A 71,499-nucleotide genomic window follows, 5' to 3' on the forward strand; every position below is an offset into this window, starting at 1 on the left:
CATTTCGTTCGGAATATCATCTCACAAAAGCAAGTTGAGGTGAAGAAAGTGGGTACGGCAGATAACCCAACAGATATGTTGACTAAATCGGTTTCGGTTGCCAAGTTCATGCATTGCTTAGGCTTGCTTGGTATTTGCAGTTGATCGCCCCTCGGGGGCATTTGGCGAGTGAGAGGTTAGAAGGGAAGAGCTATATTTAGTGATTTAGTTCAGTGGAATTCAAGTCAAGGTGGAGAATTGTTGGGAATGCCTTATATTCTTAGTCCCACATTGGTTAATTATATTGTTCCCGTTTTTGTAACCTATTATAAATAGGGCTTTTGGGGAACTTCTAAGTATCTTTTGGGCTCTCATATTGTGGCCTTTCTAGAGTTACGGATTATAGCCGGCTCTTTGTATCTCTTCTTCATGTTAGTTAGTGAATCCTCTCTCTCCTCGCCCGTGGACGTACCCATCTTGGGGAACCATGCACATATATCTTGTGTCTTTGTGATTTCTTGTTTAGTTTTCAATTTCTCGTTCTTAGCTTGCATTCATAGCGTTCGTTACAACATTACAGAATACTTGTACTGAAATTTGAGGCATTGTAAGCCAAAGTTCTCTGCCAAATTTGGACTTGAAACTTGAATTCTATTTTCAAATATTTAACTTCTCGTGGGCAAAAAGCATTATGTTTGCAGTTTTTTTGGGTTAGTCGAGTTTTTTCCTCGTATCATTGAGTAATTGAAATTTAACAAGAAGGTTCATCATTTTAGTGCTAACCTTTTTGTTACTCATAACTTCTTAACCTCTATCTAACGATTCTGGTCCTGGGAAATGTGAAGTGGGAGCTTGACAAGAGTAAACCACCATTTCTTGCGATCTACAGATGAAGACAACAAAATCAGCGGTTGTGGAAACAAATGGAGATGATAGTGAGAAATGAAGACACTACTTTTGCAGATTTTTTTCCTGTTTTTGGTTGGACCTTTGGGCTTTGTATCGTCTGATTTTGTGTAGATACATGTTGGGTGCCTCGCGTTCATGCCAGCTTTGGAATGTAAGCTCCACTTGCTTATCGTAGTTTGATACGAGAGCTGGAGGCTCCTGCAGTGTGGTCACGGCTCATGGCATTGATCTTAGACGTTTGTTTTTCTGTTTGCCAATTCAATTGTCCATGTCAAAAATTATCGGAGTATATTTTCTTACTTACGATTCTAAAGATGTGTTGTGAGATAAATGTGCTATGATACTATGGTCATATGGTATTCGATCGTAGATGCATGATTGGATTATATCAAAAGTGCAAGACTGATACGATTTGAAAGATGTGTTGTGAGAATAATATGGTTCTATGGTTGCGCTGTTTTAATCGACCTTTTTTTTCTGTGTGTGTGGACGAATAAATGGACGAGCCAAAATTTTGAGTTTGAGCTTGGGAAGGGTAAGAAAAATTCACCAACATGTTCACAAAATATCATTTATTTGTGCGTGAAGACTCAATGTCCCAAAGAATAAACTTAGAAAGAGCAACATAGGAGGTAAAGACAGTTAATGATTCTAGTGATTAGTGGCGGATGCAAAATTAGTACTTAGCGGGACTTGATTAATAACAAAAAGTAGATTTTATAAATATATGCTCTTATTTGCTAAGTTTGGAGGAGAGACGAGATTGTGCATATATACGTTGCAGCCATTTGATTTTATTTGCACAACTACAAAATTGTATACCATGGAATTTTTTAGTTTTTATCACACAAACAATTTTATAAAGTTTTTCATCCTGAACCAGGCTTGTCTGCAGTCCAAACTTAAAACAGCAAAGGTGTGGTCGAAATGATCACAACCGTCGGATGGTGTTTTTAACGGTCGAGATTTAAAAAAAAAAAATGGAAAAGTTCTGCAGAGTCCTTAACTTTTCCCTAGAAAAGTTTTTTAAAATTTGAACCATTGGATGCAAAGATGAACGATTGTGATTAAACTACAGGGACTCTCTGCAATTAGACTGAATTGCAGAGAATCCACCTCCTTCATCATAGGCACTTGCAGGGCTAATTTCTTATAAATTTTTCAAATTAACTTGGAAAATTAGCATAATTGGTGGAACTATTTGGAGTTATGCATGGGTTTGGGCTCTCCCTCAGCACCCTCGTTTCTTCCCCGCTCGTGGTATTAATACTTTGTTTGGAACATGGAGAAGGAATGGAAAAGATGGCAAAGTTTAAAAAAATTTCTATTGTCTTGTTTTCTTGTCATGTGAATTTACAATATTATCATTCCAAGTGTAAAAGAATACACAAAAAAAAAAAATTAATTTTGTAAATTCACATTATAAGAGAACAAAAAGAGAGTGTGAGTACAAAAAAAGAGGGTGTGAAAATCAATTACCATAAATTTTTTCTCTTTCTTTTCTTACATTTTCCTTCTTAATTATTTTCATTCACTTCCAACAAGTTCCACAAGTTCCAAACAGATGATTAGGGATCTTAAAAAATTGGGGCTGGCATTTGGGATGTACAACTATAGACAGCTTTTGAACTCCCTATAGACTAACTAACTAATTTCCCGTTAACACTTCACTAATATATACCGTACAATATTGGCAAAAGAAAAATTAAGACAAAAGTTCAAAAACTGTTTTTTTGAAAGTGTTTTTTGAAAACAGATCTATGGTCACTCGAACTTGACCAAGCCCAAATAAGGCTGGGCCCGCGAGGCCTTGCGGAGTGCGAGAAGGAAACCAAATGGAAGGAAATAGAACTACCGAAAGTAAACGAAAATGGAAGAAGTGGTTGGGGGCGGAGGAGGAGGAGGAGGAGGCGGTGGGTACTTGTGGTGGGCCGCCGCAAGCACCGCCCAGATAGCGCTGGGCATCAAATCCATCCGCAGAGGCCACGCCGGCGACTCCCATCTGATGCCTTTCAAAGCCTTCATCGTCGCCTCTCTCTTTGTTGGCGCCACTGCCTCTGCCGCCGTCGCCCTTCTCCGTTCCTCTGGCGTCTACTCGGTACCCTCTCTCTCCGTTGTGTGGGTTTGTGTGTTTTTTCAGTTCGTTTTTGCTGATTATTTCGGTGCTTATGGGTGCAATGGAATGAGGTGAATTTAGCTCTAATTTTATGTTACCTGGCACGGGAACGAAAACGTTGTGTCAAACCACATTGCCAAAATTGTGTTACGGTAAGAGTAGGCCTCTATAGATGGCAATACTATGGTGTACTTAATTTCAAAAGATCAACATCCTTGTATCTTGCGAAAGCTCCAATCTCTCTAGTTTTTGCAGGAAAACACTTTGGATCACTGAATTTACCGTTTTGGGACGTAGGTGTACCATATTTCAGAACGGGTGATTGAAAACGCAATTCACTTGGGTATTAGCGTTTTCTGGTGACACGGGTCTAATTCTTGGCTTTGATCAGAGATGATTTTACATAGGATTTAACTTCTCTTTATTGAATGTTCTTTTCGGAAAGGAAAGGAATCGTAGGATTTGAGTTTGTTGAAAGGTCAGGAGGTTGCGTAGGATTTGTTTTTGGAAAGTGATAGAGTTAAGCTTCATTTGGATAGAGTTGGATTTTGAATGAAGGGGTTTGACTTGAACTATTGAATGGGAATAGCTCTAATTGAAGTTTGGGCAAAGTCCATTTTCACCTCTTGTGATTTGGACCATGTGCAGCTACACCCCCTCAGGTTCAATTTGGTACGGATGCACCCACTATGCCTTGTGAAAGTGTGCGCACACACCCAATTCCGTTCACGTTAATGTTAACGGAGGTGCATCACTGCATCTCACATGCCTCTTGAATATAGCCAAAATTTAATCCAAGCCATTCATACTGTATTAATCACAAAGTATAAAAATAATGTCCATCAGACATCAATAAGTCAGTGATCTTATTCTTGTTGAAATGAAAGGTAAATTTAAATTAGGAAATTTACTTCATAATAAATTTTATTCGACCATGAGGTTTCCATTTTTCAATCGACTTGAATTTTAGCATGGATGTAATAAGCATCAAACTCTACAATATCAACGGTTCGGATCCAATTTCGGGCACATCGGTTGGATAGGTTAGATTTAAGGAATACGGAAATCAAGGAATGAGACGAGGGCATATTGGACTTTTCATCATTTAGTGAATTTTGCAATTTTTTTCGTCAATTGAGTGCACCTGCACATTTTCACAAAGCACATGGGGGTGCATCCACACCAAATTAAACTTGAGGGGGTGTAGTCGCACATGGCCCAAACCACAAGGGGTGAAAGTAGACATTTTTTTTTTGGGTAAAGAAAGATTTTATTACCAAAAGAGACGAATGCAAGTGAAACAAAGGGACATACCCCTGAAACCAAAAGGGACTATACAGAGATTCAACACAAAAGAACAAGACAAATAGCCCTATACATCATATCTACAAGATTTTCACCAAGATATTCCAAGCTTTACACAAAACCTTGTTGCCATGGCTAACCCCAGCTTTCTTCCAAGAATAGACCATGTCCTTCATATCGTTTATAATCCGATCATAGACTACCTCTGAGAATGGCTGCTTGTTACAAAAAATACACTCATTTCTAACCCTCCAAATGTGGTAGACTGACCCAGCCATAGCAAACTTAGAGAGAGAAGAAAGAAAACCTGACTTTTTGAGGTGATGAATAGCCCAATCAATCTCCTGAGACCAACAAGCAGGACACCTACAAAAACCAAACTTCTGCAAAATTTTGGCCCAAACCAAAGCTGAAAAAGGACACTCAAAAAATAGGTGACTATGAGATTCAATCCCGCCACGACACAATACGCATATGGGATCCACCACTAAATCCCAAGAAAGAATTCTGTCCTTGGTAGAGAGTCTACCCCAACAAACAAGCCACATTATAAAAGCCCATCTAGGAATCCTTTGTTTAAACCAAACGATATCAGCCCACAGTACCCTAAGGAGAGGGGTTCTAAAAGCCTGCAACACAGAGTTAACAAAGAACATACCATGACGGACAAGGATCCAGATGATAGAATCAGCAACCAAAGGGTTAGACTTCAGAGTTAGGGGAGTGCTCCCCATTATTTGCATGATGGCTCTGTTACGCTGCCTTGGCCATTGCCACTCACCTTCGTGAATTATTAAGAAACTTTTGCCAAAAGAGAGCTTCCGACATTCCTAACTATACTGTCACCAAACACCTTGTATAAGGGACCAATATTATGCCAATGATCTAGCCAGAGGAAAGTACTATCCCCATCTCCAATCACATGCTTTATCAGACGTTGCACCTTGTCTCTAAGCTTGAATAATTTTCTAATAGTCCACGAAGAATTCTGAGGCAATTGCATCATCCAAAGACATTTCCCTTTGATAATATAAGAGTGAATCCACCTGACCCATAAGAAATCTGTCTTCTTACTTAGAGCCCACAAGTGACGTGTCATAGTTGCTTTATTCCAGAGTCTTAAAGTTTTGAAGCCCAACCCCCCTTCCTCTTTCGGAGAACACACTGTAAAATGAGAGATAGAATTGAGAACCCAAAAAATTAGGGTTTATTTTTCATTATGTTATACTTATACACATGTAAACAATAATTATACACATGACCCTTATCTCTTAATCTACTTACATAAGAGATTAAACGTAAACTACAATTAATTACATATAAACCCATAGCTTAACACTCCCCCTCAAGTTGGTGCAAAGATATCAATCAAGCCCAACTTGAACACAATGGGGTGGAAACTCTTGCTACCAAGCCCTTTTGTGAATATGTCAGCCAGTTGATCTTCAGATCTCACAAAAGGCATACATATCAAACCTGCGCTCAGCTTCTCCTTGATGAAGTGCCTATCAATCTCTATATGTTTTGTTCTGTCATGTTGAACAGGATTATGAGCTATGTTGATGGCAGCTTTATTGTCACAGTAGAGTTTCATAGGACCATTATCAGTAATTCCTAAATCGCGTAACACGGTTTGGAGCCACAAGAGCTCACAAATGCCATGAGCCATAGCTCTGTACTCAGCTTCTGCACTAGACCTGGCGACCACTTATTGCTTCTTACTTCGCCAAGTAACCAAATTTCCCCCAATAAAAGTACAATAGCCAGAAGTAGAGCGTCTATCATCCACAGAACCAGCCCAGTCAGCATCAGTAAATGTCTCCAATCGCAGGTGACCATGATTAGAGAACAGAATTCCCTTTCCTGGAGCTGATTTGAGGTACCTCAAGATACGATAAACTGCATCCAGATGCGAAGCATGAGGATCATGCATAAACTGACTAACAATGCTCACTGCATAAGAAACATCTGGTTGAGTGTGAGCTAAGTATATCAATCGACCCACAAGTCGCTGATAACTCTCCTTGTCAGTGCACTCCCCCACATTGCCACTAAGATGATGATTCGCCTCAATAGGATAATTTGCAGGTCTACAACCCAACATACCTGTTTCTTCCAAAAGATCAAGTATATATTTCCGTTGGGAGATAAAAATACCTCTATCAGACCTTGCCACTTCCATGTCAAGAAAGTATCTTAGTGATCCTAAATCCTTAATCTCGAATTCATGAGCCAAACTAGATTTGAGATTAAGAATTTCATTCACATCATTGCCTGTCATTATTATATCATCAACATACACAATAAGGACAGCAATCTTACCAGCGCCTCCCTTGATGAACATAGTATGATCTGCATGGCTCTGTTTGTATCCAAACCCTAACATAGCCTTGGAAAATCTGCCAAACCACGCTCTAGGTGATTGCTTCAACCCATATAAGGCCTTCTTCAATCTACACACCTTCCCTTCAGCCTCAGGCCCTCAGAGGAAGAGAAACCTGGTGGTACGTCCATATATACCTCCTCTTCTAACTCACCATGGAGGAATGCATTTTTCACATCAAACTAGTGAAGGGGCCAATTCAAATTGGCAGCACAAGAAAGCAGAGCTCGCACAGTGTTCATCTTTGCTACTGGTGCAAACGTTTCCTCATAGTCAATACCATAGGTTTGAGTAAAGCCCTTGGTAACAAGTCTCGCCTTGTATCTATCAACTGTACCATCAGCATTCTGCTTAACAGTGAAAACCCACTTGCATCCTACTGATTTCTTTCCTCCTTGAAGTGATACTAGCTCCCAAGTGCCATTCTTTTTCAGAGCTGTCATCTCTTCTACCATAGCTCCTTTTCACTTAGGTATTCTGAATGCATCCTGCCAATTCTGTGGAATACATATAGAAGAAAGAGACGAAACAAAGGCATGGTACGGAGGAGATAAACGATCATAAGAGACAAATTGAGAGATGGGATGTTGAGTACATGACCTAACACCTTTCCGAAGAGCAATAGGAAGATTATCAGACTCGATAAAGGGAGGTTCAATAGGAGAAGATTCATTACCAGATAAGTCAGTTGAGGAATCCGGAACTGGAGCAGGGGATTGTAATTGACAAGGTGGCATTACACATGAGGACTTTCCTTTCTTCCGTCTAATGTAGGTCTTTAGGTTAGACCCTTTCAGTCGATGTGGTAGTTCCTCAATATTGTCACCAATGTCATGAGTTGCTCCTTCAGCAGATATTGGTTCCTCTCTAACCTCTTTCAACCTCTCCCCCTCACTATGATTATAAAAAGAGGTCAACATCTCTTCCTCCCTCATCTCTTCCTGCCGATGCTCCCCCTGAAGAGAGGGAGTGGAGGGAGAGTAAAAGGACACTGTTTTCCAAAAAGTAACATCCATAGAGACATAAACTTTCTAGAGTGAGGATCATAACATTTATAGCCCTTCTGTGTAGGAGAATACCCAATAAAGACACACTTATGGGCTTTAGGACTTAACTTGCCCCCAGAGGGATGAGGAGCATGAACAAAATACACACAACCAAACACCCGCGGTGGGAGAGTGGTGACACGAGAATTGTGAGGAAGACACTCAACAGGAGTTTTGAACTGGAGAACACTAGATGGCATACGGTTGATAAGATAGGTAGCAGTCAAAATCGCCTCTCCCCATAAAAATTTGGGAACATTCATGGTGAATAAAAGAGAGCGAGCTACCTCAGCAAGATGACGATTTTTGCGTTCAGCAACTCCATTTTGTTGTGGAGTGTCAACACAAGTCGTCTGATAAAGAATGCCATTTTCTTCTAGGAATGCCCTAAAGTTCCTATCTATATACTCAGTCCCATTGTCACTACGGAGAATTTTAATATTCGTATCAAATTGAGTGCGTACCATGACATAAAAAGATTTAAAACAAGAAAAAACGTCACTTTTGGACTTAAGTAAATATATCCAAGTAACACGAGAATAACAGTCAATAAAAGTGACAAACCACCGAAAACCTTTAAGAGAGGTAACAGGGGAAGGACCCCAAACATCAGAATGGATAACTGTAAAAGGAGACGCACTCCGTTTATTAATAGGTGCATAAGATGAATGTTTATGTTTTCCAAGCTCACAGGCTTCACAAAAAAACTGACTCCTAGGACAATGCTTTATTAAATGAGGAAAAAGTTTCTCTAAAATGCCAAAGGATGGATGACCCAATCTACGGTGCCATTGATGTAACATAGTAAGAGTTGGACTCGTATCTACTTGCAGAGCAAGACCACATGACATAGGCGGACGAGGTGCAGACTCCAAAAAATAGAGGCCACCATGTGATTTACCACTGCCAATCACCTTCCCCGTATCCAGTTCCTGAAAGACACAATGAGTAGGAAAAAAGGTCACGGAACAATTAGCAGAACGAGTAAGGCTACTAACAGATATAAGATTAGTGGCAAAGTTGAGAATATATAAAACTGAAGAGAGAGAAATGGAGGGAGAATAGCGAATGGAACCCTTCCCTGAGATAGCAGAGAATGACCCATCTGTTATTCGGACCTTATCCTTACCAGAACAAGTAGAGTAAGAATCAAATACAGAGGAACACCCAGTCATATGATCTGAGGCACCAGAATCGATAATCCAAGGTATAGCAGAAGAGGCAGTAAATGCATTAGCCGGGATACCTGTGTGAGCAAAATAGGATGAAGTAGGAGCTGCTGTGGAAGAGGAAACTATAGTAGATGGAGAATCAGCCTGAGCCATAAGGCGCCTGAGAGTTTGTATCTCCCCCTGAGAGAAACCGCCAACTTGATCAGATGACGCTTGAATCCCAGTATTGACCCCAGAATCAGGAAATGTGCCAATTGTAGACACCGAAACATGAGCCTGGGCCCGAGAACGCACAGGACCACGACCATGGCCACCGCGTCCACCCCCGCGCCCACGAGAGGGCTTACCATGTAGCTTCCAATAGAAATCCCTAGTATGACCAGTGTTGTGGCAATAATCACACTGGAGTGACCCACGATCAGGAGGCCTGCTGGTAGTACCAGACTGGGACTTACCACCCTAGAGAATAGGCCCACTATCAGAACCAACAAGACCCCGAGGAGTAGCAACCCGGGCTGAACGATCAGAAATAGGAGGGTGCAACATAACACCCCTTCTACTCTCCTCCTGTTGAACAATAGAATAGGCCTCGCCCAATGATGGAAACGGAATACGACCCAACACCTGTACTCTAATTTGATCAAGCTCCAGATCAAGACCAGCAAGAAAGTCATAAACACGCTCTTTCTCTATCCTTTTTAGCCAATTAGCAGCATCCACAACACAAACAGCCTGAAAGCCCTGAGAATAATCAAATTCCCCCCAAGCTCCACTCAAGTCACCAAAATACACAGCAACAGAACGATGATTTTGCTCCAACGCACGGAGCCTCTTTCTCAACTCAAAACACTGTGCATCATTACCTTGCTGAGAATAAGTCTGGGCTGCAGTAGTCCAAATTTGATGTGGGGTATCAAGCAGTAGGAAGGTATGACGAATATCAGCTCTCATAGAGTTAAACAACCAGGTCATTCATGACTAACGATTTCCGAGATTTAAACTTCTTGAGTTCGACCGCCTCAATAGGTGGAGTAACAGGGCCCTCAATGAACTCTGACATCCCTTTGGCCTCAATAGCTAAAGTAAAAGTGCGAGACCAAATTAAATAGTTGGTACCATCCAACTTAATATGGCAAATATCCAGAGAAAAATTATCTAGAGTCCCTGCACGACTCAACTCATCATTTGTACAAGCGGAAGCCTTTTGTTTATTCTCCGACATTTCAACAAACCCAAATTATAACGATAAGATAAATAGGGTTCCGAAAAAAACCACATTAGTCTGACCCAAACTCAGTCCAGTGTGAAAAAACTCTTACCAGTGTTAAAAAAAAACTCTTACCCAAGCCAAGTCAACTCCAAGAAACAAAAAAAAAAAAACTTGAACTGGAGGTAAACAAGTGTCCTCCAGCATCAGAATAGGCTGAATACGTTCAGATAGTGCAGATGAACAGCGTCGGAAGTGGGAAATATGGTGTCGAAATTGGCTGTACAGCGTCGGAATGGGCTGTACGGCGTCGGAACTACTTGGGAGCGACTGGGGTGAAGTCGGAACTGGTCAAGGACTCATTGGCAGGGCCAGAGGATGTCGGAAAAGAGCCGGCGAGTCTCCGGCGAGTATGGGTGTCATCAAAAAGTGATCGGAACTCAAGATCTGAGTTTGTCGGAGGTTGAAAGAGGTTCGTCGAGCAAGAACCTGGCTTGTCGACGTCGTACGGCAAAAAACGGAGCAGCATACAGTGTCAACAAGTCATGGCGACAAGTCGTGTGGTATTGGTAAGCCTTCGACAGTTGAGGAGGGTGCTCGACAGGTAAGAATAGATGAGGGTTTTACTCGTTTGAGACATCGATTAGGATCACTGCTCTCTGCTCTGATACCATGTAAAATGAGAGATAGAATTGAGAACCCAAAAAATTAGGGTTTATTTTTCATTACGTTATACTTATACACATGTAAACAGTAATTATACATATGACCCTTATCTCTTAATCTACTTACATAAGAGATTAAATGTAAACTACAATTAATTACATATAAACCCATAACTTAACACACACCCAATCTCACTTAATTTTAGCCCTAGTCTGCTTCATCTGAACCCCAGACCACAAAAAAGCCCTAAGCATATCTTCAACTTCCTTTAAAATCTTTTGGGGAAGAATGAAAATAGAACACCAATAGACTTGCATGCTCCACAACATTGACTCAATCAATTGGGATCTTCCCCCAAAAGACAAAAGTTTTGTAGACCAACTCCTAATTCTTTGCAAGATCTTCTCCTTAAGCTGCACACAATCACTATAGGATAGCCTAGATGTAATAAGAGGAACTCCTAAATAACGAACTGGAAGAGTACCCTGCGGAATAGGAAGAATAGACCCCAATTCCCTCGTAAGGTCACTGCCTACTCCAGAATAAAAGATTGCACTTTTCTGAAGATTCGGTTGGAGCCCAGAAAAATAATAGAAATCATCCAAAGCCGACTTGATAATAGAAAAAGAATGCTTATCAGCCCCACACAAAACAAACAAATCATTCGCAAAAGCAAGGTGGTGGATTTGCAAAGCTTGACATTTTGGGTGGAAAGTGAAGTCGCTCCCTATGATCTTGGCTTGCAAAATAGAATAGAAACCTTCCATGACTAACAAAAAAAGGTAGGGAGAAATCGGATCCTCTTGCTGTAGCCCCCTCTTCCCTTGGAAAAAACCTTCCAAATCCCCATGTAAAGCTACTGAAAACCAGGCACTAGACACACAATACATTACCCATTTAGTGAACTGACCTGGAAAATGAAGGGCATTCATCATTTCTCGCAAGAACTCCCATGAAACAGAATCGTAAGCCTTCATAAGATCAATCTTCATAGCACATTTTGGAGGGCCATCATCCCTATGATAGTTCCTGACTAGCTCTTGCATAAGAAGAATGTTGTCGGCTATGGATCTTCCTTTTACGAAAGCTAACTGACCACGGTTAATGATAAGGGGCAAAATGCTTTGCATTCTATTAGCCAGCACTTTTGTAATGCACTTATACAGAACATTACAACACGCGATAGGACGAAATTCCTTCATACTAGTGGGGGGTGAAACTTTAGGAACCAAGGTCAATACAGTTGCATTCCAACCTTTTGGCATAGAACCAGTGACAAAAAAAGCCTGAATAGCCAACACCACATCTGGACCTACCAAGTTCCAATTCCTCTGGAAAAAACCAGCATTGAATCCATCAGGCCCTGTAGCTTTATCCCCCCCAGTAGAAAACATATCAGACTTTATCTCATCAGCAGACGCTAGGCAAATAAGACCATCATGACATTCTACAGGAACTTTTGCAGACACTAAACTATTCATGACAGTAGCAGAATCAGCTCTATAAGGGAAACTAGTACCCAGAAGCTTCTCGTAGAAGGAAACTACTTCCTTCCTAACCTCTACAAGATCTTCAAGTCTCTTTCCATGCACATCATTAATGGACAGAATCTAGTTCCTCAACCTATTAGCAGCCACTTTCCTGTGAAAGAAACTAGTGTTATTGTCCCCTAAATTCAACCATTGTATCCTGGATTTTTGTCGTTTAAAAGCCTCTTCAGCTGCACTTAAACTTCTATACACAAGCATAGCCTCTCTTTCTTGAGCAATAACCTCCTCAGAAACATGACCCAGGGTAGCTTCCTCTTGGATTCGAACCAGCTTAGCCTTTGCATCTGTCACTCTACCACTAATATTACTGTAGTGGGTAGTGTTCAACTTCTTAAGCAACCCCTTCATAAACCCCAATTTATAAGAGTCTCTGCATTGGGTGAGAACTCCTATTCTGGGCCCAAGCCTCCATGATCAGCGTAGAAAACAGAGGATGATGCATCCAAAAATTAAAAAACTTAAAGGGTTTCCTCTTGGGTTTATAATGAAAAATGGAGACCAGGAGAGGGCAGTGATCAGATATCCCTGGAGCAAGAAACACTGCTTCAGATTCAGTAAAAGTATCCTGCCAAATATGATTTACCATAACTCGGTCAATTCTGCTCTTATTACAGCCCATTCCACCACTTCTATTAGACCATGAGAACCAAAACCCTTTTGCTGGAAGATCTTCAATCTCAATATCTTCTATATAGGAATTAAACGCAGTAGCAGCTGTATAGTCAAAACTATCGCTAGTACTCCTTTCATTAACACTTTACAGATGGATTTTGACATTGATTTTGGGAGGTATAATTGTTTAGTGGTTGGTGATTTGGAATCTATTTCGGGTAACCTATGACTAAACCTTTTTTTTTGATTGGTGAAATTGAACACTAAATTCCTTCGTTTGAAATCTATATCCATCCTCATGTAGCTTTGCCATGTTTGCATGGATGTAGATTTCAAATGTAAGGATTTCACATTAGTATTCAATGATAATAGGTCAAACTTAGATATGTTTGTTCATTTGAAATTAAGGATAGCAATCTCGACCGAACCGATGGATTCCTGAACCATAATCGGTGTTTTTTCCCAAACCATAACCTATTTTTCCCCGTGGGTATGGGTATGGGTATGGTGGCGGCTATGAGATAACCGATCGGGTTTGGTTCGATTATGGTTTTTCTGCTATCTGAACAGAACAGAAAATTCCCTCAATATCACATATACATATATATATTTCTATACTCTATACTATAAGAATGTAGTTACATAAAATAAAACAAAGCTGTCTCCTTATCTCCCTCTCCGAAATGGAATTTTCTCATTTTCTCATTCTTTTTCATCTTTTTATTCATTATTCTACACTTTTTACAAAATGTAAAAATTAAAATGTATACTTTATTTTGCTTGAAAAGAAAACTAAGTTCAATAAATAACATAACAACCCTATCTCTTTTCTTTATTTCTTTGTTTTTTTAATGGTATTTGGATTCATGTCATAGAGACCATTAAAAAAACAAAGAAATGAAGAATGTTGGCCTATTAAGAAAATTCTATGGAACTGCCATCAGACCAGCGATCCTTTACGGGCCAGAATGTTGACCTATTAAGAAACAACAGGTGAACAAGATGAGTGTAGCAGAAATGAGAATGTTGAGGTGGATGTGTGGTAAGAATAGAAGAGATAGGATTAGAAATGAAATGGTTCGTGAGATGGTAGGTGTAACACCCATAGAAGAGAAGTTGAGGGAAAATAGGCTAAGATGGTTTGGACATGTCTACCGTAGACCAGGAGATGCAGTAGTTAAGAGAGCAGATAGGATAGCTTTGGGTGGCAATGCTACGGGGAGGGGTAGACCTAAATTGACATTAGATGCTGTGGTGCGGAACGATATGGTATAGTAGGTTTGTGTGAACAAGTGGCCCTCAACAGAGCTCAATGGAGGAAAAGGATTCATGTAGCCGACCTCAAGTGATTGGGACTTAAGGCTCGGTTTGGTTTGGTTTGTTTTTTTAATGGTGTGGAATTTTCTTGATTATTTTGCGAGAAAATGAAGTAAATTTCAAGAGCCATAGGTGCCGATCCACTGTTCTACACCACAAGGAAAAAAGTTATCATTAGTGTTTTTTTTTCCAACCCCGTGCATCGAACGGGCAAGACGCTAGTATATGTATATATATGTATGTATGTTTGTATATGGGGCTGTGTTCATTCTCTCTTCCCCAAATTCCATTTATTTCCACACCTATTTTCTTTTGTTAATACTCCAGATGATTTCGTGAGGTGCTTAGGTGAGATTAGAACATTAACAGTGTAGTTTTATTGTGGTTCAGCGGCACCCTTGTTCTATTTCACCAAATTATTTGTTGGAAGTTTTCTGTTTTCCCCTATCCCCTTCCTGGTTTTTCCTCTGCCCGTGTCTTGGTTGTATGTTTTCCTATGTGAGTGGAGGTTCAACAGTCAAATGTGGAGAGAGAAACTGGGAAAATAGGCCGTCCACTTAGTTTCTTACCGTTCTGTCCATAAGTACAAGTCCCACATCAAGGAATAAAGAAAGAAGGAGCACTCCCTTGCTTTTTATATTGGCACAGATGTAAGGAATGAGTTCCAAAACATTCCCTTGGGTATCCATTCAGTTAGGGGACCTCTTATCCTATCCCCAACGGGTATTGGGGCAGATTCAGGTAGATATACATTTTCGGGTCTGGATATCTTGATATCTGCCCCATTGCCATTCCTATTTGAAATCTATATCCATCCTCATGAAGCTTCACCCTATTTGCTGATTTGCATAGATGTGGATTTCAAATGTAAGGATTTCACATTAATAGTCAATGAGAATAGCTCAAACTTAGATGGGATAGTTTGCCTAGGGATTTTGACATCAAGTTTGAGAGCTGTATCATGATCGATTTGGAATAGTACTTTAATATCTGGGAAGTCAAACCCTTCATGGTAAGAATTATAGCTATTCAAGGATATCCCGGTAAAACGAATCTCGTCCACTTCTAATACACCTTCGAGAATAGTTTCATAACCCTCTACTACTCAATCTTTTATATTGTTTTTTGAATTGGATATCAAATCCCTTCATTGGAAATCTGAAATCAACTTATGACTTTACCTCATTTATCTGTTGAAACTGAACACCAAATCCCTTGATTTGAAATCCACCTATATCCAACCAGAGTCTTGGTTAAGTTGCCAATTACTTGTGATTCTTGAAGAAGGTATTTGAGGAACTAAGGTTTCTTTTGTTGCGGTGTTCTTTGCCTCGAGTGGGATTGATTGGCAATTTTCTTTAGTGGGTGCTTCATATGTAAATGCGTCACCGTTTCAAAAGATAAAGTTGTGTAAAGGCGTGGCCTTTTCAAAAGAAGAAACAGTGTAAAGGCATTGAGGAGAGTGTTGATTGTCTCCGCCAATTACATTGACTGTTGATGCCTCTGTTCCATTTTGTTTTCTTCTTTTGGTGTTGTCTAATGCTGGCAAGGGGACAAGTATTGGTCAGAGGAGAGAGTGCAAAATGGTTGCTCGAAGGCTCATTTGGTGCATTTAGGATTGAAAGCAAGAGGTTAACTTGTGATTGACTGAGTCACTGAGTCATGATAAAGGAGATCCTTTTTTAGTTGGTGTGTAGGAACTAGGAAGAAAAATGCCTCCTCAGATTCATTCATTGATTTTGCTGGTGATTTGGAAGCTGTAGGTTTTTGGTTTTTACTTAGTAGGATAGCACGCCCCTTTTTGGTGCTTATTCAATTGAATACCTTCAAAAAATGAGAGAAAACTATCGCTAACTCAGAATATGAAATTTATATCCTGAATTCAAAGAGGGCAAGGGATATGAGCGCGATGGGTTATACTACTCTGGGGAGCCTCCGCCGTCACCACCGCGATTGCCTTCACGGATCCAAACCCGCTCACAAGGCGCACAATAAGAATAAAACCAAATCTGATGGCAGGATAGTTTGTCTAAAAACACGTTCTGCATCCACGTTTCAAAACTGCACTTTTATGCATTGCATTCTTCATATAAGACTGCAACCTCACCGTGAATCAAAATAAATAAAATTGACGATCATGGTGTTCTATTTGATTCTTTGAAAGGGAGACTCTGAATCTCCTTCATGCAGAATATCTTTTCTTGGGGTGCATCATTGTTGTTTCTGTTCTCCAGTATGCTACCATGTGCAGGTGCACTTGCCACAGGATAGCATATGCATCATATTGCCAACCAAAGAATACTGATTAGGCTGTTATGGGGTTGATGTATATGAAAGTGAATTATATGGTGTGGGTATTAGGCGCTTAAGCCATTACTGTTCTTTTACTCTCTTTTTCCCCTTGTTTTACCTATATCTGGCTTCTGTTTTTGTCCTGACCTGTTTTTGGCTTGAAATCACTGGCCAAGATTCTCTTAATACTGGAACTTGACCTTTCATCTAAAACCAACTAGATTGTCCAGTTGGGATGGCATTTACTGGAGTTGCCTCACTGGCAGTGGTTGCATGTTCTTTTTAGGTTGAAGACATGAAGGAAGTCGGTGCAAATATAAGGACTGGATTTGGGGTTCCTCCACGGGCACAAGATAAATAGATGTTTGAACTTTGGAATTTATGGTAGTTTCACTCCCCTTTCCACCCCCTCCCCCCCCTTTTCAAGTAACTTATTGTTTCCTTTTTTTTTTTTCCTCTTCTCGTCTTACCAGTTACTACAAATGTATAACTTTTTTTGGTGTGGCAGAGTGGCTAGTGTATTTTTCTGTGTTCACTCTTGCTAGTGATTTATATGCAAGATTTTCTCCAAAACATATCTCCCTGGATTTAACAATTGGCATTGCTTGTTGGTGTTGATTCTTAACTCTTCGTGTTAGTAGAAAAAGGAAGATGGCTGGAATTCAGGAAGCCAATTCTCTACAAGTCATAATAGATGTAACATAGTTTATATAGCTTGCTTCTTAAAGAGGAGGAGGTAGAGGTTACAGTGAAGTCTTTAGCATATCTTCATTCATATCTGGTATCTGTTGCTAGAAAATCCATTCCCCCACCCCGGCTGAGCTGCAAGTCACCTTTGGTTTCTTTGTAGAAGATTCACATTCTTCATTTTTGTTGCCTAAGCTTTGAAAGAATTTCCTCATGTATAACAGGTTATATCTTGTAGGTCAAGAAAGTTGTGCTTTTGTTAGAATTCCTATTTTAATACACTCTAGGGATCTGCGCAATATCTAGGGAGTACCTGAGATTTAGATTAAGATAAAGAATAGAATTCCTTGATTTGGCGGTAGCATACCGTTAGTATTGTTTCTAGTTATTTGCGACAACATTTTATTGCTGTTTTGGGTTGGTGTGTTGGGAAATTTAAGAATCGTCGGACTGTACCTGATTTCGTATAGATCTTAGTCCTAATTACTAGGGTCCGGCTATACATCCAAATTTATGCTGGGATTGTATTGAAAGTCATCCTGGTTCCATATACTCACAAAACGTAGGTTAACAAGAGAGCTAGAATGAACAACATTGGCTCTGATACCAAGTTTGCAGACACGAAGTGGATACAAACACAAAGTAGGTTAGGATCAAAGAGAGAACGCAAGACACAGGATATTATTATTGCAAATACTGGTTTTCATTCACTTGCCATTTACAATAAGCAGAACCCTCCTTTTATAAGCGTAAGGATGGGGATACAAACACGAGTGCTTACTTCACTGCTACGCACTACTACGCACAACACATAATTGAAGTTTACTGTGCACATGTCTACATCAGTACTTTACACTTAGACTTTACTACCTTATGCATTTATGATTCTCCTAATTCACCCCTTCCGGAAAGGAGTGATATGACTAGCATTATATTACATCACACACCAATTATCAGTACAAACAGTACACAGAAATTATTGGTGTGTACTGTTTAAAGATGTAAATTATTAGTGTGTACTGTTTGTACTGATAATTGGTGTGTGATGTAATATAATGCTAGTCATATCACTCCTTTCCGGAAGGGGTGAATTAGGAGAATCATAAATGCACAAGGTAGTAAAGTCTAAGTGTAAAGTACTGATGTAGACATGTGCACAGTAAACTTTAATTATGTGTTGTACGTAGTAGTGCATAAGTAATGAAATAAGCACTCGTGTTTGTATCTCCCTCCTTACGCCTATAAAAGGATGGTACTACTTATTGTAAATGGCAAGTGAATGAAAACCAGTATTTGCAGTAATAATATCATGTGTCTTGTGTTCTCTCTTTGATCCTAACCTACTTTGTGTTTGTACCCACTTTGTGTCTGCACAAAGTAGGTTAGGATAAAAAAAAGAATACAAGACACATGATATTATTATGAAACTGACTGACTTGAACTAACTTGCTTTCTTACAACGGGGAAGCCCTCCTTTTATAGATGTAAGGAGGAGAAGCTTACATCATTTACATAGGACCTCAATTATACAACTTTACTGTACATCCACATCTATTAAAGTCTGCTACGTACAACCATAATACTATTGCTAGACTTTATTTTTGACATAGGCTTGACATATTTACTATTCTACTTATTCATTATTGACCTTTACTGTTTTACACCAATAACTCACGGAGTCTAGACAGAGAGTCTGGGTGAGGGTTTACCTTTTAGCAGAAATAGGTAATTTCTGTCAAGGATTACCTTCTCTCTCTTCTTTTGGCTAAGGAGGAAAAGGGTGGACGAGGGAGCGACTAGGCATATCAACCCTCCCTTAGGTGTGACCATAGAGACTCCAGCCTAATGGCGAGCCCTGAAAGATACCAAAGAGCCATAGCAACTATCGCCTTTTAGCAGAAATAGGTAATTTCTGTCAAGGATTACCTTCTCTCTCTTCTTTTGGCCAAGGAGGAAAAGGGTGGACGAGGGGGCGACCAGGCATATCAACCCTCCCTTAGGCGTGACCATGGAGACTCCAGCCTTATGGCGAGCCCTGAAAGGAACCAAAGAGCCATAGCAACTATCGCTCCACCCAAGGCTAGTGGACCACAGTTGGACTTCGCAAAAGAATCAAGTTCGAAAGGGCATTGTTAGCATGACTCGAACCCGTGACCTCTTAGCCACCCAAACCTTGTGGAAGTGAGCCATGAGCCACTAGGCTACCACCCCCGATGGTTGTCAAGGATTACCTTGACGTTTTCAACAAAACTAGATAAATGCATCATTTCTTTGCGAGATCCATTGTGGATTTTTAAAAAACATATTAAATTAGAACACATACTACCATATACAATGAAAAAATTAGTTGAGGTGCATTCGATTATAATAAATAATGGAAAAATAAGTACCAAAAATTAGAACGGAAAAAAAAGTACCCAAAAATTAGAACGGAAAAGCCAATGCAAAAAAAAAAAAGAAAAAGGTACCAAATTAGAACACATGTAACCATAACCAATGGAATGCAGTTACGACGAACGTTAACCGTCAGATTCTTCATTTACTCCGACGATAGCTTTGTTCAATGAGTGAAACTTATACTTTTTGAGGGTAATGTGGAAAATATTTTTGTGACAACTTCAAAAAAAGGTCATACCAAAACCAAAAGTTGCTCCCTTTGTATCTTAGAATAGATTATAAACGGCAAAATAGTACGAACAACAAGGGAATCAAGGATGGTTTGATCTTCGAATTTCTATGAAAATGTTAAACTAATGTTTAGTTTAATCAAGTGCTTTGATTTGTTTAATCAACTGCATTAGAGAATGAAATGCATTGTTTACTCATCTCATCTCAGAGTAACAACCATGCGCTCATGCCACCTGTTTCTCTTTTCATTTCCGAGAGGTAGTGAAATAATTGGTGTGTACTGTTTATGGTGTAATGTTTATGATAATTGGTGTGTACTGTTTATAGTGTACTGTTTATGATAATTGGTGTGTATTGTTTGTACTGTTAAAGGATGTAAAATATTGGTGCGTTCTGTGATGTGTAAAGTTGTAGTAGGAAAGTCTACGTAATAATAGTTGTGGCAGGTGAGATGTATAATTGGTTTGTACTATTCAAGTGTCCTTTTATGGGTGAACCAATTATATGTGGTACTGTTGCATGTAATTAATGATGTAAACTCCATTGTCTGTACTCCCTCCTTACGCCTATAAAAGGAGGACTCCTCCGTTGTAAGAGACTAAGTCAGTGTTTTCCTAATATGTTTTCCTAATATATTCTGTGTCTTGTATTTACTCTCTTTGATCCTAACCTACTTTGTGTTTGTATCCACTTCGTATCTGTCCAATTTACCCACTGCCGTGTTTTTAATACCACTTTTCCATCTACCCCTTTTTGCACTTGGCTTTTTGTGTTTATCAGCCATTTTTAGTGACTTAAAGCTCTGTTTATTGCACTACTTATTTTTTGGATGGAAACAGCAGTACATATAATTTTTTTTGAATCGTCAGTGGGAGTATTTTTTTAATCCCGACAACAGATCGAAACATCTGGTGCAGTGGATTACACCCAATATTCCCGATGGAATACTAAAATCCCGTAAGAGAAACAGAGGACTCCCGTAAAAAAAGAGGCTTATTACGCACCCAATGAGAACACTAGTTTTAAGAATGAGTGATCCAACTCTTACTGTCCAACCTGAGAGCGGACATCTAGGGGAGACTTTTTATTGCATCCCCCACAAAAGAGGGGCACGAAAACAACGCACAAAAACATACAAAAGAATACATCCGTCGCAACCATCAAGCTATCTTCTGATGATGATGCCCAAATCTCCACCTATAGCAGATCTGACAGTTTTGGCTCAAAGGACGACAACCTAATTAAGGATACAAGTACAAACTAATAAAAAAATATGCTGCACAAAACAAGGCCCAACACTGGATGCAACATGGTACATGTTATACAAGGGCGAACACAATGATGACCTACAATGCCGACTGGAACGGTTTTCAAGGTGCAAGCAGGAGCCAATGATAAATTGGAAAACTAAATCACCCGTTTAAAATCGGTCGGAATAAAATCAAACTGTTTCCTATCAGGACAGTATGTCTTCACGCAGAAATCCTTTCTCAATACAAAAACAGGCAGAAACCACCTTCCAACAATCTATATGAATTCATCACATACTGTATTGAAGCAAAATCTATGGCTGGAGTTTTGAGTTCCAACCATTTGGCAAATCAAAACTTGAACTTGGCAAGTTATATCAGCCCCCAGACAGAAACAAAACTTCGGAGAACCATCAATGGCTGGAACATAGCTTCACAGAGAGATGCAACTGATGTAAGCAGAACCATTCTTGTATGTATAGACTTCAAGCTGGGACATAAGACTCGAGCATTAATTGAGCTGGGGAAGGTGATTTGATCTCAACAATCAAATATGTGAACTTCCACTGCTTGTCCACCTTGTCTTTGAACATCTCTGTATAAACTTTTCCAGCTCCTTGGGGCCCCCGAATATAAAAATTAACCTGCTTATTCAATTGATTAAACCAACAAAGAGTCGAACTGTCAAAGACCAAACAAAGTCCTTATACTAGATCTTGTTTAAAAGATCCATTAGTCTTTTCGTCATTTCCCATTGAATTTATTTAAGGAGGGACAAATCCCGTCCACCATAGTGAGAATTTAAGGGAAAGAAAGAAAATTGGTTTCTGAATTGGATTCAGGATTCAGAGACCAGGGGGCATTTTGTATGGCTTATTGGATTCGCTTACAGCTTTTTGGTATTCTTTTTGAGCTTGTGACACGTGTTTCGTGCAGCTTCTGCTTACAGGTTAAGAGGGAAAAAAACAACTTAAACAACCTGGACAAGAATATTATCCGAAAGATGTGGAACGGGTACTTTTAACTTTCGCTTAATTATTGTCATGACCAGGGAAGGGCCCTCCTCAATTATGATGAATTTTGTGATGAGCGTAAGGAGTTACTACCTCTACATGCTCAACACCATCTTCGTCGGTCCATGCCCTATTTGGAATTCGTTGACGAGCAGCGCGATTTCTACTTTCCTGGCCATAGCCCGTGACTGGGGATCCAATTCTCACCCTAACCTGATGCACAGAGAAAATTTAAACCATTTCAACAATGAACAGGTACCGGAAGTGTACAAATAAATATAAATCACTATAGTTAGTTCTTTTTGCTGAATGCCAATAACCTCATTAGGTCCTGTAAATGCCGTGAATTCCATAGCAGTACAAGGGAAGACTATAGTGATGGATACTGATTAATGATCACCAGGATTCCCATTAGATTTGAAATACACAAGCCACTTATAAATCGGTGAAAGCCCAAGGTGACTTCAAGGTCAAAATAGGGAAAATTGCTGGTTAGAGGTGAGTAGGAGGTTGGGTTGGGGGAAGACTTCTGGACAGTATTATGGGCTATGCCACCGGAGGTAAGAGAGAAAGAGAGCATGTGCACTCAACTATTTTGATAACTACAGAAGGCTAGCTCATCTTGGAGTAGAGAGCATGTGCTTGAGATGGTAATGGTGTAAAAGCCAACTGGCTGCCTCTGCCCAACTCCATTAATGGCACTGATATCCTGTATGCCACTCAGCATGGAGTAGCTCAGCTCCACATAATCTAGGTGAGCCTATGTGAGACAATGAGAGTGGAGCCTAAAAAGTTGTATGGGAGCGTTCCCCTCGTTGAGGGAGCATTTGGCCAGCCCAAAAAGGCAGAATGCACATGCTTTAGAGGAGAGGGAGGATTTCGGAAGAAATTAGCTCGAATGTGGGTGGGAGATTGTTTGGGCCTATGAGGCTATCCAAATGCTGCCTCAAGATGCCTCTGCTCAAATTAATCTAGGTTAAGGCATCAAATGTCTTATTGTAGGTTGAAATAGCTCCATTACGGATGCAGGATTGCCACATGACTTATATCATTGGCCAGAGCTTCATCACCTCACAATGTGACACATCGACCTGAGATCATGTGGAGGACAAGAGGAGATGTGGTGGTTTCCACCTGGACTCATTGGGCCATGTACAATTACTCTTTTTCTTATTCTTCACCGTAGCAAAACTTATGGCTTAAAAATAAACAGTATGTTAATCTTTACTGAGAAATTTAAGCAATACAAAAGAAAACCTAGAATGTAGTTTAACTCTACATAAGCAAATGAGTATCGCCTGCACCTGCCACACAGAGCATGCGAGTACCAACAAGCAACTATTCTATCACACAAAATGGGTGCAAGTACCTAGGGTATGGAATATCAGACAGAAGTTCACGCTAAATCCATAATGCAGTCCTAAAAATGTATACAAGAGCTCATAAGTCTGCTTGTCGATTAGAAGTCCTTAATGGAATGGTTCCTGGTTGCATAGTTTCGAATCGAGCTTAAGAAACTGTAGCTTGAGACAAAGGAAATAGAATTCAATCAAACCTGACTGTCATTTTGAATCCGATCTAGAGCCTTGCCAAAAATCTTGTACCTACAGAATATGACCATTAGCACTTGCAAATAAGAGTCCAGTTTCTACCCGAAAAATCAATTGTGGGATTTTAGTCACAAAAGTCAAAACTAGTGGCAGAACCATCAAGTTTTGATTGCTGACTGTGGATTCCACAAAAGGTTCTGACCAGAATACATGATGTTAACTTGAAATGCAAAATCTTACTCTTTTGGTTGGAAAATAAGTTCTTTGAAAACAGCATATCCTGCCGCTGCCGCAATACCAAGCCCTGCTAGAATGATAACACTGTAGGAAGCTCCCTCTGTGAATGTCACAGGCTTCTCTGGGATATTGTATGTGGGAGCATCAAATGGATCCTCAACTTTTGATATATCTTTCCTAGCCTGATAAAAGGAAAATGAGGTGACTTAATTGAGCCATAAAACTTGAAATTACGATGAAAATTTCAGTAACATAGAAAGCAGCCACTACATGCATTGGAACAATACGCAATACATAAACTCCAACAAAAGAAAATTGAACTGATAAAGCCACGTCATTCTCCAGTCAGTTGTATGATTTAGATTGGATTATAGTAGAATGAAGTCATTATCATAACTATCAAAGCAAACATTGTCATCTACAACATCAAAGCAAAGGTCTCCTCTAATCCCACTAATAATCAGTACTGAAGCGACCTAGGAACATGAAGGCCTGACAAGGTAGTGTTCTATGTTTTGTAGACCTTATCACCAGATAATTTAACCCACAGAATGTGTAGTATTACTCGACAAGTTTGTAAAATCTAATTCAAACTCAAACCTCCGATGACTTCCGTCGTTCTTGTTCTGAAGCTGTTGATGCAAAGGTTCTAGCAAAGCAAGGTTCTTTGATGTGGGCACCATGACTTCTGGTGAGTTGGAATGGTGACTGAAACCTCCTTATACTTTCTTTACTCTGCTGCCCCGCAGACAGAAAAGATGCTCCTGCCAGAAGAACAGATACCGTTGAACTTTAAAAAGAAGGGGGAAAAGTACCTGACAGAATGCAAAATTGTTTGTACTCCCTCAATGAAGGCTTACCACATGCAACAAGGGGTGCCACAATCAGTTTTAGAGCCCAACCCAAAAAGTTCCATTAGACCTAATTCATTTCCTCTCCCATTTTGATTAATGAGTTCGACAGATGCCATTTACATTTGAGGTAGCAAGGCTTTTGTAAAGTTGCAAGGATACAATTCCTTTAAATAGAGCATACACAACCATATAGCTTTCTTATATTCACAACCCATAGTTATGGATTAAAACATCATCCTCCAAACGCTCAAATTGATAACTGCTAAGGGGTCCTAACATTACCTCTCTCATATAGCCTTAAATTTGAAATATTCAGGTTTAATCATTTTAGTTTATATGAAAGTTCATATGAAAGGTTTCTTGAATTCTCACCACTAAACCTTGACCCTGGTCCTCTAAATCTAGTTCTCATCCTTGCACTGGATTCGAAGTCAAACAGGTCCTTAGACAGTTGGGCACTAATCGGCCTTTGGACACGATCCAACCATCTGAGAAAACCTATTGCTTTTTATTGCTTGTGATGCCATCCAAGCACCCCACTTAAGAATCACAGACACAACAATTCTAAATAAATGGGGATACGGACACGGCTGGGGATACAGCAACAAAATATGCGATATATTACAATAGATATTAAGAAGTTAATAATATGAACATTCCATACAGAGTCACAGACACAACCAAAATGGATAGTATCTTTACAACTCCTATTGGTCTCTTTTTAAATTTGACAAGTTAAACGAAGGTTTCATTTGGTCAAATTCTGTATAGTTGTACTTCATTCCTTGTATTCGGAATATCATACCCCGAATTAAGCTTTCAATATCATGAATTGTTCCCCGTCATGTTTGTATCTGTGTCCAAGTTTAGACACGGGTGTCTGTCTCGTCTCCCCGGTCAGTCCCCGACATAAGTATAATTAAATTTATTGCACACACCACATGGCGCATGTCCCATAGTTGTTCCCAGTGTGTCATGTGTCCCCTGAGCGTCCGCCATGGATATGGGCCATATAGCAAGCAATTAGGAGCCCCAGTGCTCCATAGTACCCCAGTATAGTCATGTGCATTCTTACGGAAAACACCTGCCCAGTACTACATAGTTACAGCGCTGGTTCCTTTGTTTCCATTTTTTCTAACTGGACAAGAATTTGTCACTGAACACTTCAGATCCATGTCAATGAACAAGGTCTTCTACTTCCACTAGTGAATTACAAAACTTCGAGATAAGTGGATCAGCCAATGCATTCCTCATTATCTAAGTCATGCACTTACTTTAGATAACAAAGGTTTTGTGATCTATGTACCGAGAATCTTTAGATTCCATAGCAACTCAGACTTCTAGATAGAAATTCAGTTTATGGCAAGGTGCTTAATTGTAGCTTATTCTCACCAAATAACTTACTATCTGGGAGTTCGATTTTGGTGGAATGGCCTTTCTGACATTCATGCATATGACAACTAAATCAGCAACCACGTGCATCCTTAAGCAGCTAACTAGCTAAGTATTTAATGGTTTCAGTTGAAGACCAAGAATAAGACTCCTTAGCACCTCGTCCCCGTTTTAGAGAGGAAAATTCCATCAATCTTCAAACGAGAATGGCAAAAACACGAGGATACAATACAGATCATTTGGTAGCATCTACAGCCTCAAATGTACAACCACAATCGCAATACATGTAATTGGTGGCGCCGAATGTTTTGGATGAACTACTTTTTTATTAGCAAGACTTGCAAATGTTTTGGAATTAAGAATTCTAAAACTCATATTCCACACATGATATCTCCTGAGGATTATTCAATGAGTAGCAAATTCTACTTTCAAAAAACTAATAAAGTGTAAGCGTATTATATTTTGTAATTTCTATAGAGCATTAGCCTGGCCAGGGTATTCTTGTAATTATGTGGCTGAATAATATAAAATCATGTACTGTGAATGTGCTCATGTTAATGCTCCTTAATCTTTCCATGAAATTTCTTCTCTCCTTTTTCCAGCTCTTCTTTCTTCTCCCCTCTTTCAAACCCCTAAATTCATGTTCTCAATTCTGACTAGGCACCTTTAGAGTTGATGACGGGTGTGAAAGACATTGAATTCGACATATTCAGATTAATGAGTCCCCTGTGATATGCAAGGATTTTTGGAGGTTACAACAGGCAGGACCACTTTGGACCCACCCTGGAAGACAAACCCCATATACCAACAGGTACCCACAAGCCACATGTATCAGATAACCCAAGGCGTTGCCTGAGGGAGTTGAGCACAGTACCTCTTGGGATTACAGCTTCTTCAAGGATATGATACCAAATATGAATGAATGCCATGGTCTGAGAAAGAAAGTGTTACCAACATAAACTCTAAAATCCTATTCGATACACACTAAATGGAGATGATATTTAAATACGAGGGAAAAATGCATCTGATGGAATAAATCTTCCTAGATTGGCTAAAGATGCCTACGTACTGGGACAAACAACCTACTCAAACACTATGATAATATTAGAACAGTGAATATCACAAACAAATTTCTTCTACACCTATTGCACAAACGTATGGCTACAAATCACAACTTAACACTTAATCCCAACTTATACCCAGAAATCGCTACCCAAGGAAAATACAAAGAACCCAAAAGGGTAGCCAGAAACCACTACCCCAATAGAAAACAAACCATATGATATGCATCATTACTCTCCTCATCATGACCGGATGCTTTCTTTATAGATGCATACATAAACCTATAACGTCATCGGTCCCCCAAACCAAAGCGAACCAATAATTCTAAGAACAGGGCCTTTTACATGTCAGAAATTATACTATTGTAGTCTTAACAATTGGTCAGACATAAATCTCATGGGAAAGATTATTCTATGTTACAAAAGAAGATAAGTATAGTCCATTCCGACTTAGATAAGAACTAGTTACAAAACTATAGACATCCATATGATATATTTACTAACCAGCAGCTTCAAGCACCTCCTGCAGAATAAAAAGGGAGCAAAGTGTAAGCGGCCAGTCATGTATGAGCATTATAATATGAAGTGAACAAGAATTTATATGTTAACCTTAGCTGAATAATTTGCATTGGACAATCTTGCACAACCTGACCTACGCACCACCTGCAACCAAATCATTACAAGAACAGTCTCATAAATAACAAAATTAAAAATCAGATGCAATTCAATCATGTAAAGTACCAACAAATTCAATGGACATTCTATGAAGGATATAAATTTATTGGAATAACAAAATCAATCATTCAAGGTGTCCTGATCATTGTTTCAGTAAATCCACGCCTAGGTTTGGTTGTTTATTAGTATAACACGATTGGGGGAACCAAATAAAACGGCAGACTTCTTGCCTTGGTTCTAGAAGGGGGTCATACAGACAATGGGCAAATCAAGCCTACTTTCGAGTTAGTTGTTCTAATAAAGCTGTATGCCCAATTGCATTTCAAGTAGTCACGAAACAGCTTCTTACCTATCACATAACTTCCAATGTTGTCAGTGCCGATTGCACATGGTGGGTGGCACTAATGGTTCGACCAAAGAATCACTTTAAGCAACAATGTTAAAAAGTGTCTATTGTTATAATGGAAAGGAATTCCAAGAATTAAAGGCTATGAGATGATAACTTCTTGGGAAAAAGAAGGAATAAGACAAAAAGTGCTGACAAGGAACTGAGATAAAAGAACATTATATAAGAAAGAGAATGCACTAGAATTTGTTTCAGCAATCTCTCAACACCAACAGTAAGCTAAAATAATTGCCACTCAAGGCACAAAAAAGATACAGATATTATATGGACATAACCTATTTTCAAAACTATTAATTGCAGTCCTCTCTGTGAGCATTAATGAAAAACTAACAAGATTCACATCAGATGCTCATTGTAGTCTAATAATCTTAGTCTCCTAGAGAGAGGACAATCCATTTTATGAATCCGGAGCACTAGACGATCTATTCATGAATGATAACCTAGTTACGATGAATCTATACTTGACTCTCCTGAATTCCGATGCACAAGGGATTTGGGACCCTAAGTCATGCCTCTTGTCCCTTGCTAGGGAATTTTAAACTGTCAGGTTTTTCGATGCAAGTGGCTATATGTTTCAAACTATTCAGTCAACTTAGTTTTTTTTAATACAACAAAATCATGGAGTTAGTGCTGTCTTTCAAGTTCCAATCCTAAGAGCAGTCATTAAAGATGCACCATATTAAGCTGGGGAGCTATTTTCTGTGTCCTTCACGCCAGGCCGATTGGACATTGGAAGCCTTGATGGCATAAACTGACACTACTGATGCTGCTGGTGGTGCTGGCGTTCATTTCGGGACCTGCTGTGGAGTGGGAAAATGCCATTCTCCCAACTGTATGTGTAAGCTGTTGGTGATTGGCAGATGCTGATCGAGATCAAGAGATATAGTTGTAAGGATTGAATCCCCTGAATAGTTTTTTTATACATGATCAGATCTGTTAATGTGCTTTTATAAAATGGTCTGTGTACTGTATTGAAGTAGAAGCCCACAAAGTGGGTACTTGATCTGCGTCTTGTCTATTTTTTGTAGACAGCCAATGAGAGGAAGACAAATTATGTTACCAAAAAAGAAGCAAATCTTTGTTTATCCTTTTTTGGTTTCCTCAAGTCAAGAATCATTATTAGTTATTGCCAACATTGACTTACCAGCAAAACATTTGGGGAAAAACTCTGTGGGATCCCTCCTTCTAGGGCGCTGACATAGTGAAAGCTAATAGCTTCGCAAGAAACAAATTCTATTGCATCTCCCTGTTCTCGATCTTGTTAACCAGTTTATTTCACAACATCTTTCTTTTCATTCAGTTCGTCTTGTTGAAATCGTTTCTTCAAACTTCTTTAGAACTAGACACAAGGACATACTTGGTAACCAAACATGTAGCCTGAGAAAGATACATGACTTAAAGGGGCATAACATGACAACATGTTCTTTTAACATGAATGGACAAATACTATACTTTGATGTCTCTATAATATGTGGCTAATCATATTTCCTTGTTAGATTGTTGTTACTAAACCATTCTTCCGACTGGTATAAGATAGTATCGGCTTGTTTTTGGAACCTAGAAGTCACAAAGAATTTACTTTACATAGCAACAGGTATTACCAACGGAGAACTCCTATATTCAATTTAAAGATAGATCTAGTTATTGGAAATAAAAACGGCAAGAAATGTTTTGGGCCTTTTCATGTGATCGACTTTTATTCTGTATGGGTGGCAATGACATTCCATGAATCCCGTATGTTTCGATACATATTGACGGTACTTGTCACACCCCCCAAAAAAAGGCCAAGAAGAAAGATGAAACATAAATCTTGGTTAGCATCACTATTTATAAATGCATTCCATAAAGACAGTTAGTATTATTAATGTAGAATTAATATCTCCAAGTAAAATATAGATATAAAAGTTGGAAATAAAGACACCAATAAGCATATAGGGCCTTCTTGTGTGGTCACCTTTTATTTTGTACGAATGGCAATGACATTCCCTTAATTCCATGCATTTCAATAACTATTTATGGTACTTATAACTACCAAAAAAGCCAAGACGAAAGATGAAACATAAATCTTGATTAGCATTATAACAATGCATTGCATAACTGAAAGGGAGAAGATAGACAAGAGATCAAGAGAATGGAAAATAATCATCGAGTCAATGAATAGTGTTCCCCGTCACAAGGTTGATTTGGCATTCTATACATGGCACTTCCGTTCTATTGTACTAATTAAATTCCTATTTATCAGGTCCACAAGCTTTAAAGGGGATACTTATGATTCTCCAAATCGTTAGCATTGAAAGTGTGAACTAAAAATGATTGCTCAAAATATTGATCAAGTTAGTTGACTCAAAGAGAAAGTGTTGACGACAGTGACACGCCTGCATTGACTCTTTAACAAATACAAAATGTTAATATGAATTAATGGCATATCAAATAGATATTCCCTTATCAGGTCTCTTCAAACAAATGTCCCTCCAACCGCCAAAGCACCCTTCTTTCAATCCCACTCAATTCAATTGCTTCAAGTTTACATGTCAACCCTTTGGGAGATTTGATTTCCTAGACCTATGGTATTAAAGGAAGCCCCATTTACAGGTCCAAGAGTTGACTAGACAAATAAAGAGCACTTAGGAGCAATTACAAAGAAACCGTGCTGATGAGTCATGACTAACAAACGACAAGTGGACATCGACTGTAAGATATTAAAAAGATCTACTAGTTGTTAATTTGCCTACAAGACGTGCACGATGACAAGGAATAACAAATTATAAAGAAAAGTAAGCTCCCCAGAGAATCCTCCACTTGGTTTGTATGAGACAGATTTAATTAAAGCATGAAATACATATCCATAAATCGTGGCCTTTCCAAGATGGCTACAAAGTCCCAGATGGAAAAGGACTAACAAAGTGTGCAGCTGTATGCCGATGAAAGCCTCAGCCGAATTCAACGTGAAAAGGCAACCGTTAGGATGTGTTAGTTCTGAATATGGAAGCCATGACCCACCCCCGCACTTCATATTTGCTTGAAACCCATGCAACTGAGATAGAAGCCACGCTGTTCAGCTTGAATTCTCATACAAAGCAATCAACTGGTTTTTCTCGTACATGCGGCTTATAGTTGGCAAAGCGAACAAACACAACCACAAAACCCTCGTTTTAGTATGCAGGACTGTGAATGTATGGGCCCTTATGCAGGTTTTCTGATCACTTTCCCATCATCTCTCACAACAATTTAAAATGTACCTCTAAGAATCCAAACCAATCTCGCACTGCATTCCCCAAAACCACATTCAGCTATGCATAATATTCTTTTATTCAGTTCAATGCTCTGCCGGCCAATTGTCCTCTTCATTGACATATTTTTCCTCACTTGAAACTCATCTCTTGTTGTTTTACCCCATGCTCTTTTTTCTCTTAACACAATTGTGTTCTAGGTCCTATCATTCTCTACTTCTCGTCCTTAATAAAAGATCAAAAAATAAAACAAGACGAACTCTTCTCTTTCATCATCCACAATCTCGAAAGAAAATACAGTATCCATACTCAGAGAGATTTGCCAACACCAAATCCAAAAGGCCATTCTAAAAAATATGCACTTCTTCGGTCTCTTAAGCAAAGAAAAGGCAAGTTTCCAAGAAAAAAATCCCAAACAGAAGGACTAAGAACATTCACTAATAGCTTGCGACAAAACAAACAAATGAAGCAAGAGGATGTTACAACAGAGGCCCCATCTTCTCAATTAATCTCAGTCGGTACATAGCACATAAAACAGCAACGAAAGTCATCAATTGCAAAACAAGAAGAACAATCTAGGGTTTCGGAGAGAGATTGTATCAGGTTCCCTACATTTTCTCCCAACAAACTAAAGCAAAAGTAAAGCTAGAAAATGTTACATAATAAGAAGCTGATCTTTAGATCAATCTAATTTCATACAGAGCATATGAAGCAGCGATGAAAGCCATCAATGCCTAAGATAGGACCAAAAGGAATGGAGAAATCAGATTGTGGTTTTAGAGAGTGAAAGATTGTACCGGGGATAAAGCCAAAGCTGCCGAGACAGACTTCAAGCTCGGGGATATCAGTCTGGAGATTGTAGACCTCATTCAGTAGATGAGAGGAGGCGGACGCTGCGGTTGCTGAGGAGGGAGAGAGAGAGAGAGAGAGAGAGAGAGAGAGAGAGAGAAGATGATATGGTTGTGTCAGTCGGGAGAGAGGCGGTGTGAGGAGGGTCCAGGGCGGAGGGATTAGAAGGACAACGGAGCCATCTAAATGCGCACTAAACTTGTGTTTCAAGAAGACTGGTCTTTCTCGGCACACACACGAATTTTGGCCTTTTCTCAATTCGGGCTCTGAACACATTTTTGTTTTTTACACATTTTTTTTCTATTATTTTTTTTTTTCTAGATTTGGGTTAAGTATTTGCATCATATTGTTCGGCTTGAAGAGAGAAATCGAATAATAAGTATAAAAATTAAAATTAAAATTGAAAAAAGTTCATGTAAGAGCATTCTCAATAAATTCTCTACAAATGGCTCTTAGATTTAAACTTAAAGTGTACACGTAAGAATAAATAGGGTCTAAATTTCATTCATAAGAGCTTGTTAATTTAGGAGTAAGTAATCACAGCCGTTTATAAATCCGGACCGTTAGAAAATATTTTTTCGACAATTGTAATTCCTCACTGCCCCTGTAGTGGGTTTGACGCCCCGTGCTCAATTGTCTAGGAAGAACATTCTTTATTTTGTGCAAAAGACCCTCATCTTTTGGAAATATCAAAATAAAATTTTTTTAAGACTTTGGGTCCCACTTAGAGCAAGCTACAATGCTGCTACCTAAACTTAACAAATCTGTTAGGAGTCATGCTCATCCGTGAGAGCTTGTTTGGGGAGCCCATTGATAACCACGATTAAGCAAATAGTTTGCTAAATATTATGAGCCTCACTAATAGCCATTTAAGGGTGTATTGAGGATGAGCTAACAAGACAAAAATAAAATCTTAAAAGACTTGTACAGTCTTTTTTTGTCGTCTTGTATAGATTTTTTTAAACTTTGGTATATATTTTTATAATTTTTTATTTTTGTCATCGAGAAGAATGATGTGGTGTAAAAATTAAACTCAAATCTAGTAAAAAAAAGACTAAAAAAAAAACTGTTCAAAAAATCGGGGAAAAGTTAGGCCAAAGTGGCCATATGCTACTAGTAAATGATTTTCCACTCTTCTTTTATCTTCGTTTCTTGTTTTTATCCACAATTGAATTGCAATTATTAAACTCAGCCCAATCTTTCTTATAGGAAAAGATTGAATACGAGCTTTTTTTTCCCTATCAATATCAAACTCTGAACAATATATTTTATCAATAAACTGAAACCGCCTTAGGGGCCTTTCTCCTTGCAATATTCAACCAACTCTAATCCTCTTTACCCATTGACATTTAATAATACAAATATTGCCATACAAATGTAGTATAGATAGCCAGAGTTTTTGTTTTAGACCCCATTTCACTTACACTTTTTGTACTTTTAGAAAAAGTGCACGTTTTGTCCTTATTCAAATTTTTTTTTGAATTTATTAGCTTTGCGACAAACTTTTGTAGATTTTTTTCGCGTTTGTTAGTTTTGCGCTAAATTTTTGTGGATAATCCTGAATCGATATTCTTAAATTTGGTTGAGAAGTAAATAAATATTTTTCGATAGCCCAAACTTCTACAAAATCAAATTTTTTTTAAGAAAATAATAATGACCCTCATTTAATGTTCAATTGCACTTTAAGTTATTGAATGTGAACAGATTTGTGTAATGTGAGGTGTCATAAATACAATTTCTATACCACCTAATTCTAAAGTTAGGTGGGTGAAAATTGTTGAATAATGACATAATAAGTTTTACCATCGCTTTTTTTTTTTTTTTTAAAAAGGAAAATTTTACCATCTGGGTTTTTCCCCTTTTTCTTTTTACTTTTTCCCCTTTAGTCATCTTTTAATTTTTTAATTATATTTTAGGGTGGAGTAAAACAAAATATTTTCTTTGTGTATGGACAATAGAAATATCTATATTTAAAAACAAATAGATTTCTAGTTTCTCCATTTTGTTACTCTCAATTTAGAATTTTTACCTCTTAACTAGGTTCCTCTTTTTCCGTGGGAAAAAAAAAAAAAAAACTAGGTTCCTTTATTTTTCTCTCCCTCTCAATTTTCTATTTTGCACAACCAAATTTAAATTTATCCATTCCTAGAAGACAATGAAATTTTGTTGTCTCAAGACAATGACGACCTATAATTTTCACTGTACATTAATGTGAATTTTTAGTTAAGTATTTTTTTCCTAAAGATTTTACATTCAATATGGGACTTATTTAATCGTGGATTTATTCTAATAAAATCTTCATAGGATGGACCTGCTAAATCTCTCTTTTTAAGTTTGAGCAGAGTAGTAATACGTAGAGAAACAATTTGATTTTATCTGGTAGACAATTAGATCGACTTGTTACGTTTCAATTAACCACACCAAATTTGTTGCATGGAATTTGATTCCGCGCAAACTGTCTATGAGAATTATTTAAAGTTTTTGTATATATTAATTAATTGGGTTCTTGACCTTGAAGTTGACAATAAATATTTTATATCTTCTAATCACTACAAAATATATATATATATATATATATATATGTGTGTGTGTGTGTGTGTGTGTGTGTGCGCGCGCGCGATAGTGACTAGTAACACACTTTCAGTAACAGCTCAGTGACAACTTTTTGTCACTGTCGCTCTTTTTTTTTTTGTAGTTAATATAAAGTTTACAAAACGGTAAGTAACCTAAATGTCCATATTACCGTAATATGGGATATCTACTAATGTTGAAGACAAATAAAACAGTTGTAGGAGTGAAAGAACATCTGTGGATATTTTGTTACAAGAGAAAAACTTTTCAACGGGGCCTCCCGTAAGTAAAATTTATGGCGCTCCATCTTGCCCGTTCAAAAGTGTTTTGGACGGTTCGGTTAAAAACAAACTATTACCGTTAATAGAGTATTTATTAATGGTAATAGTTTAAAAACGTATCTCAACCATTGATTATTGAAACAAACAGACAGCTGAAATTACGCAGAGCTGTGAAATTAAGTTTCTCTGTTGTTATAACAATTATTCAAGGACCACACCCAAACACACACCCAAATACACACCCACACACATTGCACACTCTAGTGTGTGTGTGGGGGTGTATATATGGGTGTGGAGGTAGAATTACTCTTGTTATAAACCCTAATCCTATTGTGAACACCCCATGATAAATAAGCAGAACATTTGGGGACATTTTGGTAACTCCACCCACAATTTTTTAACAATGAGAAAAAAAGAAATAAAGGAAACCCATGTGTCTAAAATGCTGCCTTAGTGGGGGTAGAAAGTGGCAGTAACCGTCTCAACCGCCACACATTTTAGAGAGAGAGAGAGAGAGAGAGAGAGAGAGAGAGAGAGAGTCTTTCTGGGTAATAGGAGAAATGAAATTATTGGGGGTTTTGGATTCTAATTGTTGTGTAAGCAAGTAGAATTTTTAGTGGGTGTGTAGTACTAGTAAATGAAACCAACGGGTAATAATCGTGGTGAAATTCTAGAAATTGGGGATGAAATAAAGAAGGGGCCATGGAACGCAGAGGAAGATGAAGTACTGGTAAGGCATGTGAACAAGTACGGTCCAAGAGATTGGAGCTCCATTCGATCCAAAGGCCTTTTGCAGCGCACTGGCAAGTCCTGTCGACTCCGTTGGGTTAACAAACTCAGACCCAATTTGAAGAAGTACGCTCTCTCTCTCTCTCTCTCTCTCTCTCTCTCTCTCTCTCTCTCTCTCTCTCTCTCTCAATGGGGTTCTCTGCAATTGATCTCTGTTTGTCCCTCTTACTTTTTGAAATAATATGAACGTGTGTGTGTGTGTGTGTGTGTGTGTGTGTTTGATATGTATATATAGGTGAGCGTATCAAATGCAGTTATACTTCATCTCATCAGATGAAAAAGATAATTGTAGTGGGCTTCTCTTCAATTGATCTCTCTCTCACTCTTTTGAACTCGTTTAAAAATCAGGTATTAGTGTGTGAATAATCTCAGTAATCTAATGTTGCCGTCGATTTTTAGGGTCAATTAATTGCATTAATTAAAAGTTGTGTTCGAAAAGCTTTAGAAAAATCCAATTGGAATTCTTCTTCTACAAGTACGTATATCTGTTCTGTTGAATTGAAAAGATTAGACCCTGGATTTTTCTCTAAGTAGTAGTTATTCTCCCCGGACCCCGTATCCCTCATTCGAGGTCAATTCCTTTGTACCTCATGTATTTCCGGCCTTCGGATCGCAAAAAGACTTTAAAATACACAAAAAAAATTCTCAAAATATATCTGTTCAGGGTACACCAATTTTTCGGTACAGAAGATTTGAGCGGCCCTCATTTTATTTTGATATGACATTTTTTGTCTCTCTGTTTCTCCTTGTACCTCTACCTATGTGTGTTGATATGTACTCCTCCTGATTCGATGAGTGTGTATTGTGGTTGATGTTTCTTACCACTCAATTTCCTGTGTTAAAAGCGGGATGAAGTTTTCAGCAGAGGAGGAGAGGATGGTGATAGAACTACAGGGGCAATTTGGGAACAAATGGGCAAGAATTGCCTCATGTTTACCGGGGAGGACAGACAACGATGTCAAGAATTTTTGGAGTAGCAGGCAAAAGAGATTGACAAGGATTCTGCGAACACCATCAACACCAAGATCCTCGTCATCCAAATTGCGCACCACTAACGCAGTTGATGTTCTTCAGTCTAACTTGCCAACACTCATAGAGGTAAGAAAATGGATCATCTCATCTACAAAATCACACCAACACTTACCTCTCTTCGACTTTTTCTACGCTATTTTTATAACTCAGAATGCGATCCTTCACTAGTGGGATTAGGCATTAGGCCAATCTCAGGTTGCGGTAGTTCAATATCCACATCTCGGATAACTGAGGAAGTCGGGCCTTCTTGCTAGCATATAGAGCAGGACATTTGAATTGCCTAGAGTTGAAAGACCATATAGAGCAGGGCTGTGGAATTTGCCTAGAGTTGAACATGTATGCATTCTGTGTCTTATTGCTGTTTCGGAACCTGTTTGAAGAAACCTATTTGGGTTGTACTAGGTGGCCAGGACATTCGACTCAAATGATTTCCAATGGTTATTATTTCATCTCTCCTTAGCAATGATGCTACCACATGACTCAGTCTTGGTTATTTCATTTTTATTTGGTAGGTCATCAAATTCACCAATCCAGCAGTGTTGTTAGAATCTCATAATAGAAAGTGTTAATATTCTGATTATTATGATCTCGTGTGATAAAGAGTTGGATAAACTTACTAGAGGAGATTAGTTGAAGCAATTGAAGCCCTCATCAACCAAAAGAAAAGGTTTTTAATCCTGCTAAAATGATTCGGGGGAGGAGACGTGTAGTTTTGTATGTTTATTTTGCATGGTAGGGTTCCTCCTTAGGAGTATGATGACAATTGTTGTTTGTGGATATACCTTATTAGGGTACTTATAATTACTCCAATATCATAAGTGTTTCAAATGAGGTCAAAGCATTTCATACAGAACTAGGCATTTCATATTAGTCTTCAAATCAATTTGCACTATCTTGAAATTCAAATGTGCCCAACATATGAGTTCACCATAGGATACTCAGATACCCAAGCCCTTTCATTGACTTGCCCTCCTAAATTCTACTGAATTTTATGCGAATTGCGAGGGATATCAAATCTGTCCTCTGTTTATCAAGCTTGTGTATGACATCACGTTAGCACCATAATGGATTGATATCGGAGAACTATAGCACACAAACTTTTCACTCATGGACCACCGACCACTTCCTGAAATAGGTAAGGATTCGATGCCCGCAGAAGTATACTGAAGATAGTGTTTCTAGCAGTGATGTCGGATGTAGGAGTTTGATAAAGAGAGGGCCAAATATAAAATTGTTTGAGCTCGAGGGGATTATGGTAGACAAAGTTTGATTTTGAAGGGACTAAGAGTCTAAGACATAGGAGTAAATAAGAAAATTTTGAACGGGCTACAGTACTGAAGTTATCTTAGATCCAAAGTAATAATGTACATTAATGTGACTATTCAAAAAGTTTGGGGTTGCGGTGGCCTCCTGTTTGCACTCCCGTGCATTCACCTGTGGATTCTAGCAAATACTCCGTAGTGTTAGGCACTGGGATGTTGAACTAAAACAGGATTTGAAAACCAGGAGTGGATAGTAAACGAGAGGCTAACTATCCTTCTTTGTTTTTTCAATTGTTGCAATTAATTTGCTTTAGAAACGGTTTGTGTTTCCAAACTTGCAGGCACCAAAGTTGAGTTCTTCACCAGTGTCGGAGGAGCCATCCTCCTTAATTGACAACGATTCCCAAATGATCAAGATTGTACCACAACCTGATCGTATAAAGTCCGATTTGATCAGGTGCGACCAACAGCTTCTTGATCAAAGTGATTTCCACCTGGCTGTTGCGAAGAATCTGGTCGATGATTCACACCCACAATTTACTTTCCCTTCAATTCCAGACCTCCAACAGGATTTTCCACCGGCATTCGCAAATGAAGTCCCAATCAACTTTCTAGACGAGTTTGGAAATGTTGATGCTTCTGAGATTGGAAACATAGCACAGTTCCCATTTGCGCCATCATATTTAGGACCGTGTTTGGGAGGAAATTGTGCCAGTGCTGGGAGGGGAAGAAATGCAAATTCTGCGATTTTCCCGGATGGATTCTTCTGCGATTTCCCAGCAGATATATTCGATCATATGGAGCCAATTCCGAGCCCATCAGAGTGGGGATGACTTGTTATGGAGCAGAAGTGTTTGGGGTTTCCCTGTGGTTGTAGGAAAAAGCAAAACAATTCCTTCTGTTTTAGTGTTCTTAGCTGAAGATTGGACAAAGTGTTTTTATGGTTTTTGTAGTTCTTTCTACTACTCTACTTTAGAGTACTCGATTCAATGATGTGAAGTTGATTGAATTTTTTTTTTTTTTCCGGTGCGTATTCTCTATCTATCAATCGCCTTCTAAGTTAAAGACTACAAGTTTAATCAACAACTACGGGCATGTTTAATCGGACATAAGCGGAGTCATTAAAGTACCTGCAATTTAGTTTTTTTGGGTATTGTTGGAGGTATATTTTTTTTGTTATTATTTTACCAATGTGAATTCGACAAACTAAAAACACAAATTTGATCTTAACATTTCATATGGGGCAGAATTCAACAACATCATCACTTTTCAAAGCAAACCAATTTTCAAATTTGAAACGTAACATTTCCTCTCTGGACTTTTGAATTTTGAATATGAGGCATAATGGGCAAAAATGAGATATTTTAAAATTTTCTCCATGACTACTCAAAATATGAGACATTGTACATATACAAGAAAAATTGATCAATAGTTTGGGACGAATGGAGTATTCTATAGAGATTGGTTTGGTTTTATTTGAGCTACTACTTTTAGTCTTCGATCGTATGGAGATTGAAGCCAGAATACCATTCTACCGGTCAATACGTACATCAAGAGAAGCAAGACTACCACTAAATAGAGTCAATTACTGAAATAAAAAGAGAAGTACTACAATACACACCCCTTATTTGGGTGTGTATCATATGCACCCTCATTTTTTATTTTTTATTTTTTTGAAAGGCAGATCTTGTATTAGAGATCCAGATGGATCAAGGAGCAGAGTTTAGATGGAATATTACATGGGGAGGTAAAAGACAAGAGCCCAATTCTACTGTTGCTAGCTATCCAGTGGGCACAACTATTAACTTTACGATTACACTAGCTGAATACATAATTAGCATTAACAGAGAGGGTGACAATATCATCAATTATAGCTTGGATAGTCCAGTTGGTGTTCACATGGTCTGGTTGTAACAGGTCTACAAGAACCTTGCAATCTGACTCAATGATAGCTTCTTTTTTCCCCCAGGCCACTGCTATAGCCACAGCAATTCGAACAGCCCATGTCTCTGCTGCTAAAGTCGAAGAGACTTTGATTCGCCCATGATTAATATCCACTACTGCTCCATCAGAATTTCTAACCAAGACTGCAAAAGCAGTAAACTTATCTGAGGGGTTATAAGCCCCATCACAGTTGAACTTCCAGCGATCATTAGGAGGACATTGCCAAGTCTGGTCATTACGGTCCTCAATAGTACGTGTCGGGATATTCGCCTTTAAATAAGCTGCTGCCAAGAACTCCCCATGAACTCCGAGAGCCTGCCTAATCAGTCTCAAAGGGTCTGGATGGGTATTAGAAAAGATTCGATCATTCCTTTGTTTCCAGATGGCCCAGAATAATTGGGCAATGATTCCCAATTTCTCAGAAAAAGAGTTTCCAAAAGCTGAGTGAAGGCTCAGAATCCACTGCTTCAAAGAAACTATCGAGCGAATACGATCAGGGAAAATGATGCCACAGTTACCCCACACCTCATTAGTCCACTCGCATCTAAAAAGGATATGTTCTATTGATTCCACCTCAGTGCCACAGTAATCGCAAAGGGGATTCCGAGCACATTTTCTAAAGAAAAGGTTTTCCTTTGTAGCTAAGGCATTTCTTATTGCCCTCCATAAGAAATGTTTCACTCTTGGAGGGACCTTCAATCGCCATATGAGCTTCCAAATGGTGGGGGGGAGATTGTAGGAGGAACTAGGTAAGCTTCCCCATCCTTTGTCAGACAAGAGGCCAATTGGTAACCCGATTTGACTGAATACACTCCTGAAGAAGAGTGACTTCTAATCAATTTATCAGCACATCTAGTCCAAGAGATGGGGGTGGAACAAATGAGAGAACAGAGATGGGGGTTGAAGAGAGAGTTAAGGATAGCCCCATCCCATCTTCTTCCTTCTTCACAGAACAACGCACACACCTTCGTCGGCAATGGGGGAAGATAGGGAGTAGTAAGAGGACAGAAGGCTTCTCCATTCCTAACCCAGTTATCTTCCCAAATGTTGATAGACATCCCATCTCCAACTCTCCAATGGCATCCTTTTTTTAGAAGATCACAACCTTCCAAAATACTAGACCAAATCCACGACGGGGATGCGCCTTTCCTAGCCTCCATGGCTGAGGATGAAGGGAAGTAAGAGGATTTTAGGACCTGTGCCCAAAGAGCATTCGGCTCTTGCATCATTCGCCAAAAAGTTTTTGCTAAGAGAGCCAAGTTGTACGCCCTAAGATCATGGAATCCAAGCCCCCCCCCCCCCCCCCCCCCCCCCCCCCCCCCCCCCTTTCGGTTCAGTGAGGGCATCCCAACGAACCCAATGAATTTTGCTACCTCTTTCCGTCTCTCTCCACCAGAATTTTGCAATAGTGGAACTAATTTTCTTGCAAATTGCTAGAGGGAATTGAAACAGGTCATGGGGAAGGCGGGAATGGTAAATGCTACATTATTGATCAAAATTTCCTTGCCAGCAAGAGAGAGAATCACACCTTTCCACCCTTGAAGCTTGGCTAGAATCTTGTCCCTCACATAACCCAGAGTTTGTTGCTTTGATTTCCCCCGATTCATGGGCAAGCCAAGATACTTTGTAGCTTCCTTCATAATACCATACCCATTTCATCTAGGATATCTTTTTGCAAGTCGACAAGGGTGTTTGGAGAGAAGACTATCTCCGATTTCTGAAAGTTAATCTCTTCTCCAGAGGCATCCCCGAAGTCTCTAAGAATCTTCTTAATGGCCAGGCAATTTTTCAAAGAAGCTTCCAGGAATATGAGGGAGTCATCAGCGAACAGATGGTGGGAAAGCATGGGTCCTCTGTTCCTAACTCTCACTCCACCCAACTCCTTCTTGTCGACTGCATCCGAGATCATTGAGGAAAGGCAATCTGCTACCAAGAGAAAGACTGCATCCGAGATCATTGAGGAAAGGCAATCTGCTACCAAGAGAAAGAGGTACGGGGATAGGGGATCGCCTTGCCGGATTCCTCTTGAGGGCGTGAGATCAACTGCCTGTCCCCCATTTACCACCACAGAGAAGTTCACAGTCTTGATACAGAGCATCACCCACTCAATCCACTTCTCCCCGAACCCCAGTTTCCTCAAGAAAATTCAAGCGCACTCTATCAAAAGCTTTTCTTAGGTCCAACTCGAGAGCCATGAAGGACTTGGGGCCCCTCTTCTTGTGCTTAATGTAATGAAAGACTTCATGGGCAACGATGATGTTAATATCGTGAATTTGGCGGCCTTGGATGAAGGCAGATTGCTGCTGAGAAATAAGGGTAGGTAAAAAGGGTTTCAGACGGTTAGCAAGAATTTTTGAGATGATTTTGTAGGCAAAATTGCAAACGCTTATGGGACGGAATTGGGAGATAGCTTCAGGGTTTGGAATTTTTGGGATGAGGATGAGATTAGTGCGGTTGAGCTTGTCTAGGTTGGCTTTCCCTTAAAGAAGTCTTTCACCATATCCCCAACAGATTCCTTAACATGGTCCCAATATTTCTGGTAAAAAAGGCCTGGGAAACTGTCTGGCCCGGGCGCCTTGAGGGAGCCCAATTCAAACACAGCAGATTTAATCTCCTCATTACAAATACCCCTTTGGGGTGAGTAATCCCAGTGCCTAACACTATTTGAGGTCTCCAAAATGGAAACTCAAATTTCATTCTCTACATTTGAAGACTTTCCCACCAAATGGAGGAGATCCATCTCTGCTGCTTCTTCTTCTTTTTTTTTCGAAACCACCATTTAACCCTTTTTATTGTTACAGATCTGATTCTTATAAAATTTAGTGCCACTAAAAATATATAGGCAATACCTTTAAAATAAGTCCAAGAATGAATATGCTTAAATCAACTTAAAACTTAAAATTAAGCAAAAATGAATGATAATTTTAGAGAGAAATTTTAGACATGAAAATGGAGGGTTTGGAGTGGAGTTACTGAGTTAGTGCATGTGAATCGTTGCATTCTCTCTCTCTCTCTCTCTCTCTCTCTCTCTCTCTTCTGAGAGAGAGAGAGAGAGAGAGAGAGAGAGAGAGAGAGAGAGAGAGAGAGAGAGAGTAAAACACCACAAATTATCATCATGAAGTAGAGTAATTACTAAAGATAAATCATCCGCTTACAGAATCCAGATACGTAAACATGTGTCAAACATAAAAATTAAAGATAGAGTTCAGCACATTCATATAGGAGCATGTCATGCCACGGCCAGCAATGTATACGGTATAATCAAGCCTTCAAATTGGCCTTGCGATTGTATTTTTTGCACCAAACAGTGCGGCCGTCAATGCAATACTTGACCTTCTCTTCACCATTCAGTATCAGCGCTGGCACACATGAAAGTTTGAAAGTGATCTTTCCAAATAACGGGTAATCGGTATCCCTCGGTTGGTGTATATCGATCTTTTCCACGTACGCCCCGAATCCCCTGCATGTCCTTGCAATGTCAATAACAATAAAAATCGCTAATTAGCTATCCGAAATTAATATTTTGCATGAACCACTCTATGTGACATGAAAAATCTACATACAAATTAACAAAACTTTTCTACGTAAACATTACTTTTTCTTTGGGAACGGTGTCGTGTGAAGTACTAAAGTTTTGATATCCAAAATGAGATCGACTTGAAGGAATTAAATGGCAATGACTCAACTACCTCTACCACATCGACGAAAAAATTTGTTTGTTTAACAATACTCATATGATGATCGGTTTCATAGTTTTTTTGATCGGCAAAATTAAGAAATGTTTTTATCCAGAATACAAAGTACAAATAATGTCAATAGAATGTAACGGATATATATATTACTCTATGTCATGGGCCAGTATTTGTGCATCAAATTAGTTGCCTGTGTGCAGCCAAGTGCAACAAGTATTCGAAAGCTATGGTATTATAAAATAAAACTTCAAATACAATATGTCGCAAAATGATGTTGAAAAATTGAAGCGCTTCATTTCAGGAATTTCATCCCCGGAATATTATTATTCAAAAAGAATTTGGTCACGTAAAGAGTTCAAAATAATTTACGCCATGCTTGGAATATAGAAAGGCAGGAATGTGCATCAATGTCTATGCATTACTGTCCGAACATATACTTGTAAAACTAACAATCTTGAAATTTCACGAGAAACTTCGATACAATTAGTTGTAATCAATATTTATGCAAACGACTTGCGAAAAATTATCACAGTGGAATAATATCTATTTCACAATGATGTGGACGTGACATTTTTAAACCATATGTGTTCAACCGTAATTGACAACATATATAACTATTATAGTAATATATAAGAAAAGTGCAACGGAGAGGATGTATTATTCTCCTCTGAAAACATGAACAATTAATCAACTAGAACTACTCGTACCGTGCCATGAAAAAACGGTGAATTTGAAATTCGGAGAGTGGATAACCATTGGAGAAGGTCATGTAGAGTGACCGGTTTTCCACCGGGGATTCAACGGAAGGGTGCCATTCCTTTGCATTGGGGTTCAGTTTGAAAGCGGCCATTGGTTATGTACGTGAGAGAAATGTGAGTCTGCGTACTGTGTGTGTGTGTTTTGTGTGTGTGTGTGTAGAGAGAGAGAGGAGTCGAGTAGTGTGGCTGTGGTACTGGGGCAATTGGAAATGAGAATGCAGTAGTATATTTATAGGGAAATAGGGAAACGTTGTGACTGTTTTTGCTAAAGGGTGTTTAGGAATTCAGTGTATATATACTGTACGAGAATGGTCAGTTTGCGCGGGTGCAACGGTTGGAAATCATATAACAGTTATTGGCGGGAACAAAAACTACTCAACATAGAAACTCACGAGTTTCATTTCATTTATAGGACTTGTTTGGTTTTACTTTAAAGATATACTCGGGTTTTTTTTTTTTGGGCTAGGCAAAAAAGATTGTATTAATCTTTGAAAAGAAATACAAAGATTAAATGGATTTCGGGCACACCGACGAATAACACTACCCAAGAACTAACTCCCAAAGAAGACAAAGATGCCAACTGAAAGTTCCACAACAAAAAAACTGAAACACCCTAACAAACCAAACAACCCAAAAACCCTAAACAACCTAGCACTAGACAAACAAACATCCCGAATGAAACAACACCCCCCACCCCCCGGCCCAAAAAAAAAAAAAAAAAACCTCCAAACAATGGAATAAATTCCAAAGAAAGGGAAGCACCTTCCTCGTCCTCCAAAAAATCATCTTCCTCCAAATCGTCGAGGGCATTTGTAATGCCCCGATTTTTGGAAACGTTAATTAAAATAAATACAAATTCGATTCAACATTTATTTTAAATAAAATCAATAATTGAGTCATTACAATAATTAAATTTGAGTTTCAAATACAATTCTTCTAATCGAAAGGGAAAGGGGTGCTACGGTAAATCTATTCTACTTGATGTCCGACTTCTTCTTCGGTATTTTGCTCAGCTCTGAACTCCTCCGAGTATTAAAACTTCTCATGTTCGTCACCTAGGTCTGGCATAATATGCTAGGCTCACAAAAGTAACACCGTGAGCTTTTAAGCTCAGTAGCTAACTCCTACCCCTACGTCCCATACTTTAGCTAAAATAATATATAATTTTTGCAGAGTAAAACACAGAGATTTAACAATTCAACATATAAATAACAATTCAACAAAAGTGTCAATGTCTTTTTAGAGTCAACATAGCGTATCTTAATTCGTGTCATCATTTTATCAATATCGATATCACTTTCCATTTTATTTTCTCGAGCACTGGTTCCGCTAACCGTCTTTCGAATTCCATCGGGCTAATTTGTTCCTCCTAAAAGCACTGATTCCGCTAACCGTTTCTTTCAGATTCCATCGGGCTTTCAGTCTTATTCTTTTTCATTGGCTCTTTGCTTCGTTCGCTCCGATATAAGGAATAACGCCCCCAAGCGTAGGGCTTAATACGTCAATTGAAGCATAATAATCTGAAAGACCGGGATCGTACCCACGGGAATAATTAATAGGGCTTTGCTGGATTTGTAGATGTAAGCACGGGTTTTCGGCTTTTAGGCAGCCAACTTTGTTTTACGTTTGCGGTGGAAAGTAAAAAGGCTAAATTAAACAGGAATAAACTAGGATAAAAAGCAGGTTAGGTATAGGAATTACTAACACCCACGACTCGAGTTGAACTACATTTTTCACCCAATTACACGGTTTAAGATACTCAATTAAGGTTCCCAAACCGGAAAATAAGATGGTTCGATTACCAAGCTAGCTCTAGAATTTATTTAGCAAATGCCTCGTGCGATAGAGCTCCAAGCATCATGTGTGGTAAGTAGGCGATGCTCTTACCTACACATGATCAAGGAGGTTAACACCTTAGCAATTTGACAAATAAACCCGAACCCCGCATCGATTTTTGAACCAAAGATTTAGACTTCATTGGTGAAAAATATAATTTTTACTCGAGTCATGAGGTGCTAATCATTCCATGAGCTAACCTTGGAAAACTACTCACACATATCTATGAAGATAAGAGCAAGCAAAAATCTACTTAGCATAATTGAAATAACAACGCTAGAATTAAACGATAGATTGGAAGATTGTCTACAACTTTAATAAAGACTACAATAGCAAAAACTAATTAACTAAAGCAGAAAATTAAATTTAAAGTGCTGAAAAATGAAGAACAATGAAGAGCAATTCAAAAAACAAGTAAATTTAGGCTAGATCTAAATTATGCAATAAAAAAGTTGTTTGTACAAGTGACATCACTCCTATTTATATCTCCAAGATTCGCGCACGGAATATCCCACGAGATGCTTCAAAAATCCACCTCTGAGGCCCTCGGTACCGATGGCAAAGGCCATAAGTTGCTGATGAAAGGGCTTCGGTACCAATTGAAACTGATGCTTCCCATCGATGCCGACTGTTTTAGATTGAACCTTTAGGTACTTCGGTACTGATGGAAGGAGATTCCACCTATCAATGCTGAGCTGCTTACGTGCTACGCATTTTGTCCTTTTGTACCGATGGACAGAGATCTTGTCTACCGATGCCAATGGCCTATCTCCAGCACATGCCTCTTGCTCTATGCCTTGGCCTTTCTTGAGCCAACGGGTCACCTTCGGGTCCTTTTTGAACCTTGAATATCTTTGACAAGCTTTGAGCTTTAAAACTCCTGAATTTGAACGATTTCCTACAAAATGACACTAAAAATACCTTACAAGTAAAAGCACTTAAAATAACTAAATAAACGATTAAATTAAACTAATCTAGAAAATCAGCGCAGCCGACATTGCATTACCGGGTGCTTATCAGTTATCACTCTTTCACCACTTTCACGAGACACTAGTTCCGCTAACCTTCCTTTCAGATTCCATCGGGCTCCTAGGTCACACCGGAGCCATGATTCCGCTAACTATTCTTTCAGATTCCATCGGGTTCTCATGCTCACACATGCACAACCGAGCCATGATTCCGCTAACCATTCTTTCAGATTCCATCGGGTTCTCATGCTCACACAATTTTTTTTTTCTCATTTCCTTTCGTAATCATCTCTTGTGTCTCGTAAACATGCATCATTTCTCACGTTCACCAAAACTTAAGTCATATGATAATAAAATCTAATCTCCATGCCTTTCCTACTATCGATCACATAACGCAGCAACATGTAATATAGGAACAACAATTGGATTCAATTTCCATTAACTAAACTTTAAGTCGTGTTTTTCTTAAACCAAAAACAAATATCAGTACACTTGGCAAATTGAGGACATTTCCTTCATGCAAACAAAACTCATTTTCTTTTTAAGGTGAGTAGATAGAAAGTTTCTACCTTAGTATCATTTTTATGATAGTAACGGTATTCCACATTGAAATGCTAAAATTAATATATACAATTTAACATGCGATAACATAAAAGTCATAATTTCAACATATAACACATTAACATTATACTTAGGTGAGCAGGTATGAGGTTTTTACCGTTCTTCTTGGCGATAGTCAAGTACGGCATGTCGGTATGGGTGGCGAACAGAGTGACGGCTCATCAGGTTAATTCGATTCAGAAGAAAATAAATTCTTTTTCTAGAATCAAAATAACTTCTAAAATTCTTGGAGTTAGGAACTAAGACCATTCGGTCTTGTGGTGGTCCTAAAAACTAAATTTTTTTCCTTCTCCCCTTCCTCACTTTGCCGAACTCCCTCCCTCTCTCTCTCTCTGATAAACTTCAAGCAAAATGGTTAAGAATCGAAGAAGGAAAAAAAGGTGTGAGTAAAATGGAGAAGTGGCCTTGGTATTTATAGGCCAATGGAACCCCTCTATCTCTCGGCCAATCTCTCTCTGTAAAGCTCATAAAGCTGCACACTAGGGTAACATGGGGTAATAAATGTTGGGTAGGAGAAATCTATACAAATCCCATCTCTCTGAGGCCTGCTTCCCCCCCCCCCCCCCTCGGCCCCACACCTTATTTCCCCTATTACCCCTCCCCCCTCCCTTCTCCTGCTCTCCCCTTCGATCATTTACTTTCTTTTTTCTTTCTTTTTTTCTCTTTATTTTCTTTTGTTTCTTTTCGGCTAATTTTTTTTTTCTTTTTTTTTCTCTTTATTTCCTTTTATTTCCTTCCACTTTGAATCTTTGTTATTTTTTTATTTTTTAATTATTTTCTTTATTTGTTTCTTTTTCCATTTAGCTCCCTTCCTATTTTTTTTTTGGTTAACTCAAATTCTATTTTCAATTAAAATTGACTTTATACTCAATAAATTTATATTATTTTAATTAGTTAATTAATTAGTCTTAACAATGAATAATAAAAATAACTTATAATGAACAATAATAAATTGAAATAAAATTTCATTTTATTATAATTGAGTACATATTGTCAAAATATTAAAATACATAAAAACACAATAGGTAACCATGCTACTAATCAAACTATTATTTCTTACGTTTAAAAAATTTGTTCTTTCTTTCTTACACAATAGGTTCAAGTCTAATTCTAGGTTTTATAAAGTAATTGAGAGAAAAAAAAAGTGTTTCAATTGATCATGTTTATCCGATTGTTTTTTTCCCCTTTTTTTTCTTTATAGATTAGATTAAAAAATATAGTTACAAAAATAAATGTTCAAATTTTCAATCTGTTTGAACCGGTGCAAAGTTGTTACTTTTCTGATCATTTCATCCTAAATGGTTATAATAAATTTTTGGCTCCAAGGCCTTTCAATGGACACCCTAAGCGAGTCTTAAAACTAAATAATGAGTCTTAAGGTGTTTGTTGAAAGGCCTTGGAGCCAAAAATTTATTACGACCATTCATGATGAAATGATCAGAAAAATAACATCTTTGCACTGGTTCAAACGAATTGAAAATTGAAACACTTATTTTCGTAACTATATTTTTTAATCTATGAAGGACAAAAAAAGAAAAATAAAACAGTCGGATAAACATGATCAATTGAAACACTTTTTTTTCTCTCAATTACTTTATAAAGCCTAGAATTAGACTTGAACCTATTATTAAAGAGAAAAAAAATTCAAACTAGAAAAAAAGAAAAGGAAATAAAAATAAATAAAAAAAAACAAACCGGAAAGAAAAGGAAAAAAAGAAAAAGAAAAGAATCAAACTGTATAAAGAAAAAAAGAAAGAAAAGGGAGAGAGAGAGAGAAAGAGAGAGAGAGGGGGTAGTCTGGGAAAATGGGGGGGGGGGGGGGCGTGTCAGGGGGGAATAGCAATTTTCCATCTCTCTCTCTTTTGGTAATTCTCGCCCTCCCTCTCTCTCTCTCTCTCATAAATACATGCATGTAGGTACATTATGGCTATATAAATAGGATGCCATGAGTTGTCTGGACTTTCTCTATTTTTCTAGGCATACACTAGCTACCTATGATGAGATGATGTTTGTGTGTAAGAAACCCATGTGACCTTATCTCCTCCGTCTTCTTCTTTCTCCCCCCCGCCCCGCCTGCCAACGAAGCTAGCCTATTTGAATGAGATAAAGTTGGTTTTTCTTGCCCTCCAAGGATAGCATTGATGAGATGTAAGGGTAATAAATGCAATCTTATTCCATATACATACAAGGTTAAAAATGGATAAAAATTCACTCTCTCTCCTTTGCCGAAATTTTTAAAAACAATAGGGAGATTGGTTTAATTTAACAGTATAATTAATAAATAATTCAATACAATATTTAACTTTTTTTTTAAAAACTTGGGTAAAAAATCCGGGTCGTTACAGCATTGATCCTTTCCGCTATGCCTTCTTCCATTTCAATAAATTTCTTCAAAATAAAATTTCTCCCCCTTCTAAAATTAACTCCCAACGATGCGCCCAAATCCATTCTCCTATTGGCTCCTTAAAAAGCAAGGAGTTCCTGTTTCGAATGCCATCGGAAGATAAAGAAGAAGAGGGGATATACTCGTTTTACATGTTATTACTATGATAAATTGTAATTTGATGTGCCTCCTCCGAAAATGATAAACGGGTGAATTGTGAAGAAATGCATGGTTTATGCTTTTATTTGATGTGTGTGTGACTCTGTGTGTGTGTGTTTTTGGGGTAATTTTTTTTATTCTTTTTTTAAAATGAACCTAGAAGGCCAATAACAGAGAGAAACTAACAAATGAGAAACTTTTATTTCGTCTAAGGTTTTTTTTTTTTTCCATTATGGGTTGTGTGCTCTAATGCGCATGTGTGGGTGTGAGCAAAAGCGAGAGCGAGGATTTTTTAGCATCTTTTGAAAACATCACAGATTACTAAAATTCATGAGAGAGATAAATGAGAGCATGAGCGTAAAATGAAAAATTTTGAGAGCTAGCGAAAGTGGAGAGTCTTAGTGAAGAATAATCTTCTTCGTTTTTCATTTTGATGACAAAATCTTAGGCTATATACTATATAGGGTATATATTTTACTACAGCGGCGGAGCTAGGAATAAAGTTTCGGGGTGGCCATGAAAAAAAAATTCAACCCCGAGTACCTTTCTATTCCTTACTCAACAAATTAATAAGCGAAAAAACAACTACTAAAATATATATCCTTGCATTCCATAGTAAAAGAAAAAGAAAAAATATTTATTCCATACCGGTCATCTATCAAAATAAAAAAAAGAGTTGTCTGAAAATCTATCAAAGTGGAACCTACCATTCTTCAAATCTCAAAAATCATCTAAGATTAACTTTGAATTAATTTGATCACAATTTTGTTCTCGATGTATATAACTAAAGAATTTGAGAAAAACATCCTCTATTTTTGTTTCGAAGTCTGGTTTCGATAATCTTTATTATCGAAAAAAATTATCCTATCATTGCGGTAAAAACAAAAAGAGTAAACATAACTGTGATCACTCGGTAAAAAGGTGGTACATTGGGACTCGGCGCATATGCTAAGCCCCACTTTTTCTTAACAATTCAGAGGAATTCCGCGTGTCAGAATATATAATTTTATAAATTCATTGATAGTAGTGGTATGCAGAGATTTAGCATCTAGTTAACTACCAAATGATGAATTGCACTTTCCTCATGCAAGGAATTTCGGGCGCATTACTCTTAAAATACATTGAATTTTACAAATTACTAGGTCATTATCTGTCCTTATACAAAAATGACAATTTCAAAATAATACAAAAATTTATGTACATTTTATTTAACAAAAAACAACTCCAGAGCGACTCTGGTTTTGACACGGATTCCAAGCAACGTTGGCCTAGACTCTGTTCCAGGGGTCCCACCTGTATCAACTGCTTCACTGCAAAATTCTGCACGCTCTGACAAATTGATCGTCGAAGCAAATGATTTGCCTGGATACAAACATATTCTGAGTGATAATTTACCAAGTAGAAATCCTAAAATTCAATACCATAATATGCGGTTTCAACGAAATAACACAAAATTATACAATAATTATAGTACACAGTCACAAGTAGCATTTTATGAATTTCTTGTCTTTAAGTGAATTCTAGATTTCTCCACCATGAGAAATACTCCTCTCAAACAACCTTTGAACTATAGCAACTCTGCCGATTTACCCTCTCCTTGCTTGCTCAGCCTGGGGTCCCAAACGAATAAGACCAAACTACATGTCGGATCGAACTCGACTGTACCATCACAAGGAGCGAATGATAAACCAACCAATCGCAAGAAATGATACTTATACTCCGGTTTCAACCAATAGAAACACCCCCGAAAATTTCGGAAGATAAATCCAGCAGTGCCATATTTAGGGTTCGCGCGATATATCAAATCCACCGATATTAAACCACAATTGCCGATATCGTTACCCGTTCTTTCAGCAATCAACGGTCCTCAGCCACTTTGGCTATCTCTTGACCGTAACCATCACAATAATGACTACCAACATTTTACTTTCACTAAGTTTTAATGTCTAATCATTTATTTCAAATCTCGAGTTCCACCCAGTGTACCTATTGTCCAATTTCTATGTTCACATAGCAATTCTAATTACCATAATCCACGTAACAATCAACAGCATACAAAATTCACAAATACAATATTGCATGCATAAAGTCTGACATAACAATATTCTAATTTATTAAATATCAATTGATGAATAAGTCAAGATAAGTAAACGGCGGTTTGAATAAAATTATTATCTTAAAAGATAAAGTTTTTTTTTTGTTTTTCTTTTACCAAATTACTAATATCAACTTATATGGTACTCTCGAAATCATTTAATATATTTCTTTATTATCACAAAATAAATATTCAGTCAAACAATTAATTACTACACTTAAAATTAAGTCTATTTCTCACATTTAGAAATTATAAAACATTTCCACTATTTTTCTATTTAAGATATTATCTTTAGCTACCATATTATTATTCGTAGATTTTACAAACTAATTTTTATTTGAAAATACATATTACTAAATTTAGTATTTACTTAACTTTTTTTTTAACAAAGTACAATAAATGTTTAATATTAGATCTTTATAATGAGGTGATATGAGACTAATATTTTCAATAAAATATTTTGACATCATCTTATAAGTAGTAGCTATTTTTCTTTAGCGAGAACAAATATCTCCTCATTTACATTTTAAATCTAAATCCTTACGTATTTAATTATTAAATAATTACTACATGAACTACGATTATTCCGATAATTTATTAATCGCACAATTCTTCACCTACACATGAATTTCAACGCCACAACCCTAAAACTTTTTTTGATTTCACTCTGGTTAGGGTTAGGGCTGATCTGAAATTGAGGCTTTCACTCTGAAATTAGGGATTTCACTTTGATTAGGGTTATGCTTCCTTGCTTGCTTAGGTGCTTATATTTGCAGTAATTTTTGGGATTATTGTTAGTAACTTCAAGCAATTTTGATTTTCAGAGAGACCCACGGAGGATTTTGTACGAAACTTTGTATGAGCAAGTGCCTGGTAGCGAAATGACAGCTTTCTGGTAAGGACTTCAACCCTTTGGTAATTTTGTGTTTAATGCAAGATGTGAACCACCTTGACTTCACTATGGAACATTGTTTGTTTGAATTTATGTTTCTGTTGACTGTTCTAGTTGAAGTAAAACCCATGCTCAAGTATATCCCCAATATGACTGTAATTTCCATCTTCCGTTGGTGAAGGATGCTCTAGCCATAATTGACAAAATAAAACAGGAAAATGTTTCTTGAATCTATGGTTGAATCAATGATGAATGATTATGCCAGAGCTATTGTGTTCTATGTTGGAAATAGGGATTTTTTCTAAAATGGAATCACAAACAAAGGCATGAAATCAATTGTGCTATTTGTAGATGGATTATGGAAACACCAAATAAAAGGGTAATTAGAGCTATTTGTCTAGAATTTAATGTTCAACGTTGGAGGGTTTTTTTTGTAAGCTTTTTAAATGACATTTGCCTCTTCTCTGAATCAGTCCTCCAAATGATCCATGAGCACTTTTCTGTACTAGTGGTTCATATACTATTTCTCTCTTTCTTGGATGGGATATATTTTCTTCATTTGCGGTTGGCAGTTGATATATTGGCCTATGATGAATAATTGTCAAAGTCCGTGTATTGAAACATAAAATTTGGTAATTGTCAAGTTAATGAATGGTGAAGAATGTAATAGGAATGTTAAAGATAGAAGTTCGGCATACAGCATACTAGGTCCAGTTTGAAAACCAAAAGCTGGTAAATTACTGAAAACTTCTTTTCAAGTGCTGAATTGTGATATCAAAATAGCCTCTTGGGGAATCAATGATTCTGCATGGTATATTGGTAATGGAACTAAAGATTTGACTATAAATTGATAAACAGTCCAATTACAAAGTGATTGAGACATAAAGTTCAGTTTTGTTTGGTTTGGTTAGTCCAATTACGAAGCACGTCATTCAGAATCCCCTTCAAATGTCTAGCAAGATGGTAATTCCTGCAGCCTTTCAGAAGTCCCTCAGTTTTTAAAGCGTCCATATTTGTTTATCGACTGAAAATTCCAGCCGGTTGTTAATTTGTTTCCAAACAAATAGATGAAGTGCAATGAGGATAAACTTTTGCTGTAAAAGATGAACATATTTTGTGCTTTGAGACAGTTACACTACATTTGCTGGTTCTTTACTGTAACTTCTTTAATGCATGTGGTATGAGTTTGAAGGTGGTGAAAGAGTTGCCTCAAGTGCAAGAGAGAGAAGCAAGAGGGCGAAGATTGGGCAGTGGTGGGCATGGTGGCGGCGGGTGTGCCTCAACTGCGGGAGAGGGTGAAGAAGGTGAGCGTGGAATGCTATAAGATGGAAAGAGAAGAAGGTTTCTGCAACTACAAAGCAGTCAAGATGCGGAATGATTTGGTGGCAAAGAAGAGCAAGACGTCGGGCTAGGATAAAAGTTGAATACAATTGAATGCTAATTTGTCTTACGATTGAAAAGTTGAATACTGGAATGTAGCTTCTTCTTTTTTGTTTTGCAAATGAGGTTTATACCATTTGAGGAGAATGTATTCTTATTTATTTGGATATGAATGATATTTAGCATGAGAATGTACTCTTGTTGTGTTTGTCATGAATGGATAAGTTGGCAATGGATTTTAGCTTTGAATGTGGCTTGTGAATGGTAATTTAGAATGAGAAATGTCCGGCGTGGACTTGTGCGTAACATGATGTTTTCTTCTTGTTTTTGATGTACTGACTGAGACGCGAGACGTCGGGTTAGGACAAAAAACAGGGGAGATTCTGCCGAAATTTTTCAGAAACCCTCATTCATGTGCATCTTCTATGAACATAACTGTGATAAATTTTCATACATGAATTTTTTTCTCGTATTTGTACGAATTCAATTTATGGTGTTTTCAACAAAGTGATCATGTTGCTTTCTTAAGCAACTTCCAAAAAAATCATCTAAGAATCAGCCCAATTGTGGAACCATAAGTCAATGCCACTCAAGTCACAAGCTTTTCATTCAAACCTTTAACATAACAACCAGATGTTATAACATGATAAAAATATGACGCGATACAGCTATGACACGAACAAATACTCAAATAGCTTTTTCTTACATGCCAATACCAAGTCTTGCAAAAAAAAACATAGTTTGAGATCCCATTGGGCACTGGCTAGTAAATGGACACGACACACTACAGATACGACACGATACAAATACTAAAACACCAACAATCAAGTCAACTGAACTATTCTTCAGCATTATTCGGTGCATTCAGCATTTGAGTAAAACTTGGTGGTGGTCCTCCAACACATTGCCCTTGAGTCTCCAAAAAACTTGATTGCCCTCCTTCCCAAATTTGCCTACTTGTAATATTTGATTGCTCTCGCCAATCATGACTACCGAATGAGGTTGGCATGTTTGTTTGTGAACTTGGAAACGCATACATAAATTGGTTGAAGCCTGTTTCGGTTGGACAGAACTTGGAGAAAATTGGAAGATGCTTCCTCCTTGTGCCATATTCGGTAGCATATTATGGGGCAACATATTTGGCCACATTGATTGCCCCATGTAGCTTGGCTGACTCTGGCCAACAAGAAAAATGAGAATTAACAATAACTTTATCATGAAACAAAAACGTAAAAAGTTTAACAGGAAATACAAAAAAAAATTTACATTAACATTTACCACACTTTCTTGTGTCCCAATCTCCTGAAAAAAATAGTTGTTGTGTTCCAACCTCTCTTGTGTCCTAACCTCCTGAAAAAAAGTTTACAAGAAACATAAATATAAAAAGTTTATTGGAAATATGAAATTAGCAATACAAAAAAATTCTAAACTTTACATTAACTTATACCTTGGTTTTTTCCTTGGACAATGTCTTCATTTTTGTTTCTATTTTCTTCTTACCAATTTTTTCAACAATGTCTACCTTCCTTTTGTTTGGTGGTCTCCCTTTTCGACGAAGAGTTACTGGGTCAAGTATGTTTGTGATTTCTTTGGAAGGTAGAACTTCATCTCCAATTGAAAAAGAATTACTAGGAGTATCAGAAATCACATTACTTCCACAAACAATCGAAGATTCAATCAACTCTCGTTTTAGCTCAAGTAACCATGCCATTACTTTATCATACTTCTCTTGACTATCTTCCGCCAAATCGACAACCTCATTAAAGAGATTGCACATATTGTCATGCCGACGTGCTTCAATTGACGTTGACGAGTTATCATAGTTGATTCGAATTTTAGTGTGCACCCTTTTGACATTTTTGTTCCATCTCCTCAACACATATTTGTCAGGTACTCTTTCAACTCCCATTTGACTCCACACCGTCAGTTGATGTCTACAAACCATTCCTCTGTACTCAAACAATCGACAATTACAATGTGCTTCATTTGTTTCAGCATTAAAATCAACAATAAATGGCACTTGAATTCTCTTTTCCTCTTCTCCATATGTAATCCACTCTTTTACCTCATATTCAGATACACTTTCATTTTTTTTACTACAAGAACACTCAAGTCTCCCCACAAATTCTTCATGAAACTCTCTCACCTTCTCATTCGTGTAAACACTTTGAAATTGCCTTTCCAAGCCACTTTTAGTTATTAATGGGATGAAACTCCTCCAACTTTTTCCATCTTCTTCATTTTCACTCTCCACCTTATTCGCCAATGCATTTTCATATTGCTCTACAAATTGTTTCAAGGCCGTCTTTGAATGAATGTAACCATCAAAATATGCATTCATACCCTCGCTTCTTTGTGTGGATGACATTCCCGCCCAAAAGCAGTCATTCACATAAGCAGGAACCCACAGTTTTCTCTCCAAATATAACCCCTGTAACCATGTATTATTGTGAAGCTGGTACTTTTTGATGAATCCATCCCAAGCATCCTCAAATTGTTTTATTGTCAATGAATTCCATACGGCCTTGCGCATACACGAACTAATTTGTTCATAGGCGTTGTACTTACCGAACTTTTCTGGCACCTTTTTCATAATATGCCATATACACAACCGATGTCGGGTGTCAGGGAATACTTTTTGTATAGCATTCTTCATGCCCAAACATTGGTCGGTAATTATTGCTTTCGGAGCACAACCCCACATGCATGTCTTCCAAGTCTCAAATAACCACGAAAATGACTCTGTGTCTTCATGAGAGATGAGCCCACATCCTAATAAAATCGACTGACCATGATGATTCACGCCAATAAATGGAGCAAAAGGCATGTCATACCTATTTACTAAGTAAGTTGTGTCAAATGTCACAACATCACCAAACTCCTTACAAGCTGCCCTACTCCTTGCATCGGCCAAAAATACATTCCTTAGTCGACCCTTGTCATCCAAATCCATGGCATAAAAGAAGTCAGAATTGTCAACTTTCATTCTCATGAAATAACTATGCATCGCTTCAGCATCTCCTTCCACAAGTTTTAAACGTCGTTGTTTGTCCACAAAATTTCGGCAATCCTTCTGACTATATGGAAGCTTATTAGGTCCCCCCGCCTTAATCTAAAGTGAGGCATAAGTCTGGGGCAATTTAATCCCAGCTTTATCATTCAACATGAGCTGTCTTTTCACATGTTCATCAATTACCCTATTGCTCTTGAAGAACCTGCACTTTCCCGAGCTTTGATCGTGATTGTGCTCCAAGACAACTACGTTTAACCTCCACTTTCCATCCGGGTATGAAGCAACAATAAGGCGAGCCGGACAATCAATTTTTTGTTTGTGGTCGTGGTTTCACCGAGTTGCTTCCTCTCACCCTTGCCTTTCCACCACGACTGCATTGAAGAGTTAGATTCTTCAAGTTTCCATCTTTTCCCTTTCTTGACGTTCTTTTCGCCACAACAAATCCTTGTTGTTTAGCGTATCTTAAGTAATACACATAAGCTTCGTTTGATGTGTCAAATTCCATTCCCACCTTCGGTTCCTCGATTCTATCATTACAATTTTCTGTTGTCTCATAGTACCACTCAATACCTCTACTTCGTTGTCTCCACTCCCTACCTCCTCCTCCTACACCTCTTCTTCTACATCTCTACAAAATTTAACAAAAAATTATAACTAATTAAATCTTGACTATTGCCAAAAAAACCATGTAAATTATATTAAAGGATGAGGAAAATACCTTCTAAAATCAATTTCGTCATCCAGAGGAGGCATAGCCGACCGAATAGACTCCGGCGATATCAAAGACGATGGTGATGGCAAAGGAAACATCACCTATTGGTAAAAAGTAACATAGTTAGACTCCATAAAATCCATAGTAACCAAGCAATACAGACTTTAACAATCAATCGCATTTTTTCGTCCGCTTTTTTATGCCAACCAAACATAAGCATGTGGCAATATCAATTACAGACTTTAAACATTTCAACTAGGGTGTGGGTTCTCATACTGGTCTAGGCTTATTATTATTACCTTCTTATTAGAACTAAGTATCTAACTGAGATTAGTACTTTGGCTTCAGCTAAATAGGATGCTAGATTAATATTGAAGTAACTCTTGCTGCAAATTTGTTAATTGTTTCGCTCCATTAATAACTTTGGTTTGGACTGTAAGAGCATTCTGCAGATTTGAGAATTCTCATGCTTCTATTGTCATCTACTCCTCTCTAGAAAATCTGGTGCCTTTAGGGAGTCGAACATCTTCATCCATCACAAGAGCAAGTTCATTTAATCACATAGGTTTCCACCTACGGCTTCGTCAAGCTGTCTAGGTATATTTCAGTTTAAGGTTTATTCACATGCCATGGATTGGAGCAAGAAATTAGGGCTTGTAATTGTGACAATTCTAACAATTGGTATCAAAGCGAACCAAATCGCAATTTCTATTCAGCATTAACCCTAATCCTAGCAGAAAAAAGCAATGAAGAAATAATAGAAATTGAAATCGAAACAAGTTCTGTTCACATCCCCAATTTTAGTTCAAGCCCTGACCCTAATCAGAGTGAAATCGGAACAAGTTCTAGGGCTATGAGAGAGAGAGAGAGTACAAGTGCGTAGAGACGTTGGTGGTGCGCAGTCGTGTCGGTTGGTGGTGTGGCACAATTGCAGCCGGTGGTGGTTGCTGTCAGTGGAGGGGAGGCACTGATGGCAGCGGGGTCGTCGGTGGTGGTAATGGTGGCGGACGTCGCCGGTAGTATTGGCCGGTTGGTTTGGGCTGAGGTCTTTGTCGGCTCTCTCTTCGTTTAGGCGCGGAAGAAGATGGCGCGGAAGAAGCTGAAGACGATTTGATTTTGATTTCTGTTTTTTTTTTTTTTAAATGGGATGCCACATCAACTGATGTGGCTAGGTGTGGCATTTAGTGATGTGCCTGTAGCACTTTCGGAATGCGAAAGTGAAATTATTGGGGCGTGTGTATATAATATGGAGGGAGATGGATAAGGTGGTGGGGGTGAGAGTTGGCTGGAAATGACATGAGGGGGCGGCTATTGAAGAGAAAGGGGAGGGAGAAATATTATTGTAGGCACAGAACGTGTCACGCGGTGTATGGCGGTTCGATTTTCGAATTTGGAAAATTTTGAAAATATTACTTAGACTAACAAAAATAATTTTTTTTCGACTAACCCCGGTCTCAGTTTACAGAACAAAAATCTCGACAACCAAGAAAATATTTTTTGTGGATAATTAATACATCCAAACTGAATTTAAACAGAAATTAACTAATTAAAATCAAAATTCATTAACTAGCAAATTGGAAGGCAATGAAAATGATTTTTTAAATAATATCATGAAATTTTTATTTATTAAAAATTTTGGGATATTACAGGGTTTGACCTCGAACCCGAACCGACATGTCGGGTAACAAATATTTTAGGCCCGCAAACCGAACCGAACAGGTGCAAGAACCGTTTACAAGCCCGATTCTTTACGTCGGGTTGGGTCGGGTCTGACCAAAAACCGAATTAATCTTTATGAATTGGTCAGGTTGGGTCGGGTAAGAAATGCACCAACCCGAACTCCGAACCGAAATATGATTTTTAACAGAAATTGAACCCACACCTGTCCGAACCACATGTTCGACCCCGCCCGAGACCCTTCGTGTCGGGTCGGTTCGGGTCCGCGAGTGGACAAATTTTTTGCACAGGCCTACAATCGATACATATAGTATTAGGTAACACACAATGAGCAAAAGTTGAAAACAATACCTCAAATTCAATGATTCATATCACAGAGCCCTGTTTCAGAACACCTTCTTAAAAAATAAGTACTTATTTCACATTTTCAAACTCAAAAATAATGTAAATGAAAATTAATTTTTCAATTTTTTTTGCACCGTATTAAAGATCTCAATGAGATCTATCAAACAATATCCATAGTGATAGAAAAATTATTTGCGTAAGCACATGATTTTTGAGCTTGAAATTGCATTCTTAAAAAATAAGTGCTTATTTATCGTTCTGGAATGGAGATGACTTATTATTCATATGTGGTAACAGAGATGGAGCCAGAAATTTCATTACACAGGGGCGACCATGTATGCGAGCTAAGAATTTGCTATATATTTTCATAGGAGATTTGTTTTCTCTATATAATAGTAGAGTTATTTTTTTGAAACTAATTGTCCCTTTTTTTCCTCTATACAAGGAACATAAAACCATCTATGTCAATTTTAATTCCAGGCAAAATTTTCTACTTTAAATTCTGATTTTGAAACTAATTGTCCATTTAATTATGACATTATCTTAATCTCATATTCATCTCAAAAAATAAAAATCTTAATCTCACATTAATTACACCAAAGACCATTGATCACTCCACAATGTTGCCGCCATGGCAACTCAAAGATAGACAAGGAACGTGAACACGAACTTGGTCCTAATACTATGTTTGGTAATGCTGTTATTTTTCTATTTCCTATTTTCTATTTGCTGAAATTAATTTGTACTTTTTCTCAAAAAAAAAAGTAAAAACAAAAAAACATGTTTGCGTCAACTTGTTTTCCAAAAAAAAAGCAAGCAGAGCCTTGCTCCATTTTTTTTCATGCCAAAAACAGGGACATGTGCATAGATAGATGGGAGATTTTTCAGTGCCGAGCGGGTATATCCTACGTGATATCCGCTTGGCGCATTCAAGCCGTCCGATACACTTTTGAACGGCTGGGATAGATGGGAGATTTTTCAGTGCCGAGCGGGTATATCCTACGTGATATCCGCTTGGCGCATTCAAGCCGTCCGATACACTTTTGAACGGCTGGGATTGAAACCCTCTCTCTCCTTTCACCCCAACACTTTCTCTCTCCTTTTTTTCTTTCCAAATCTGAGCTGTTCAAACACGAAATAGACAGCTGAGATGCTAGATAATGTGGTGGAGGGGGTCACATGTAGCTTGTGGGTTTGGAGATTCTCTCCTCTCTCTCTCTCTCTCTCTCTCTCCCGTTCTTTTTCTGGTTCGTTTTTTGTAACATCCTGTTTTAATTGAGGTGTTTAAATATTATATTTAATAACTTAAAGGACTAAATTGTAATTTTCTTTAGAAATTGTGCATGAGTTCCGTGTGTGTGCTGATGTGTTGTGTGTGTGTGTTTCTTTAAAAAAAAAAAAAAAAGAAACCGATCCAGGGAAGTCTTCTACGTTATAGAGAGAGAGAGAGAGAGAGAGGGAGAGAGACTGTGGAAGAAGGAGAAGAGAAAGGGGAAGTGAGAGCTAGGTTGAATTGGAAACTTTGTAAGGTAATTCATGATCTTCTTTACTTGAATTTATGATTTTGTTGTTCAATTCCCTACCTGGCATCTAGTTAGAGCTGAATTGAATTCATGGGAGAAGGGTTTTTGAGGTTGGAATTGGGTTTAATTTCTGAAAATTCGTGGTATATTATGAATATGCATAACTGTGTTGAACCAAGTTGAAACTGTCCTGATTTTGACGAATTTATTCAAGTTACCTAAAAATCTTCTAAATTCTTGAAAAAAATCCTGAAGGTTCATCTGTGAGTCTATTGCATCGTGTTAAATTTTCAGAAAATAAATCGAAGTGTTTTGGCCTACAAAATTCGTGGACTGAACTGGTGTCTGAATCGCGTCTGTGCAGACAGCACAGACACGTGTTGGAAAAACGGGCATAACTTCTTGCTCGGGTATCGGTTTTACACACCGTTTCTTGATTCCAAAACTAGACTCGTATATCTTTCTGAATATGTATGGGTTGTGCCGTGACTCTTTCTAGATTATAGCAGTTTTTGAATTAAAGTTCAGGTTTTAGAGATTCTGGAATTCTTGGCAGCTTTTGGAGCTGTGCTGTTCATCAATTTTATCATAGTTGAATATGCTTAATGACTATGGGTTTTCATGAGTCTTAAACATTGATCAATTGGTGATGTTTTAGTGTTGGAATTGGAAAAGATTGAGTATGTGATTTTTAATGAGCTTTCGATCGTAGACTGTCCTGTTGAAATCGTAATTTCGTGTTTCTTGTTATGTAATTTCAATTGAGCATATCTTAGTCTTCCGGAGTCCAATTTGAGCAAATTTTATATCTAGATTGATGTACTAAAAGTCTTCTTGCTAGTGGTGGTGGTCTTGTAGTACTCTTTTGAACCTATAGAAAAGTATGGCCAAAATACAATAGATTGTCTGGCTGAATTTTGGTATTTTCAACATAGAATTGTTGAAAGTGTAGGAAACATGTGCTACATGCTAAAACTGTTTTTGGAACGTGCTGGAACTGTTTTGGAAGTTGAAAAATATGAAGTATAGGTGCTGTAATTGTGTATTGGTAGCTGGAGTTATTGTATTACTGTAAACATGTTTTAAAGAACAGCGATAGGTGTTTATAATTGCAGAAAATAAGAGTTGGACACCAAATTTGACTAAATTAGACGTATTGTATTGTCGAACTGAGGCAGGATATTGTTAATGCATTTGTTAAAGCCTTAAAAGTATTTCTATACTAAAATGTTTGGCTTGTGGATAGGTGACGAGTCGGTGAATCAAGGAGCACCGAAACCATAGTTGTACTTTCTTTTGGAGTACGAGGTGAGTGTTTGATTCATAGATGTTCTATATTGAATTGAACTTGATTGTTGGCTTAGTGCTCGGTGATTGGCTTTATGCCAAAAGGCTTTAATGCCTTAAATTATTGGCTGTGTGCCCGGTGATTGGCTTTATGCCTTAAACTATTGGCTGTGTGCCTGGTGATTGGCTTAATGCCAAAAGGCTTATGCCTTAAATTATTGGCTGCTTGTCTGGTGTTACTTTTTATTTCTCGATAAACTGTTACAAGTTGAGAATATCTTTTAGCTGTACCTTTGAATATGGAATTGCTTCCATGTCTCATAAACACTCCTGGATTCCATTTTGGAATCCAGTTTTGCAGGCGTAGATATCCACGGCTGATCGTCGTGGGATTGTACGCTTGCTTAGGGTAGCATGTCGGGAAGGCTGGACTAGTTTGGCAAAATTTTGTAGATAGGGATGTAGTGCAGCCTATATTTATATTTGGTTTATTGTATAGTTTAATGCTTTCTTAAGACTTCCGCTGTGTTTGTAAGAACGTTAAGTTTTGCGTTATCAATAAAATGGCTGTTGGTTAACTTAATTGCTAGAACTTGAGTTATAGAAATGGGTTGGTGGTTGATGTTGCACCCTTACGTCGGTTTGGGCTCATTTGAGTGCTGGCCCGGGGTGGGGTGTGACATTTTTCTTCCTCCTCCATTTCTCTTGTCCATTTCTGCTCCCCTCTTCCCCCCTCTTAGATTGCTTTTACAGAAATTGAAATTGTAAAGCTAGATTGAGTCTCTTCGACAACATCAAAGGTTGGCTCTCTCTCTCTCTCTCTCTCTCTCTCTCTCTCTCTCTCTCTCCATAGTAGAAGTTTGGGTCTTCATCTACTTGATTTTGCTTGGAAATCCCCATTACTTCGTCCTTTGTTTTGATTGAACTTTTTGGGTTTTGAAGACTCTTGTGTAATCTTTTCTAGAAGCTAAAGCGGGGTCGATCAAGATCGAGATAGCACTGGCGTCTAGCGTGGAGTTGGAGAAAGTCACAGAGAGAGAGAGAGAGAGAGTGAGAGTGGAAGTCGGTTTTTGCTCTGGGCAAGACTTGAACCTGCGTCTTGCGTGGGTAAAATGCTCCGGGCACTGTAGCGGAAGATTTGGCAGCCGGTTTTTGCTTTTAGAAATTGTGGAAGCTCAATTTTGCTACTTCTCCAATTTTCAAAAATTTTGAAAGTCATTCTCTCTTTTTGCAAATGAAAATAGACATACATACATATTTCCATGTCCAGTTTTTGAAAATTCTGAAAAAGAAAACAGAAAACAGAAAGTGAAAGTGCTACCAGACATAAGCCTAAATATTCCTGTTATTCTTCAAACGAAATGCTAAGTTTGGATAGTGACTTTGAAGAAGATCCGTCTTCACTCAGAACCTTGGCACCGGCATGCTTCAGCCCCTGCATCCGGAGTCGAACCTTCGTCCCATCGTCTCCCTCCATCAAATCCTTCACAACTCTTGCGATTTCTTCTCTACCCACTATGCCATTTTCGTTAACTTTTGGTCTCAAGGCCACGTTTACTCCTTCCGTCAACATTACTGCATTCATCTTCTGCTCTGCGTAAAGCGGCCAAGCAATCAGAGGCACGCCATGGACCGTGCTCTCCAGTATCGAATTCCAACCACAATGGGTCAAGAACCCGCCCGTGGAGCCGTGGCTCAAGACCTCGATTTGGGGTGCCCAGGATGGCATCACCAGGCCCATTCCTTTGGTCCTTTCCAAAAACCCATTTGGTAAGAAACTCAAAGGGTCATTTTGGCCTTGGTCACTAAAATATGCCGCATCTGCTGACTTCTCATTTGGAGTTCTCACAACCCACAAAAATTTGTGGCCACTCATTTCCAATCCTAGTGCAAGCTCATTAATCTGAGCATGAGAAAGTGTGCCACCACTTCCAAACGAGATGAATAAAACTGACCCGTCCGGTTGACTATCTAACCACTTCAGACACTCGGGTCGATCTGACTCGTAACTTGAACCGGTTTGAACCAGCGGTCCGATCGAGTAAACCGGAGGCTTACCCGGCTCCTCCTTTTCCAATGCTTTTATCGCTCCCTCTTCCAAATCCAAAAAGCTATTCAGAATTATTCCCTCTGCCGAAGCAAACCGCTCCGTGTTAGCTTTCACCCGTTTGTACGCGTCACTGGACCGGTCCTGAACCGGGTCCAAGAGATCCCGACCGTGAACCGGAACACAACCCGGGAGCACAAACGGGTCAGTTAAATCTCTATATTCACACGTCACCATCTTATCAAGTTTAGGCAAGAGAAGGCAAAACGACAGCGTCATGGCCCCCGCAGTGAAAAACAGGTAGGGCTTGACCCCAAGTTCCCGAGCCACGTCGAAGGCAGACAGGCAGAATGGGTCGACAACAAGAGCAGCCAATCTGGTGGTTTGGAGTAAAGTGTCCAAAGTGCCCCTGAGGGAGGGGAGAGAGCGGATTACGGTGAGGGTGATTCGGGACTCGTTGCTGATGTTCTTGGGTAAGTCTAGAACTGGTGGTAGGAGGATGTGGCTGATGGGTTCGGGGAGGGATTGGAGGAGGGTAGTTTGGGTATTCGAAGGTGGTCCGGAGGAGGGGATGGTGATGGTGGAGGAGATGTGGTGGTGGTGGAGGAGGCGTTTGGCGAGTTGGATGAAGGGGATGAGGTGGCCCATGCCTGGACTTGGTAGAAGAGCTATATGGGGAGTTTGGTTTTCCATTGGAAGGTAAAGAGAAGTGGGTCAGGGAATATGATAGTATTCAGCTGTTTTTAATGGTGTCTATGGGAAGAGCCAAGGTGGATTTATTCGGTTGGGGAATGGCAGATGGCAAGTCTGGCGGTTGCTACCTACTCCCATCATTCAAAATGAGTGATTACAATTCATAGCGGAGTCTCTCTCTTATTGAGTGGGTTGTGAATAAGATGTTTACAGCGGGGTGAATTTGCACCGTTCAAAATATTTTTGAACGGTCGAGATTCACCTTAGTAAAACTTATTTACGGAACCTTCTGTAAATAATGTTGGGCATCTTTGAGTACCACATTTTAGGTACCATATGACGTGTCACCAATGTGTTGGTATAATATGCTCTACTACATGACAAATGGGACGCATTTTTTTTTTTTATCGGCAAAAGGTGAAATTTTATTAAAAACGGGGATAAGGAGATGGGGATCCAACAAAAAGTTGGATGATACATTACAAGGGCAAAGCCCAAAACACCCAAAGGTTTACAAGGGTTCAAGACAAATAAAACAATACAGCTCAACCCAACACCCAAATAAAACAGATTAAAGCTCAAAACACCCTAACCCGGTCCAACCAAGGACCAGCTCACCCAAACCAACCCCTAAACCCCACCACTTCAATCAACACCGCCGCACAAATCAACACCGTCGCACAAATCACCGGAAAGCCAACCTCGCCGTTATTTTTTCACGGAGACAACTTTTGTTAGACATAAAAGTGAATAAAATAAGACAAATGACCTTGTTTGATTTGCATTTTTAAAGTTAGTAATGAGTGAAGAGAGATAGAGAGAAAAATGTATTGAGAAACGTGTAGATACAAAAATGAGATAAAATAAAATGTGAACCAATTAAGCAAACTACTAATCGCCCCCCCCGGTGTCAGACCACCCCCCACTGACACTGCCCTCCTTTCCCTTTTTACCCCCCCTCTCTCTCCATCCGTCCCTCCCTCCATCCCAGCACTTTCTTATATTTGATTTTTCTGTTATAAAATTTTAAATATTAATAATTTGTTTTTCACGTATTTTTTTAATAAATTTATATTTTTGAAATCTACTCAACGAAATCTATCAAACAAGCCTAATATTGATGTTAAAATAATATAAAACGAAAAAATTATATTTTTTACGTAGTCTAAACTATCTAAAGAGGTTGAAAAATATGTTCCAAATTTCAATCCGTTTTTACGTAGTTTAATTATGACCATTTAGGATAAAATGAGCAGAAAACTGAAATCTTTCCACCGGTTTAAACAGATTGAAATTTGGAACACTTAATTTTTTAAACATTTTTAGATAGTTTATATATTAAAAAATATAGTTAAAAAATTAAGTGTTCCAAATTTAAATCCGCTTGAACCGGTAGAAAGATTTTAGTTTCCTGATCATTTTATCCTAAATGGCCATAATTAAATTTTGACTCTAGGACTCTCGTTGATAAGCTCTAAGAGATATTTGATTCTAAAAGGCCAAAAATTCATTATGACCATTTAAGATAAAATGAAAAAAAACACAAGATCTTTCCACCGATTGAACCGGATTGAAAATCGGAACACTAAAATAATTTTTAAAAAATAAAAAAGGAAAAGGATACAGAGTATAAATATTATTAGTTAAATAAAAAAATAACAAAAAATAGGTTCTCGGTATTTTTTTCCGAAAAGGTTACAAAATTAATTGTACCGTTGAAAGTTGGAATGAAAATGGTTGAAAGTTGGAATGAAAATGTTAGAAAGTTGGAAGTTAATATATAAACTGTTTAAAAATGTTAAAAAAATTAAGTGTTCCAAATTTAAATCCGCTTGAACCGGTGGAAAGATTTTAGTTTCCTGATCATTTTATCCTAAATGGCCATAATTAAATTTTGACTCTAGGACTCTCGTTGATAAGCCCTAAGAGATATTTGATTCTAAAGGGCCAAAAATTCATTATGACCATTTAAGATAAAATGAAAAAAAAAAACAAGATCTTTCCACCGATTGAACCGGATTGAAAATCGGAACACTAAAATAATTTTAAAAAAATAAAAAAAGAAAAAGATACAGAGTATAAATATTATTAGTTAAATAAAAAAATAACAAAAAATAGGTTCTCGGTATTTTTTTCCGAAAAGGTTACAAAATTAATTGTACCGTTGAAAGTTGGAATGAAAATGGTTGAAAGTTGGAATGAAAATGTTAGAAAGTTGGAAGTTAATATATAAACTGTTTAAAAATGTTAAAAAAATTAAGTGTTCCAAATTTAAATCCGCTTGAACTGGTAGAAAGATTTTAGTTTCCTAATCATTTTATCCTAAATGGCCATAATTAAATTTTGACTCTAGGACTCTCATTGATAAGCCCTAAGAGATATTTGATTCTAAAGGGCCAAAAATTCATTATGACCATTTAAGATAAAATGAAAAAAAAAACAAGATCTTTCCACCGATTGAACCGAATTGAAAATCGGAACACTAAAATAATTTTAAATAAATAAAAAAGGAAAAAGATACAGAGTATAAATATTATTACTTAAATAAATAAATAACAAATTAATTGCAACGGTTGAAGGTTGGAAGTTGCAATGGTTGAAAGTTGCAACTGTTGGCAGTCTGAAGTTGGAAAAAAATTAATTGCGGTTCAAAAGTCCTTCTGAAGTTGGTAAAAAATTAATTGCACCATTGGTTGAAAAGCCCGTTGCAAATTCGACAGTAGCGCCTATATATTCAGTTGCCTATATATTTACTTGTGTATGTCTTGACCTATATATTCACACTTACTTTCATTCACCACAAGAAGAAAATTTTGATGATCCGAGCTACTCAATGTGTTCAAAACGTGATTTTAAGGGTGCTCGCGATAAACTGGCAAAAAAACTAACCGGAAAGTGCTTGATTTGAGCAGTTTTTTATTGGACCATTCAATTAAGTTCAATACAAAACTGCTCGGATGAAGTTCTTCTCGGTCTTTTTTTTTGCTGATTTATCGCGGGCACCCTTAAAATTACGTTCTGATTACATTGAGCGGCCCAGATCATCAAAATTCGATCGGAAACTTGGGGGGATTTTTTTAAGTGTCCCCGGAACCGCCCCGATATATATATATATATATATATATAGAGAGAGAGAGAGAGAGAGAGAGAGAGAGAGAGAGAGAGAGAGAGAGAGGTCAGTATTTTCAAGAAGCTCTGCTCCTTTAGTAATCACCCTAGTCAAGAGCTGAGTTTGTGTATACTCCAGCTTTCCTATCCAGTAAACTACTTGTAAAACCTTCAATCATGTATCGTTCCTGATTCAGCAATTGAAATCAAACAGAATAAGTAAGTATTTTCTTACTTTGATTAATATACATAGCATTTGGTATGTTTTCCGTTGAGATTATTTATGAAAACATATGCATATACATATAACAATATAATACTACATTGTAATCATTCATGTTCCCACTATTTTAACAATTATAAATAAAATATTTGGTGTGTTCACACTACTAGTTTACAATTGCACGATTGGTGTGTTCACACTACTGGTTAAATGGTGGGATTCATACAAGTATCAACGGATCATTGACCAAGTCAAAGAAGAGTTCCCAGTCAAGGTTCCAACTCCAGTCAAAGTTCCAATTTAGGTTGCACAAATTCAACCAAGTAACCAGGTAGCAGTTCTTCCACAACCAAGCTCACCTACATTTTCCACTATCAGGCTTGGAAGCCCAACACCAAGTTCTTCTCGACCTTCAAAATCCAAGTCAAAAACCAAGTGCTCACAATTATTAATGTTAGCCTAGCAGCTAATAGCCCAAGCTAGTCAAGAAGAGGATGATAATTTCTCAGAAGAATCAGCCACGGCAACATCCCACAAAAATCCATATGGATTAGCTTTCCAGGATGCTCAGGACCCATTTGGCCACTAGTCTGAAACATTATCATGACAGCAAGCACTATTTCCAATCTTCATGATAGTCAGCACTACAGAAAAACAAGTTTTTCCTGCTTTTGAAGAACAGTAAAATCCAACTTTTGGTCATTTCAGCACCGAAAGTGGAGACAGTCAGCATCTTCAAAAGACAGCCAGAACCTGCTTTAGTCACATCTCCACTGAAAGGGAAAAGTTACCTACTTTAATCACATGGTTGAGTCACACAGCAATTGTAAATCTCAAATCCTTACTCTATAAAAGGAATTGAGAATGATGTAGTAAACAAGTGAAGTTAGAGAGTGAAGTGAAGTTTAGTTTAGAGAGAGAAGTCACTATTTTCAAGAAGCTCTGCTTCTTTAGTAATCACCCTAGTCAGAGCTGAGTTTGTGTATACTCCAGCTTCCCTACCCAGTAAACTACTTGTAAAACCTTCAATCATGTATCTTTCCTAATTCAGCAATTGAAATCAAACAGAGTAAGTAAGTATTTTCTTACTTTGATTAATATACATAGCAATTGGTATGTTTTCCATTTGAGATTATTTATGAAAACATATGCATATACATATAACAATATAATACTACATTGTAATCATTCATGTTCCCACTATTTGAACAATTATAAATAAAATATTGGTGTGTTCACACTACTAGTTTAAAATTGCACGATTGAATTTTCCATAATGGAATATTATATGCCATTATAATGACTAGTGCTTTCTTTCCATGTTAGTGCTTTCTTTCATCTTTTCCCAATTCTAGCATAGTAGTCACATACAGTACTGCATACTAGTCATCTGCAGTGTTTTCCTTTCCTCTTCTAGCTTTGATCTGGTTATCAACAGTACTCCCATTTTCCCTTTTAAGTAATCTGACTCACATAGCACAGTTTGGCACCGAATCACACATTCAATTAATCATACTCTGATTCTCTTGTTCTTCCCTACTGTGTCTGTGCTTCCGCCCCCTCATGATATATATATATATATATATATATCTTAAGGGAAATGATTTTGCCACTCTTTTTTTTGTTATTGTCACTCTCTTATAAATGTATTTTTACACCAAAAATACTCTTGCAGAAAAGTGACATTAACAAAAAAGAAAGTGACAAAATCAACAGTCTATCTTAATTAGTTAGAGATAGGCAAAGCTGAAATATAACCCTTTGACTTTTCAAAATAGACATCATATTTGAGACGGTAAAAAAACGTCCAAATGGTAATTTA

At 38.1% G+C, this 71,499-nt stretch overlaps 6 protein-coding genes and 1 long non-coding RNA gene across 8 annotated transcripts; 3 read left to right on the forward strand and 4 right to left on the reverse strand.

The window, feature by feature from the left end:
• Window positions 1-2,664: 2,664 nt before the first annotated feature.
• Window positions 2,665-17,127, forward strand: LOC131325332 (uncharacterized). Its single transcript, XM_058357534.1, has 2 exons — window positions 2,665-2,986; window positions 16,841-17,127. Exons 1-2 carry the CDS (start codon window positions 2,759-2,761, stop codon window positions 16,913-16,915), a joined length of 303 nt encoding a protein of 100 aa, XP_058213517.1. The 5' UTR covers window positions 2,665-2,758; the 3' UTR covers window positions 16,916-17,127.
• Window positions 17,128-21,236: 4,109 nt separating this feature from the next.
• Window positions 21,237-32,474, reverse strand: LOC131325339 (probable mitochondrial import inner membrane translocase subunit TIM21). 2 transcript variants are annotated; one of them, XM_058357547.1, is made up of 8 exons: window positions 32,335-32,474; window positions 27,836-27,889; window positions 27,731-27,749; window positions 24,520-24,683; window positions 23,923-24,101; window positions 23,688-23,736; window positions 22,226-22,345; window positions 21,237-21,763 (listed from the first exon to the last, which is right to left on the reverse strand). In XM_058357547.1, the coding sequence occupies exons 1-8, from the start codon at window positions 32,404-32,406 to the stop codon at window positions 21,605-21,607; spliced, it is 816 nt and encodes a 271-aa protein (XP_058213530.1). In that variant the 5' UTR covers window positions 32,407-32,474; the 3' UTR covers window positions 21,237-21,604. The 2 variants fall into 2 exon arrangements, with proteins under 2 accessions (XP_058213530.1, XP_058213535.1); XM_058357552.1 differs by lacking the exons at window positions 27,731-27,749; window positions 27,836-27,889; window positions 32,335-32,474 and adding an exon at window positions 27,040-27,276.
• Window positions 32,475-35,707: 3,233 nt separating this feature from the next.
• On the forward strand, window positions 35,708-39,342 carry LOC131325350 (transcription factor DUO1-like). Its single transcript, XM_058357563.1, has 3 exons — window positions 35,708-36,093; window positions 36,873-37,125; window positions 38,663-39,342. Exons 1-3 carry the CDS (start codon window positions 35,876-35,878, stop codon window positions 39,152-39,154), a joined length of 963 nt encoding a protein of 320 aa, XP_058213546.1. The 5' UTR covers window positions 35,708-35,875; the 3' UTR covers window positions 39,155-39,342.
• A 4,073-nt stretch (window positions 39,343-43,415) lies between these two features.
• LOC131325360 (uncharacterized) lies at window positions 43,416-45,089 on the reverse strand. The gene is made up of 2 exons (XM_058357574.1): window positions 44,665-45,089; window positions 43,416-43,725 (listed from the first exon to the last, which is right to left on the reverse strand). Exons 1-2 carry the CDS (start codon window positions 44,805-44,807, stop codon window positions 43,527-43,529), a joined length of 342 nt encoding a protein of 113 aa, XP_058213557.1. The 5' UTR covers window positions 44,808-45,089; the 3' UTR covers window positions 43,416-43,526.
• An 11,401-nt stretch (window positions 45,090-56,490) lies between these two features.
• Window positions 56,491-58,611, reverse strand: LOC131329390 (protein FAR-RED IMPAIRED RESPONSE 1-like). The gene has a single exon (XM_058362491.1). The coding sequence runs from the start codon at window positions 58,054-58,056 to the stop codon at window positions 56,491-56,493; it is 1,566 nt and encodes a 521-aa protein (XP_058218474.1). The 5' UTR covers window positions 58,057-58,611.
• Window positions 58,612-62,086: 3,475 nt separating this feature from the next.
• On the forward strand, window positions 62,087-64,184 carry LOC131325372 (uncharacterized). The gene is made up of 3 exons (XR_009199674.1): window positions 62,087-62,325; window positions 63,566-63,627; window positions 63,960-64,184. It is a non-coding gene; the product is annotated as an uncharacterized LOC131325372 (long non-coding RNA).
• A 618-nt stretch (window positions 64,185-64,802) lies between these two features.
• On the reverse strand, window positions 64,803-66,493 carry LOC131325365 (hydroquinone glucosyltransferase-like). The gene has a single exon (XM_058357588.1). The coding sequence runs from the start codon at window positions 66,344-66,346 to the stop codon at window positions 64,952-64,954; it is 1,395 nt and encodes a 464-aa protein (XP_058213571.1). The 5' UTR covers window positions 66,347-66,493; the 3' UTR covers window positions 64,803-64,951.
• Between the last annotated feature and the right edge of the window lie 5,006 nt (window positions 66,494-71,499).

The sequence above is a fragment of the Rhododendron vialii genome, chromosome 1a (genome assembly GCF_030253575.1).
Source record: "Rhododendron vialii isolate Sample 1 chromosome 1a, ASM3025357v1".
NCBI lineage: Eukaryota > Viridiplantae > Streptophyta > Magnoliopsida > Ericales > Ericaceae > Rhododendron > Rhododendron vialii.

Coding starts and splice junctions, on each gene's coding strand:
- LOC131325350 (XM_058357563.1), top strand. CDS start 35,876: ATGAAACCAACGGGTAATAATCGTGGTGAAATTCTAGAAATTGGGGAT. Junction 36,094..36,872: donor CTCAGACCCAATTTGAAGAA/GTACGCTCTCTC, acceptor CTGTGTTAAAAG/CGGGATGAAGTTTTCAGCAG. Junction 37,126..38,662: donor ACTTGCCAACACTCATAGAG/GTAAGAAAATGG, acceptor CCAAACTTGCAG/GCACCAAAGTTGAGTTCTTC.
- LOC131325332 (XM_058357534.1), top strand. CDS start 2,759: ATGGAAGAAGTGGTTGGGGGCGGAGGAGGAGGAGGAGGAGGCGGTGGG. Junction 2,987..16,840: donor GTTCCTCTGGCGTCTACTCG/GTACCCTCTCTC, acceptor TGTTCTTTTTAG/GTTGAAGACATGAAGGAAGT.
- LOC131325365 (XM_058357588.1), bottom strand. CDS start 66,346: ATGGAAAACCAAACTCCCCATATAGCTCTTCTACCAAGTCCAGGCATG.
- LOC131325339 (XM_058357547.1), bottom strand. CDS start 32,406: ATGAGGTCTACAATCTCCAGACTGATATCCCCGAGCTTGAAGTCTGTC. Junction 24,102..24,519: donor AACGACGGAAGTCATCGGAG/GTTTGAGTTTGA, acceptor TCCTTTTATCAG/GCTAGGAAAGATATATCAAA. Junction 22,346..23,687: donor GGATTCAAAATGACAGTCAG/GTTTGATTGAAT, acceptor TCTGTGCATCAG/GTTAGGGTGAGAATTGGATC.
- LOC131325360 (XM_058357574.1), bottom strand. CDS start 44,807: ATGGCCGCTTTCAAACTGAACCCCAATGCAAAGGAATGGCACCCTTCC. Junction 43,726..44,664: donor CACCGTTTTTTCATGGCACG/GTACGAGTAGTT, acceptor AAGGACATGCAG/GGGATTCGGGGCGTACGTGG.
- LOC131329390 (XM_058362491.1), bottom strand. CDS start 58,056: ATGCATAGTTATTTCATGAGAATGAAAGTTGACAATTCTGACTTCTTT.